Genomic DNA, 72089 nt, shown 5'->3' on the forward strand with positions numbered 1-72089 from the left:
TGCACATACACTCCCTTAGGGGAACCCATTGAAACGGTGATGCGACAACTTATTTCTCAGAATTTGATCACTCTACCTAAGTTATCAAATTATGAGCCCCAAGTCAAACCAGCATGGTGGAAGGATACTGAACATTGTGAGTTCCATCAAGGAAGAGGACACAAGACAAGTAATTGTCACCGATTGAAAGATCTCATTCAGGATCTTATTGACCGAGGAGAAATTGAAATTGAAGGGCATGACCCAAAAACAACTAATAATGATCATCAGATGTTCAAGAAGCCACTTCCATCGCAAGATCAAAGGGGTCCTTCGATGTCCAGACGAGGTCCTGATACCACTGATTATACGCAAGCTGCGTATAATTACACTGTCAATCACCTGTATGATGCCAGTGAACAAATTGCAACCATAACCTTCAAAAATCCCACCTCAAATTGCAATGTTGTTACGCGTTGCGGCAAAGTTACCATCAAGGCAGCTCCACAAGGCACCACCTCCATCCCAAAGCAGTACAATCTTGTGGAACAATTAGATAAAACGCCTGCACTCATTTCCATTTTAGAGCTATTACGCCTATCACCATCTCATAAAACAATCTTGGATCAAGCACTCCAAGAAGCGTCAGTCCCTGCAAACCTGAACACGGACCAATTTCAAGCCATGGTTGGAAATCTAAAGTCATCACCTTGTCTCACTTTTTCTGAAAGTGACAACTCTTCTTTCCAACAACCTCATAATGCTTCGCTACACATTGAAGGCTTTGTCAACCAACATAGGATCAAGCGAGTCTTGATTGATAATGGAGCAGGCCTAAACATTTGTACACTACAGTTGGTCACAGCATTGGGATATGCAATAGAATCAGTGGATCCTCGCAAGAAGATCACCATCAAGGCCTATGATGATGCAGAGTGTTCATCCAAAGGAGCTGTGGTACTACCAATCCGAGTAGGCCCCGTGGTAAAGCACATCATTTGTCAGGTTCTGGACCTTCCTCTGCCATATAATCTATTATTAGGGAGACCTTGGATACATGCCATGCAAGCCGTTCCATCTACCTACCATCAATGTATCAAGTTCCCACATAATGGTGCAGAGATCACAATCCTGGGTGATGCAAATCCTTTTGCTTTTTGCCATAATATCAGCCATCAACCAGAGATTACTGTTCCTAATAATAGGGAAGCCATTTCCTCCACATCATATGTAAATCCCGCCTCTCTTGCCAGTTCAAACACTCCTATACCCAAGCAAGAAAAGCTTAAGATGAAAGTCACAGAGGAAGGTCCTGGAGAATACAACTTGAGTCAGCTCTTTTGTGTGGGACAAATGCCTACTTCTCCTAGAACACATGGTAAACCACAGCAGTTACTCCAGCAACCACTAAACACGCCTGCATGTGCCTTAACGCCTTTCATCCTTGGAAAGAGTCAAGAGGAAGAGACATAAGATAAGGACCTAGCGGAATGGATCTATAAAGATCCCATCACCACTGACAAACCGCGAGTTACACTTCCTATAGAACAGTATGGCAAAGGCCTCCTCATTATGCAAAGAATGGGATATGATGGTCAGAGTGCTTTGGGATACTGCAAACAAGGACGACATGAACCGCTGCTGCCAGAGTTCAAGCCCAAAGGTAATACAGGCCTAGGCTTTGAAAAAGAGATCCTTCCTAAACTCAGATTTAAAGGAAAACCTAGCAAACCATTTTGCCCACCTACTGTAAAGAGGACACCTTTCATAATCAAAGCACCGTCAAGCAATATTGTCACTGCCCCATCGAGGCTCACAAACCCACCGCAACCGTCATCAGTGCGAAAAATCCCACCAATCGAACTAGTAATCCCATCCACAGCAGTCATCACATCAATAAAACCATTCATAGCAGCAACTATATTGGAACCCGTAGCAGCATCTATGGCACCAGCCGTTCCAATAGAAGCCACTAAATCAACCCTGTCGATACTTCCAGTGACAAAACCTTTAAACCCCATCACAGTTCCTGCAGCACCGATCACCTCAAAGGTACATAAACCAATCACACCTGTAGTATTCAACTCCAGCGACATCCCAGTATGGTATAGCAATCGGATGCTGGAAAGTGATTCAGAGACCGACTCACATGAGTGGGAATTTGATTCTGTACAGCTTAACACTTCAGATGAGGAAGACACATCACCACCTCCACCACGCAAAGAAATTCCTGTTTACAGAGAAGCACAGATAAAGACCACTTGGGTACCTGAGCTGGAAACATCTTCCACAGACCCTACGTCTCATCCTACGCCGGATTCTGATAGGGAGAGTACCATCAACGACCTTCACCACACTGTCTTAACCCTCACTGATACATCTCCCGCACTTAACCTAATCGATGAAGTAATGCCCATTATCCACCCTGAACTCATCGAATGGAACCAACCAAATCCCCCATGTCTTGACCTCTTCCAAAATGATGAGGCTATCATTGACTTTTTGGAATTAAGGGATAATCTACCAAGCGGGGATCACAAAGCTGGATTCGCCATTGAACTTAATAGTGCAGCATACTTCGGGGTGGATGCCAAACCCTTCAGCTGCAAAAATATAACATTAAAACATGGATCTTCTAGTGAAAACCACACTGTGGCACTGTTTGATCCAACAAAAGTAAAAAGAAAGAGCGTATCCAACGGTGAAAACCTCTCTGAGGCACTTGAGGATGAAGGGTTTGACATTCTCCCTGCTAGTACACAACAGGAACGATCGACGATTCTCATTGAGGAGACTAAAGAATACAATGTGGGGACTCCTGAAAACCCTCATATCATACATCTGGCATCTCTTCTCACTCCAGAGGAACAGCCTCAATTTATAGAGTTCTTCCAACAGCGTCAGATCAACTTTGCATGGTCATATGTAGACATGCCTGGGCTCGATCCTGATTTAGTCATGCATCATCTCATAGTAGCAAAAGGAGCCAAACCTGTCAAGCAGAAGCTTCGTAAGATGCATCCTCAGATTGCCGTGCTAGTCAAAACAGAACTCAAGAAACTCCTGGATGTTGGTTTCATTAGACCAATTGATTATGCAGAATGGATCTCCAACATTGTACCAGTTGGCAAACCAAAAGGGGGCATCTGCATTTGTACAGACTTCAGAGATCTGAATAAGGCATGTCCTAAGGATGACTTCCCTCTACCAAATATCGACATCATAGTAGATCTGACAGCAGGACATGCCATGCTTTCACTCATGGATGGCTTTTCAGGATACAATCAGATAAAGATCGCACCCGAAGATCAACATAAGACAGCCTTCACATGTCCATGGGGCACATATTGCTGGAATGTAATGCCTTTTGGTCTCAAGAATGTAGGAGTGACCTATCAAAGAGCAATGACCACCATCTTCCATGACATGATGCATACCATGATGGAAGATTATGTGGATGACTTACTAGCAAAATCACTCACTAGAGATGGACATCTCCACATCTTAGATAAAATCTTTGATAGACTGGAACAATATCATGTTCGACTCAACCCAAAGAAATGCGTCTTTGGAGTAACCTCCGGGAAGCTTCTAGGATACATTGTCTCAAGCAAAGGCATTGAGGTCGATCCAGCAAAGGTAAAGGCAATAATGGACATGCCACCACCAAAGAATATCAGTCAGCTAAGGACATTACAAGGACGGCTTCAATCCATCCGAAGATTCATTGCACAATTGGCTGATAAGTGTCACCCATTCACACACTTGCTACACAAGAACATCCGCTTTCATTGGGATGCTCGATGCCAGCAAGCATTTCAGACACTTAAAGACTATCTCATGAATCCACCATTGCTGATGCCACCAGATCCAAGTAGACCATTGTTACTCTATATCTCGGCAACAAGTACAACATTGGGTGTATTATTGGCACAACATAATGCAGAAGGCAAAGAGTGTGTTGTTTACTACATCTCTCGCACACTGGTTGGCTATGAACTCAATTACACACCTATTGAGCGAGCTTGCCTAGCAGTGATCTTAGCAGCCACTAAATTGTGGCACTATCTATTAACACACAAGGTACAACTCATTGCAAAGATTGATCCACTCAAGTATTTACTCAGCAAAGCAGCATTGATAGGTCGCTTGGCCAAATGGGTGATGATTCTAAGTGAATTTGACATCGAGTACATGGACCGTAAAGCTATCAAAGGTCAAGTTATTGCAGATCAGTTGGCCGATGCGCCACTCATAGGCGATCATCCTCTCATTTCCAATTTTCCAGATGAAGAGATATTCATGATCACAACAGCACAACCATGGAAACTATATTTTGATGGTTCATACACTAGGCACGGCTCGGGGGCAGGCATTCTGTTTATCACACCTCAGGGTGATAGCATCCTGAAGTCTTACAGGCTCACATTTCCATGCACCAACAACATAGCAGAGTATGAGGCCTTGATCATAGGACTCAGGCTAGCCATACAATGGAAATTACAAGAACTGCAAGTATATGGCGATTCCCAACTAGTCATTCGACAAGCAACCGATGAATATCAGACCAAGGATGATAAACTCATGCCATATAAGCAAATGGTGGACACTCTAAAGACATCATTTACTACTATCACTTTTGAGCAGATACCAAGAGATCAGAATCGAGCTGCTGACGCCATGGCTACCATCGCATCTCTCTTAGATCTTCCACAGAATTCAACACGCTACGAGTTCTTGGTAGAACAACTTTGGATCCCCGCTTATGATATCCCCGAATCTGAAATGATATGTTGCCTTGTTGGTTCTGAATCCCCATGGTACGGTGAGTTCTACACCTATCTCCGCGATCACACCCTTCCTCCCAACCAATCAAATAACCAACGTAAAACCTTCATTCGCCAAACTGCTTGATATACCATTATTGCCGAAACCCTATACCGATGCGGTCTTGATGGTACTCTCCTTCGATGTCTAGAACAAGATGAGATAACAAAGGCTTTGGAAGAGGTACATGAAGGAATTTGCGGGACTCACTCAAGTGGTCCATCACTAGCCAAGAAGATCATGCGAGCTAGATACTATTGGCCATCTATGGAAAAGGATTCCTACTACTTTGTCAGGAAGTGCAAAAAATGTCAAGTTCATGGTGACCTAATACATGCACTAGCTCAAGAACTGCAACCAATCACAACACCATGGCCTTTTTGTCAATGGGGTCTTGATCTTGTGGGTAAAATCCATCCATCTTCATCCAATGGCCATAAATTCATTATTACCGCCACCGAATATTTCACCAAGTGGATCGAAGCTGTTCCACTTACCCAAGTCACCGGCAAGTAGATCGCCTCATTCATCCTCAATTACATCATCTGCCGGTATGGTGTGCCCATGTCCATTGTCACAGATAATGGTCTTCCTTTCAAAAATCAGGATGTTCGTGAGCTTTGTGAGAAATTTCATATCCAACACCGCTTTTCCACTCCCTATTACCCACAAGGCAATGGTCAGGCCGAAGCATCCAATAAAAACATATTGAGGATCCTAAAGAAGACAGTCAATGATGCCGGCCATGATTGACATGTTCAATTGAATCCAGCGCTATGGGCATATCGAACTAGCATTCGGACCCCTACAGGTGCAACTCCTTATTCATTGGTCTATGGTACTGAAGCTATCTTACCTATTGAGGTCGAGATACCATCCTTACGAGTTTCATTGCACAATCTCATCGATGATGAAGCATACAGAGTATCCCGTCTTCAAGACTTAGAGTTACTAGATGAGAAGCGACAAGCTGCATACAATCACCTCAAAGCCTATCAGCAGCGCATGAGTAGAAGCTACAATCACCGAGTTAGATCTCATACATTTGAGGTAGGTGATCTTGTTCTTCGAGAAAATCCTCACAACCAACCAAACAGAGAACATCAAGGCAAGTTTGAATCAAACTGGTTGGGCCCATATGTTGTCACTGCTGTATTCGGGTCCGGGGCATATTAGTTGGCTACATCAGACGGAGAACCGCTCGCAGATCCAATCAATAGCATGCACCTCAAACGGTTTTATACCTAAGGTATACAGAGCATCAGGCTCCCCTACATATCAGAAAATATCAAAAACATTCAGAAAATGTCCTAAAGAAAATACAAAAACATTCAAAAAAGTAAAGAAAAATCATGCATCCAAACGGTGAACAACCACTCCAGTGGCACCTTGGGTAAGTACGATGGCGAAAACCTGGCAAACAGGCGCCACTCGTAAAGGCAATGGCTCCAGTATCTTTCAGGCTCATTGCGATCACATTCATACATACACACATCCATCCATCTAACCATGGCTTGTTATTTGATCTGTCATCCAAGAAAGTACTTCATGCATCTAGCATCCCGCTTTTTCATAAATCATGTCCAACTTGGGGGCAATGCCCTTACAATCTAGATGATGGAAGTGGATTCTACATTACTGGTGATTCATTGGCAAAAACATTTAAAAATGTCTCGCAAAATACAAAAACATTCAAAAATGTCTCGCAAAATACAAAAACATTCAAAAATGTCTCGCAAAATACAAAAACATTCAAAAATGTCTCGCAAAATATCAAAAACATTCAAAAATGACTCACAAAATCCACAAACATTCAAAAACTATTACACAAAATCCAAAAACATCGGAAAAACCATCGAAAATCACCCAAAAACATGACAACACCTTGTACATATTCATCCGATCATATACAAAATAAACATTGACAAACTACTCACACAATGACCATTTATCAATCAAACCAACACAATCAACATCAACAATCCAAACTGTCTTAAACAAGGATGCATCCTTCCTTATCAAAACAAAGACAAGATGACATTTTCTTTGATAAGAAAATTATGTTAAGCTATCAAATACTTGGTTGATTTATGAGTACAATCATTTGTTTATCTGTATCGGGATCTTTCAGCATTGTTTTGTATCGTTTGCGCATTACTTCCGATGAAGTACTGGGGCATGTACTAACGGTGTCTACGTGGGAAGTTCACCAAGCTACATGATCTTATGCAAAATGCAGTCATAGATCATTACGGCTTGCTGACTATAGCGTATACCTCGACCATATGAGCATGAACCATTACCAAGGATCCATATTCTTTATTCTTTATGTATATATTGTTTGTTTGCAGGTACAATTCTCTTTCTTTGGTTCCTCCTACCTCATCCAAACTGGATAAAGGTTTTATCTCTTATTACGGTATGCACTTGTCTCAGGATATGATCAGCCTAAGATCAAGGAGGACGTTCCAAGTCATGCATGAAAGGAGATAATCCTTATCTGTTCCGCAAGCAATACTCAGGTCAACTTGATCCATTATATCAAGTTGCTTGTATTAACTTGCTATATAAAAATCCATGTAAGAAATACTCTGGTCATCTTGAATCTTTATGTCAAGTTGCTTGTATTTTCTTACAACATTTTAAAGCTCAATGATGAAAAATAAAGCACCATGGATCGTCATTCCATCTCATTTGTATATATTGCATTTCGTTACATTCCACCCATCCATACATTCATAATAGCTGCATATCATGCATACGTAGTCATAATAATGCATACTCTATTTTACTCATCTTCTTCCATAGGACTCGATCCTAGTCCTCCATATCTTCTATCTAACATCAAATCCCCCCTCACCCTCCCTATCTTGATCATCAACATCATCCTAATCCCTTCATCGCTTCCCATCCTCACTCATCCACAAAATTAAGCTAGTTACTCTATCTACACAGATACATCGACTCCCACACACCTAGACTATCAACAGATACTCTGATCAAGTATCTTCGGGTCTCAACAGGTAATCGATTATGGTAATCCTAGACTACATCAGGCATTTATCACAATGACCTAGTCTCAACGGGGTTGCCATGATTCCCCACAACCATCCATCACACGCACACACTATCAATTGATCAACCAATCAAACACAATCCAATGGACAATTACATCAATTGTCTACGTCTCAACGAGTATTTTGCTTCATATACCTTGACTTCATCGGGCAATTACATCAATTGTCTAAGTCACCATCAGGTCACTTTGATTCACTTACTCAGACTTTATCATGTCCAAGTGACCAACTGACATCAACTGTCACGCTTTGACTTGACCGGGGCAATTCAACTGATTGCACCAGATTGTCCAACCAATTTTGATCAATTGTATAGCATCAATCAAAACCCCACACTACATCTGCTATGTATCTCTTGCATGACCTCAGGGTACTCGCTGGCTTGTTGTTTCTTCATATTCACTCCATTTTCTCCCATTCTTTCATCATTAGTTCTAATTTCTTCTATTCTACCTCCCCTCCACTTTTCATTCTTTTTTGAGAGATCGCCCGTTTTAAAAAAAAAAAAAACATTCGGCCCATCTCTCGAGGGGGCATACCACCCATTAAATTTACATTTTATGGGGCATTTCTTCACACCTATTTTTCTTTCTTTGAAACGACGCGATAAACCGCACCGTCTCAAAGAGGGGCAAATGTAGTCACATAAATCTGTCCACTTAATTAAATGAATACTTAGTATTTATTTGATTATTTAACCATCAATTAATAATTAATTAAATTAATATTTAATTTATTCATCTTAACCCTATTCTCCTATTAATTAAATAAATTATTCGATTTATTTGATTTAATTCACTTAACCAAATTCAGACCATTAATTAAATAAATAAATCATATTTATTTAATTAAATCTTCTCTCACATTTAAATAAATTAATATTTATTTAAAACCCCCAAAATCCCACCTCTCACATTTAAATAAATAAATCATTTATTTAAAATCACCTTTATCCTCCACCCACTTGCATTTTCCTACAAATACAAGTTGCACAATTATTTTAAATAAATAATTTATTTAAATCACCTTTATCATCCACCCACTTGTATTTTCCTACAAAAGCAAGTTGCACAACTATTTTAAATAAATTATTTATTTAAAATCCTATTTATCCTCACCCACTTGAAACCTTTAATGGTTTCCCTTAAAGTATTCAAACTTGATGGCTTCCTTCTATAATCTTCTTAAGACTTTAATGGTTTTCCTTAAAGTCTTCAAGCCTTTAATGGTTTCCCTCAAAGTCTTCAAGCATTTTAATGCTTTATCTTCATTTTTCTCATTTAAATAAATTAATATTTATTTGAATATTTATCCAAATGCAAATTACACCATTTAATTGAAATAAATGATTTTATTTTAATTGAAAATACCAAAATTTCTCCCACTTGCATTTTCCTACAAAATCCACTTGTATGCCTAAACCCCTTCTAGATTCTTCTAAACCCTTCCTAATTAGCCTAATCCATCCCCTAAATATTGTCACATTCCTAAGCAAATTGGAGTCACTTCTCAAAGACTCCAAAGTCTTTGAAAAGCAATTAATGCTTTGTGTGTTCAACAAATTAACCCTCAAAGTCTTTGATAACCATTGAAGGCTTTCAACCTTCAACCACTTAATCCCCAAAGTCTCCAATAACCATTAATGGTTACCTCAAACCCTCCCACATGGTTAAAACATTTGTTTTGACTCAACCTCTACCCAACCCAAAGGTCTCATCAAGCCTTTAATGCTTTGACCATGATTATCTCTTAATCATTTGCACAAAGGTTTATCCTTGGATTAACTCTTAATCCAATGGGTAATCTTAATTTAGACTTGACCCTTACCTTCTAGATAACCATGAGGTCTTCTCAGGCCTTTAATGCCTCCAACCTCTTCTCTCAACCCAATCCTATGTTGACACTTGTCACCATTTTATTGGTGCCAATTGTGCACATGGATCCCCAACTTTCAAACTTGGCCCTTGATTAAACCATTCAATCTTAACCCTTCATTTCCCCATTTCTTCTATAAATAGAACCCTTCTCCTCAAGCAAAAAGAAGCATTTTAGAGTATTGTTGTTATACTGGCATTAGCATAGAGATTTTTCATAGCATCACTATCTACTCTTGCATAGTATTTGCTTATCATATTCAACCATCTTGAATCTCCATATGGCATCCATGGCTAGTGCTAAAAGCTGAGAGCTACACTCATTTGGGACTTGGAGAGGAGAGAAACAAGGGAGAAGCATCAAAAGGCATCATGGAAGCATCTTAGGGAGGCTCTTCTCCTTTCTTTTATTTTGTTAAACTTCTTTCATGCTTTTTGAAATCTCTCTTGATATGTTTGGAATGGTTTTTAGTTCTTTGTTTTGTTTTTATGGTTGAAACTAACTTATTAACATTGAACTTTGTTGTTGCCTTGTCCCCATTTCCATGACATCAATGCCCATTATATATAATCACAAATTTCAACAAGAATGAAATCGATTAGAATCATTAACTACCAAATACACATTTACTACTTCCCATCACATAACATAATATCATCGAACACTAGTAATACCATAGAATGCATAAGGTGTAAGAGTCGTGGGTATCACCTAGGCTGTGGGTGAATACCCATAGTCGTGGGCCTACCCACGGCTGTGCATATAGCCCACAACCCCAAACAAAAGTATGACTACTACATACAAACTAATATGACAAGGACAAGATTACATACGGTTACATTCAAAGACACGATTAATCCCAAACAGAAATGAAGATGCAAATTAATATATCGATCTAGTAGAAAAATGAACACATACGAATACATATTGTTAGAATTTGTGAAATGTGAATCCCACAAGCCCAATTATTTTCTACAAGAATACCTGTCACACATAAAGAGAAAATTGAACAACAAAGAGAATTGAAGACAATTAACAATAATTAAATGTATTTCTTTGAAATTACTTTAAAATTGCCTTGAGTTACAGTGAAGGATATGACATCCTTATAAAGAAATATAACTCTAAAGATAGAAACCCTAAATGGTGGAGTCTACAAGATAGACTAAGAGTTAAAATAGAATGCATGAATCGGTCATGTATGCACAAAAAACATAATAGACTAATTAATGCATGAAACTCTTGAAATTCTAAATATAGTTTTCTTTTCCTAGTTTGCATTATGAATAGAGAAATATTAATTAATTAACTAAATAATAAATTATTTAGTGAATTAATGCAATTAAGTGAATAATTAATATATACATTATTTATTCCAACACCCCCCCTGAATGCACAATTGGGAGAGAGGCAAAGATATAGGAAAAAGCATGCAAAGATGTATGCAAGATGAGTCCCGACCTAAAGCCTGATGAGGTACCCATGAACAAACATGCAAGTTTCTCAAAAAAAGAGCAAAGGATGAAACCCAGAATGGGAATAAAACTCTCTTCAAAAGACAAGCATGAAGAAACATTGAATCATGAAGAAGCTGCAAACTCTATCATAGAAAGATTGCTATGATTATGAAAATCTAACCTCCACAAATAGGAATGGAAGAGTGTCGACATGGAAAGTATTCCATCTCATTGACAATACATGGGTAAATGGCCACCACATCTCATGGTACATAGGAACAAATATGTAAGTGCTCCATCTCACAGACAATGCATGGGTAAATGGCCCTGCATCTCCTAGTACATAGGAAAAAGTACTGAATACATAGAGCACTCCAACACGAAACCAATGAATCATTAACAAAAACAATAGAAACCCCCTCATAATGCTGACAAGGGAGAGGTATGAAAGGTACACTAAATTTGAATGCTATTCTCCATGATGCTAAAAACAATAGAGATCTAAGACAGAAAGATGGAGGTCAAATCATAGGAGGGCAAAATAGGGCTAGGAAGTCACTGATTACTTCAGAAGGAAGAGACAATGGTCTGGAAAGATATCTGAAAAATGGACCTAAGATCTAAATAGATCTCTGAATCACCTTTTCTGATGATATCTTGTTTGCAAAAAACAGAGTCCGGATGCACAAGATATGCTCTGGGAGTGCAAACTGCAACTTCTGACTTCAACTAGCAAAAATCTTGCAAAATGAAAAAATCAGAAAAATATACCTCCGTATTTGGATCAGGCTAGGAAAAAGATTTCCAACAATATATGCTATGCACGATTTTGACTCCGTATGCTCAAGTTATGAGCAAAAAAACAACCGCTGCTTTTTTGAACTTTGAAGGGCTAAAAATAGAGAAAATCAACTAAATTTAGAAGAACTCCAAATTTAGTGGGTCTGTACCACTGAAATTAGAATGATGTCATGCTGACATCAACATGTGGAAAAGCTACTAGAGTTACTTTGACTTCCTTTACTTTAATTGATTAAAAAATTAACCTTTTTGAAATAACATGCACCCACTTGATTTAAAAAAAAAAAATTAAAAAACCAGCAATCACTTTTTAAATTTTTTTATTTACCAAGTAGTTGATTTTTTCTTTGGAAAATATTTTTGACGCAGGTGCAAGTACAACTGTACGGATTTTATTGCCTCATAAAGCGTGCCAATAAAAAATCATGCCCCAAATGCCCCTTTCACCAAAAATAGGCAAATTATATATCAAAATTCATGGAATCAACCTTATGAATCCAACCATGAGGTCCTTTTGGTCCCAAAAATGCTTTAAATTTTTAGGTACCATTTGGAACATAGAAAATCCCTCGAACTTTGAACCTTTGCGAAATGGACTGTATATCAGATTTTCAGCGAAACGAAAGGTGATCCTAACTTTCTCGAGCATTCTGGAACTGATGGTGGTATCCACATTAACCCAAGGTGAACATTTTCTATGTAAAAACAAATAATCTCCAAAAAAGTGAACATGAATCTTTAGATCTGGAGTTTTGATACCATGTTAGAATTCGTGCGAATCCCACAAGCCCAGTTATCTTCTGCAAGAATACCTATCATAGACTCACACACAAAGAGAAAAGTGAACAACAAAGAGAATTGAAGACAATTAACAATAACTGAATGTATTTATTTGAAATTGCTTTAAAATTGCCTTGAGTTACAATGAAGGATATGGCATCCTTATAAAGAAATCTAACTCTAAAGATAGAAACCCTAAATGGTGGAGTCTATAAGATAGACTGAGAGTTAAAATAGAATGCATGAATCAGTCATGTATGCACAAAAACCATAATTGACTAGTTAATGCATGAAACTCTCGAAATTCTAAACATAGTTTGCTTTTCCTAGTTTGCATTATGCATGGAGATAAATATTAATTAATTATTCGTAATTAATTAATTAACTAAATAATAAATTATTTAGTGAATTAATGTAATTAAGTGAATAATTAATATATAAATTATTTATTCCAACATATATATATATATATATATATATATATATATATATATATATATATATTCATATTCAGAAACAGAAGACATGAATCACAAAGATTATCACAAGTAAAGATGACATACCCAATCTTTTTACATGATCTGAAAACATACTGATTCAAAATTCAACATTGAATGGTTCCCAATTTTATGAGATCAGTATCAGATCCAAAATTAAAATTTGAAGATGCAGAAAACCCCAAATTTCCCCTCATAAATAGACAAACCCATTTCATTTGCCCATTTCCATAAAAGAAAACAAATTGATTTTTATTCACTTACAATGAAATTTAACATGCAATGGTAGAAAGGAATCAAAACCCACCTTTTTACGCTATCAGGGAAGGAGAACAAAGAGAGAAGAAGAAGTGATTGCAGAGTACTTGTCTAATGAGCTCCATTCCAAAATGTTCAAACAAACCCTCGAAATTTGTTTTCGCCAAACTAGAATTTTCCTCCAATTTCCTTGAAACCCCAAAATCTAGAAAAATGCAATTTGCAGAGCTCCCAAAATTTCATGGGAAGACCTCCCCCAAAAAATCAAGCCATCCGCATGAAATACCTATTGGAATCAAGGATCACTAAGAGGGGGGCAGGGTGAATCAGTGATCTAATGGTAATCAAATTATTTGAGTTAATCTCAAACAACCTGGAGGAAGGTTCACTTCTTTACAATTGATTACGAACTGGTTACAATAAGTAGTAAACTAGAAAATAGTATATAACTATGCCAAAAATCAGTTCTAGTTAAGTGCAAAACGATCCGCTATAACTGATCTACTTATCTACTCTGTTCTACTCTATAACTGCTCACCAGATCAACCAAGATCAAAATGTGCACGTGAAACTACGCTCAATCGCTCCAAAACGGTCTACCACATCATATCACACTCTTAATGCATCATCCAAATCGGTCTTATATATATCCAGATTAGCAAAGATTAATCTCCCATGGGTCGGCTTCCAAAAATTGCATAACACACAACATGAAATGTGTAGTTGCAAGCTGGCTTCAACCTTTTCAAAAACTTTGTATCGGACCCAAAAAATATTATCACACACTTCCTATAGGTCTCACATAAATCCCAAACACAATTCCAACCACCGGAATTAACTTAAACAATCCAGACACACACTACATCATCAAACCTTAAGAATACTCTTCTTTGCTCCTCTACTAGATACCAGATCTTCAAACAAGTGACAAAATAATTACCAAAGGGTAGATTTGTATGATAATAAGCTTTTGATACTTAAGAAATCAACCCTAATAAAAAAAAAACAAAATTTTCTTCACCGAAAATGATAAAGTTCTCTCAAACCTGTACATTGAGCTTCACCGGGAAAACTAATGACAAAAGACATACTCTAGATTACTGGTTAACCAAAACTCCATACTAGATCAAATCAATAGACTGAGTTTCCATCAATGACAACTCCTAATAATTTGCAATCATCAAAGACTACCAATCTTCACTGAAGCATCATCGAAACATCAAATGCCAACAATCTCCCCCTTTGGCATTGATGACAACATTGGTGGAAAAAATGATAAGTATCCCCAAATTGTGCTCTCCCTAACTCCCCTTGAACTGATTATTCCATTTTTCACTGTTCTCTCTCTCTCTCCCTTTGACATCAATGGAAAAGGGTGGGAATCCACCAACACATATGAACAAAAGAGTGAATGAATGTGCTTATTTACATAAACTTAAAGATGTTTGAGTAAGTCACCTTTAAGTGTAAGAAAGTTAAGTAGCAAAATAGCTTCCTACACTAACCTTGAGAGGAGGGTAATGCAAAAACTTTTACAGATCCTCACAACAGTTACAAATAATAGAAATAAATACAATAATATTCAAACCATAACATTGATTTACATGGGGAAAACCATTTTGGCAAAAAAACCCCACACTCCAAAAGTCACCCAATATATTATTCACCAATCAAAACAGATTACAATATACTTGTAGAGCAAGCTTTTCATAGGATTACCACTAATCGAAGATTCAAAGGTAATTCAATAGCCATAAGACTCACACACAACTTCTATCTCACACACCTCATATATAAGAGATACAATACAAGAAACCGTCAAACGGTATTACATAACCATGGGCTAAAACCACCAAATAAGGGGTAGTCGACCTTATCTCCCTTCTAGATTCTCTATGACGTGTTACAACACACATAAACATGTGTCCCTCCCTTTTACAACTCATTTATGTGTTCGATGTATTTTATATTTCCTATTTCACGAGTACAAACTTTTGTAGGCCACAACTTGAGAACCATGTGTCCGATTGATGAACTGTTTGAAGCGCTAGAAAGCTTGCGAAGTTTTCTATTGCCTTGTAAACTACTATGCCATTTACTACCACTTTTAGGGCATTTTAGGGCCTCTAAATTCCTCAAAATCAAATTTAAACCTTTCATTAGACCCCTCCAAAATGGAAAATTTAATATCTTCAAAACTAGCTGTGATCTTGCGACGTAACTTTACCGGAATGCTTATCTAGCGAACCAGAAGCTTCAGGAATAATTTTGCACCATTTTGTGCTCAAATGAAAACTTACTATAAATACTAACCTCATGTAAATTCAAGGTTGAGACACCATTTTCCCAACACTAAGGACTTCAAATACTCATTCCATCCTCTCAGGAAACAATCAAAGACATTTATTAAAGAACTATACATAAATGCATGAATCTTAAGACTAGGAAGGTTAGATGGAGTAGGTTTTCCTAAGACACTTATTACATCTTACTATTCTCCTATTAAGGTATCCATCCGGGGAGTTATCAAACTCCTCAGTTCACCAACTCTACTCAAAATTCTATCCTTGTCTTGATTCAAACTCGTTTATTTTAGCAGTGCAATCCAAAATTCGTGCTTCAAGGGTACTTGGGAAAATTGATTGAGGTGTGAAAGAATGTCCTATACTGGCTAAATTACCCTCAAGTTCCCTTATTTTCTGATCAATTTCTACAGTGAATTTGGGCAAAAACAAATGTGATTTGAATATTTTTCTACCCTCATCCAAGACCTCTTCTACACTCTTCATTGAAGTTCTCAAGCTTGCTCTATCTCTCTCCACATCTTTTAAATTCTTCTGCAATATCATCTCATTAAACCTCTTCTGTACAGTTTCATCCACAACCTTTTCTAATGATACAAAATTGGTATTAACAACATTTAATAAATTCTTAAGCTTTCCAGATGGAGAAGCACCAGAAGCCTGACCAAAACTGGGTAAGAATTTCTCCAAAAGCTTAGTGGAAAGAGTAATCACTTCCTTTTCTTTTGTTTGAGATTTCAACAGATCTTCGCTTGCCTTAATTTGAGCTTGGGTGGAAAGTCTGAATTCTTACCTCAATAACAATCTGCTTACCTTTGTCGGAGACATTGGCCTCAGTCATGAATATGGGAGGTTCCTTTGAAGGTTCATCACTCTTCTCCTTCTCTACCTCTTCCCTTAGACCCTTTTTGATGGTATGATGAAAGAATAAGTATCTGGTCAACTACTGAGAGGGGGGGGGGTGAATCAATAGATAGAAAACCTGATACAAACTTCACCAATCTCAAAAATCAATCTAATACCACTGTCAAGATAAAAAATCATAAGATAAACTGGTTGACTGTTACCACAAATAAACAGTAAACAACTTCTTCATTTCTCTATGATTCCAGTTATCATGACTCATCAAAATAGTTAAGTAGTTAAGTAAATCAAACATGAAAACATAACCACAAAAACAGTCACCACTTGACACAAATATTTTTGACATGGAAACCCAAATAGGTAAAAAGAACAGTGAGATGAGAATCACAAGATAACTATCTGAACTCTTCTAAAGTTCACCCTGTTAGGAGCCTAGCTTGTTAAATCTTTACAAAAAGTCCTATTAAGAACTGATTTTGTTAGGAATCACCTGGTTAAGGGATTGACTACAAATCCCTTGTTATAAGTAATACCCTATAAGGAGTAACCTCAGTAGAGGATTTGAAAATCCAATCTAATGGACCACCTTGTTAGAGGATTTGAATAGTACCAAGCTTGTTAGAGCTTACCCGGTTAGAAAATAACAAGAGTTTGCTGATCTATCTGAATAGCACTACACTTGCTTGATCAGATCCATTTCATGCTCCTATCTACCTTTACTCAAACTACAGATACATCATCCGATTCAGCAACCACACACTCAACTGAACTGTGTCTATCTCTTTTCCAACTCTCTAAAACTAAACAACTTCATCAAACTTAAATACAAATCAATTAGGTTGGTAACACAAAAAAAACCTAATTCCCATTGGGATTAAAAAAAAATCGGTTCAAGTATGACTGTTGGATTAGCTAGAAATCTTTGCACATCAATCAAGAAAACCTTGATCACTCCTTGAACACCGCTTCATTGAACTTAGTAACTCATCACATGCTTTGCATTAGATGCAATACATTTGCTCATTCCCTAGACAAAAAGAATTATAACAACTCACCAAAATATCTTGAAATTGTCTTCATACAATAATCATGTGTGTCATCATTAGTACTGCTCATCATCAGATCATAAACCAATATAACCAATTCACCAAACTTAATCAGTTAGGGTTTATCAAAAACAGCAGGTAGGGTTTACCGGTTACATCAATAGACAAGGTTTACACCTATTACCGGTTCACTCCACAAATTCTTCCTACCGGTTACAGTAACAATATTACAACAATATCAACAATATCATTACCGGTTTATTGACATCAATGACAACATAACATATCATTAATGCAATCTTTATGCAAATGCCAACACTTTTCACCTTTGGAAATCTCCCGTGCTATCATTTATGAAAATACCTCAATCTTAGGAGGGTCTTGAGTAGCTTCATTGGAGACATTTTCAGTGGGTGCATATTTTACTACTTCTTGCTCAACCTACTCAATAGATGGATGATCCATTTGACCACCAAAGACCTCTGCATGTACTTCCAGAATGGAAGTGTCTTTAGGAATTTTCTCTGTTGAGTGGGTGCTAACCTGAGGTTGATTTACCTCATATTTCTGCTCAAGTAAAAATTCTTTCATAATCTGCTCAGTCTTATTGGCAAATTCATCAATTTTACTGAGTATTATTCAAATGACCCTTTTCTTACTTCTGAAATTTTGTTTGGCCAAATTTAGTAATTTACTGATTTCTTCTCTAGAAATATCTGAACAAGAATTAACCAAAATATACTCCTACAATCCATCATCTTTTCCACAAGCAATATTTCTTCGGATATCCAAAGTATCATACAATTCTTTTGGTAAGTTAGACGATAATTCAATTAAGGCTCTACTTAAGTTATTCATATAATGAAGAACTACTTCCTCTAACTCTCTCCTCTCATTATCATCCACATTCTCATAATATAAAGCAAGATTATTTAGGTTACCATCCTCAATGATTTCATCCTTGATTTCTTCTAGAGACTTAGGAGGAATAATCATAACATTACCAGATTCTAGGGCTTCATCAATCTCAAATTTTTGCTTTTTGCTCCCTCTAGACCTTCCAGATGGCTCACCTTGGGTCTTTGACTTCTTTTGAGGTGTAACATCATCGGATGGCTTATAGAATACATGAGCATAGATTGCAATCTTTTTAACCTCTCAGAATTCTCCATCCAACTATCTCTTCCTCTGCAATATGTTGCCTAGAAGGCTTCTCCTTTTTCCTTTTATCCACTCCATCAGTAGATACTGCTAGTTTGGGATTTGGTGGAGGTACTCTTTTCTTCAAGCCAGATACAGGTGCACACTTACTAGGTTGGGACTGCTAGCAGATGAGAATACTAGTTTAGATTGAGGCTTGATCACATCCTCTTCTCTCAAAATGTTCAGAACTCTATCCCTCTATATGTCTTCCTTAATCAGTCCCATCTTTTCTGCCACTGCCTTTACTTCCTTCCGGTTCTTCCTCTTCTGGGCCAATTCAAAGAAATTTTGATGTAGGCTTAAGTTGTCCTCCTTGAAAGTACCAAATATCACTTCTTTTTCATCAACCGACTAGCTCAACAAATGTTGAGCATAAACATCAAGGGTGATTGCATAAACTTCATAGCCCATCGAAATAATCCATACTATCCATGGCTCAACGACTTTCATTAAACATTTATCTTTATCAATCATAAAACAAATGGTTTGCTCATGTTTCTCTACAATCTCCTTAGGGATTATTTCTTTGCCCTTTATGGAGGCTTGAAAGGTTTTGAAATAGCCCCATAATGTGGATATTCTCATTGTGGCATCTCCTATTCCCCACAATCCCTCCTTGATTTGCATTGCCATCAGTCTATCATAGGCCCATTGGACCTTTCCTTTTACACCAAGTATCTCATTCAAGAAATATAGGGCCAAGAAAATAAGAAGAGATCCATACTTAAAGGTGTGCTTCTTATCTTGCTTAATTTTCTTCAAATTACTCACCAGTTCATTCAATACGACTATACACAGATCATACCTCATGTCATCCTTGAGCATTGGCTATGTTGTATTTATGGCAATTTCAGAGATGGAGTTTTGTCTACTTGATTTTTAGAATTTGTAACAAACCACCATTGATGCAAACCTTAAATCATGCTCCAAAATATCGTTGATAGTTATTGCTCTATTGTTGAACTTGGAACCAGTAATGGCTATCACTATGTTATTTGATACCTTTCTTAGGCCAGGTACTTCACTAGTTTAACTGAGATATGTCACAACTTGAATTGCATGTTTAGTGATCTTATGAGGCCTATCAAGCCATATGAACTCATCATGGACTCGAATGAGGATATACCATATGCACTCTACTTCATTGAATAATGGAAAATGGATGAACTGTGAAAAACCCTTGTCTTGAAGAACCTTATATTCTAGTTTGAGGTTTTTCAAATTGTTTGCCAAATGTTTGTTATATAAGGTTAGCATATCAGCATTTCCAAGCTCCTCAAGATCACAATAGATCTATGACCTAATATCATCATTATGAAGGACATCGTAGGGTACCAAAGAAAATGCTCCTTTCAGATCATCTTTGATAGAATTGAAAGGGTGTTTCTTGAAAATAGTTTTGGCTCTATCCTTAATCTCAACAACCAATGGGGTAGCAATTCTAGATACCGATGCCATTTGAATCTAGGGTTTAAAACTGATAGCTTCGCAAAACAAATAAATACCTTAATTCACAACTGCATGGAAGAATTCTCCTTCGGATCGCTATAAGCTTGGTTTAGATCGCCAAATCACTTCACTTAACTGTACTACTCTATTCTCTTGGTCGCATCGTAAAAAATGAACTCTTGGAGTTCCTTTTTAACCTCTAAAAACCTAATTCTGCATTATAATAATTTATTCAACTGATTACCATGATATTCATGAAATCACTTACTAGTGTCTCAAATCTCCATCCAATCTTTTAGATAACATCTACATACATGATTTAAAATTTCTACAACCTTCCAAAATTGGTTACAGATCTCTAAAGAGGGCACTCTATGAATCTGCATGAAAAAATCCCTCTAAGGCCAAAAAAGCCCTAGTTACCGGATGAGGTTCCATCACAGGATAGAGGTGTGGAGCCATTTTGTACATTGGAATCTTCTTTCTTAACCCACATCTTCTTATGCTGATCTTTGATTTCTTCTAATTTTTCTTTGCCTTTCTCATCTGATTTACCTTTATTTACCAAACCATTATTCTTGCTTCTGCAGTATTTTGCAATATGACCAGTCTTGTTGCATGCATGGAAAATAACATTTCTTTCCAAAGGTCTGACATTCATCTGATTTGGCCTCATCTTGCATTGGTTAGAGATATGTTCAAACATCCCACAAGCATAACATCTCTTGTTCTAAAAATTGTTCATTACTACTCTGCACATATTTGACTTGTGACCAAAATTATTGCATATGAAACATTGACCAGTAAAGGTAGGACCATTATTTATATTGTTAATTCCCTTATTCATCCTACTTCTGCATTGATTTTCCATATGACCAAATTTATTTCAAGTAAAACATCTACCATTGAATTTATAGGCATTAGGCTGTCTTACCAAAGGATTCTTGTTCTTAGACTTTGCATTGCTCTATCTGGAATTGGAGGATTCTCCTTTTTCATATTCAAATCCTCTCATGTCTTTTCCATGTCTCTGACTATCCAGCATCTCATCCATCATTTCTAAGCTAGCATTGAATTTGTCTTTGTATTCATTTTAAGTAAGAAGTTCATCCCTTAGGGAAACAATTTGTCTTTCAATTTCTTGTCCATCATTCCTTGATTGTATCAACTCAAGCTTCAGCTGATCATTCTCATAGGTAAGTCTGAAGCATTCATCTGATCTATCTTTTAGTGATTGAGTCAGACTTTCTTCATTCTTCTTTCGGTCTTCAATCTCCTTAGTTAGGTTCACCACAATGGATTGCATCTCATTCTTGGATGCAACATTGTCTCTAGCAAGCTTATCTCATTCATCAACTATGTCCTGATTCTCCATGCATTGTTCTTCCTTTTCCTTTAGTTTTTCCATCAACTCTTTCCTTGTCTCTTTAAGTGTTCACTTGATCTTTCAAATCGTTAATGATCAGTCTTCAGTTGCATTCAAGTTCCTCTTTAAGGAGCTTATTTCATTTCTTGCTGCATCAAGATCCTCAAGTGCCACACAAACTTGTCTCTGCAAACCGAAATCAAGGATCACTAAGAGGGGGGTGAATCAATGATCTACTAGTAATTGATTTTTTTGACTTAATCTCAAACCATCGAAAGCATATGTAGGAAAGTAAAATGTAGAAATACAAGATAATCAACCACAAAATCATAACATCATAATTTTGACATGGAAACTCAAATGGTAAAAACCATGGTGGGATTTGAACCCACAATATTATTCATGTATGGCCAGTAGCAAAACAAAATTACATAAAGGGAATGCACTTGTATTCATGCATACTTCTTGGAGCTCATTGTTCAAGTACACAAAGGGCTACAACCTGGAGGAAGGCTTACTACCTTACAATTGATTACAAATTGGTTACAATAAGTAGTGAACTAGAAAATAACATCCGACTATGCCAAAAATCACTTTTGGTTATGTGCAAAATTATTTGCTGCAACTAATCTACTTGTCTTCTCTGTTCTGCTCTACAATTGCTTACCAGATCAACCAAGATCAAAATGTGCATGTGAAACTATGCTTAATTGCTCCAAAACAGTCTACCACATCACATCACACTCTTAATGCATCATCCAAATCGGTCTTATATATATATATATATCTGGATAATAAAGATTAATCTCCCACATGCTGGCTTCTAAAAATTGCATAACACACAACATAAAACATGTAGCTGCAAGTCGGCTTCAAACTTTTCAAAAAATTTGTACCAGACCCAAAATACATGATCACACGCTTCCTATAAGTCTCATATAACTCCCAAACACAATTCCAACCACCAGAATTAACTTAAACAATCCAGACACACACTACATCATCAAAAATGAAGAATGCTCTGCTTTGCTGCTCTAGGTCGGGTACTAGATCTTCAAACAAGTGACAAAATCAATACTGGAGGGTAGATTTGCATGATACTAGGTTTCTAATACCTAGCCAATCAACCCTGATCACAAAAACCAAAATCTGCTTCACCAAAAAATGAAAAGTGCTCTCAAACCTATGTATTGAGCTTCACCGGGCAAACTGATCACAAAAGACATGCTCCATATTACTGGTTAACCAAAACTTCATATCAGATCAAATCAATAGGCCAAGTTACCATCAATGACAACTCCTAAGAATCTGCAATCATTAGAGACTACCAATCTTCACTAGAGCATCACCGAAACATCAAATATCAACAATACCCCTTTACAAAATATAACTCGCTAACATGCAAGATTCTTTGCATTTAATCATTAATTAATTTATTTAATTCTTGTAACTCCCACTTACAAGAGATTTGAATTAAATTAATTAAATTTTAAGTATTTTCTTTAAATTTAATTTTTAAAATAATTAAGTGCTAATTGCATTTTTATTAGATTAAGAGTAAGGAAAATACTTAATTAATTATTTGCAATCGTCTATTTAATTAATCCTTCTAAATTAGATAATTGATTTAAGTCCTAAAGCTTCTCAATTAAATGAGTAAAATAAGGCAATTATAACAAATTATTAATCAATTAAACTTTAAACACACAAATAGATGTTATTATTAATTCCCGTACTAAAAAACCCTTACGAATTAATTAAACAATTTTAATAATTCAAAACTTTATGTTCCACAATCTCAATTTATTGATTAATTAGTCAACAACATCCAAATACCAATAGAGGTAAAATATTAATCATTCCAAAAAATTATTAAACTACATGCAGGAGTAACAAATTACGACAACTCAAAACACGAAGAGCCAACAGAGGGTGACGATTGACAAGACCTAACAAACAAAGATCTAGGGTGCCTGACAGGGGTCTGATTGTGTAGTGTCATAAAATTGTGACCCTTGGAATTTGCGACCACATTAGGGTCTTCACATTGGCGATTTGAACCCCCAAGCCTGATTGGAGACTCGAGACTTTCTCAACCCTCGGAAACCGCACTTGTTCTGCCCTCCGCACTACCTAAACTTGCTTTTTGTCCTGAGACAAGGGTAGGATAGGGGTGTGGTGCCCTTTTCCTTACCCTATTTTGGGGCCCCCTATGTCCTATCTTTGCATTGGGCTTTGCATAAAGCGGGAAAAAATTTCCCTGTGTTAACCTATGATGAAAAATCAGTCTATTAACCTTAATTAACAAGTATATATGTCGCATTTTTCCTTCCCATTTTCATAAGTGAGAAGTTGGATAAGTGGGAATACATGAGATCACGCATTCAAGCATTCCTTTCCAACATTGAGCATTCTCAAGTCTCCCTTCAAGCCTAGATGTTGCATTCAAGTCAAGGATTCAACCATTGAAGAGGAGATCCCTTTCAACATTCAATTCAATACAAGAAAAAATACACACATTCTATCTAGAACCTCCCTTGAGGTGACCTACATTTTAGTCTTTCATTTACATTTACTTGCAAGTACTTTCTTTCATCATTTGGTTAATTCCAAAACTGGGGTTTGGCCTGAAAGAAAACCCCCAACCCCAACCCCTTTTCCTCTATTTTATGTGTGTAGGTTGCAGGTGCACAACTATATTTGTAGATTCAAACTCCATTTGCAGAGGCAGAAAAACCCTTTTTCGTTTCGCAGATTTTTTAGAGGACCGTGGACACTTTTAGCACGGTCCCGACAACTTTTCCTCAAATTCATAGGGCAGCTTCATCTCGACATACTATAGCCAAATCCAGGTGCACACCTTCATCTCATGCTTCTATCTTGAGTTATAATCAATTCTTTGCTACTTTTACACTTAGTTCTACAACACATAATTTAATCATTTTCCATTCTAAACGAGGGGTTAGCTTGTCATTTATATCCCATTATCAATTCATTTAGTATTCAATCTCTTCCTTAAGAGATTGGATCTAGTGAACTTCCCCCTCTTTTAAATGTAATGTGGATAAAGTGTTTGAAGGGAAATCCACAGTGAAACTTTCATCTCTCCTCGGAGGGAAGAAAAGCTTTCCTCTTGATCTCTCCATCATTCAACTTTTTCACCATTACATTTTGGTGAACCCAAAGTCTTACATGCTTTATTCTAAAAAATCATAGCATATTTTTCATTTACAAGTTTAATTTTTTGCAAACTTAGTGGTTAATTCATTCAAAACCCTAGTTTTTAAAATTGAAATTAAACTTGTGTATTGTAGAAATTTCTTGTTATTATCTTAGATCTGAAAATTGCTTTGTTTGTCAAATTCAATTTCTTCATTGTCTTGTTTAATTTGCAAATCAAATTCACAAAATTAAGAGGTTAGTTGTCAAAACCCTAATTTTCAAAAATCATTTTGAAATTGTGCAAAAATTGAATTTCCATTTAATTTTTCAAATTTGTGACTGTTTTCAGACTTATCTTTTGTCCTACAAATCATTTTTTTAATTTCCTTCCTTTTTCAAAATTTAAAATTTCAAAAATTAAGTGGTTAGGTCCTAAAACCCTAATTTTCAAATTTTAATTGGATTTTGTGCAACCTTCAATCAATTTCAGTCAATTTTAGTTTTCCAGAACATTTTTTAAGGTGTCCCTATCCATTAGGTTTAACCCTTTTCAAATTTTCAATTCAATTCCTTTTTTTTTTTTTTTCTCAAAAACCTAACAGGGTCCTATTTTCACATTCAACCCTTCATTTCACCTATTTAGATATTGTAAAATCCACCAATTTTTTGAGGTTAGCTTTAAAATCATCGTAACTTTAACCCTTGAAAATTTCAAAAAAAAGTTGGCCAGATCATGTGCACTTTCAACATGGTCCCTACCTTTTTTCCCAAAATTTTGGGAGACTGTTATGACCGTATTTAATGGTTGAAATCTAGAAAATTGGCTAATTTTGTCAATTTTTGATCCCTCTAAAATAAAAAATACCTTCAAAATTCAACATTTCAAATTTTTTTTTTTTTAAAGAAATTAAGTGGTTAATTATAATTTTCCCTGATTTTAAAAATTATGATTTTTTCAATTTTACAATTAAATGGTATCCCATTGGGCATAATTTTAAATTCCAATTCCTTTCATTTATCATAATTTTTTTTTTTGGAAATTGTGTCATTTCCTTCTTTCAACAAAGTTTAAATTGTTTAATCATCTTTTTTTTGCATTATTCAATTTTTGTACACTTTGTTCTTCTCATTCAAAATTCAAAGTTTCCCCTCTAGTGCATGAGTTTAACCACTATTAGTCCTACCTACACTATCTCCATTAGACGAAGCATTATAATTAAGGCTTCCAAGGTTTACTTATCGAGGAGATGGAGCATAATTTGGGTGACTTATTTAATGAGGATAATGGTAATTCTTCCCATCTAATCATGTCCCTATATAGCCAATTGATGTATCTCATGATGAACAAGAAGAAGCTTTAACTAGAGTTTCCATAGATCAACTTTCAAAATTGGGCAATCAATTTGATAACTTTCAAATATGGATGTCCCAAGAATACCCTAACAGTGAAGCTCTTCCATTAATTGAAGGCCTTAAACACATGATTCAAAGTGATAAGAATGGAATTGATATATTGCATGGCATTGCTCATATTGTTGATTCTAATGTCATTCCTATCAAGAGTTGTGCTGAGAACTTAGGTTATTCACAACCTTTGAATCAAATCAATTTTTCTATTCCATTGACCACTCATATGGCTAGTATTCCTACTTTCACTTCAAACATCATGGCTACATCAACTCAAAATGTCATTCCTACAACCATTGGTCATGGGGGCAATACCTCTTCTTCATTTAATCCTCCATCTTTACCTATGTCTTCCATAAGTATTCCTATTATTCCTCAACTAATCAATGTGACACAAGGGGGTAATTAATTCAACAATTTTATTCCTCCTTTAAGTGTCCCATTTCCTACTCAATCATCACCTATGCCTACTTATCATAATGTCCCACCACCTTTTTCTCAATCCATGCCTTCCTTCAATAATATCACACCACCTTCTCAATCAACCATGTCTAATGTCAATTCTTCTACCGAAGCGGCCATTAACAATCTTGCTCAAACAATGTCTTCCTTACAACAACAAATTGCTTCCATGAGTCAATCCAAGTTTAGTGTGGCCACATTTGATGTCGTGAGCCCACTTTCCCTTGATATTGTTAAAGTTGTCCAGCCTAAGCACATTGAGGTCCCTCAATTGGAACTCCATAATGGAAAAGGTGATCCACTCACACATGTTAAAACATTTCAAACCTTGTGTATTGATTTTGCTTATGATCAGAGATTGCTTGCAAAATTGTTTACAAGAACACTAAGAGATAAGGCTTTACAATGACATTTCTCTTTTCTTTCTTGTTCTATCACTTCTTTTCAACAATTAGCAAATGCTTTCATTCAACAATTTCAAAACAACATTGGTTCTACAATCACTTTGACTGATTTAATGCATTGTAAACAAGGTGTTAAAGAAAAAGTGATTGATTTCATTAGTAGATATAAGCATTTGTGTGCTCAAATTTATTTTGCTGCACCTAATAAGGATATTCAAATAATATCATTTCTAATTTTCAAAATGATATCAGAGAAAAGCTTCTTTTGTTTGAGTTTACTTCCTTTCTGCAGTTGTGTACAACACTCCACAATTATCAACTGGTTGTGAGTCAAATGGAGCAATCTACTCCTATGGCTCTGAGTGATAAGGGGGGAATCGTTCAACAACTATTTGCGAAGTTCAAACCAACAAAAATATTCATCAAGTTCAATGATACAGTAAACAACAACAATGTGAATGCTACAATAGGTGTGCCTCCTATTTCTAAATTCTTTAAAAGAGAAAAACGATTTACTCCTTTGAATAAATATTTACATAGTATTATGTCTTAGTTGTTACAAAGAAATGTTATCAAACTTCTTCCTATCAAACCAGTTGAGCCATCTAATACTGCATCCCCTTATCTTGATAGAAATTCCTTTTGTCAATTTCATCGTCAGCTTGGTCATGATACTGTGAAATGTTTTGCATTGTAAAGTAAGATTCAAGGTTTGATTGATAATAATACTTTATTCATGGAAGGTGTGAATGATAAGGGAAACAAATCAGTAGCTCCTCCTAATCAAAATCTTAAGATTTTTACTTATCCTTTTCCTTCTCATACCTCTAATGTGATTGAGACCGAACATACTTCTTTCTCTCCTTCTGATCTTACTACCACAACTCCAAATTTGGTGAACATGGTAGAGACACAAGAAAAACCTAAGGATCCGTGTATTACATTTTATCCTAGTGAGATCATTAGGCCACCCAATGGGCCTTTATACATAGTTGCAAATATTAAGGATATACCTTGTCACGGTGCTCTTGTTGATCGCTCTTGCATGGTTAATATCATCACTAAGGAGTATCTCTTCACTTTACAATTGCATAAACCGATTTATGATAACTCTAATGTGGTTGTGAAGTTATTTGATAGATTCTCTTGTCCTACTATTGGTTTTGTCACCCTTCTTGTTGAAGTTCACACTAAATCTATGGATGTCGACTTTGTTATCATTCCCTCTTCCTAACAATTCTGTGTGAAGTTGAGCTACCCTTGGCTATCTTCCATGAAGGCTATTTCTTCTCCTATTCATAAGTGTTTGAAATTTCCTCACAATGAAGAAATCATAACCGTGAACCATAGCTTATTTCACCCATCCAAAAGAAGCCCTAGTGTTCCTATTGATCTCTTTTGGCCTAAGCAATTTGAATCTCTTCCACAAAGGTTCAATTTTATTTTTTAATCTTATCAAAAATAGAAGAAAGATGTGATCTTATCCTTGAGTCAAAATAGATCCCCAACACTTGACATTCCCATCCTTCTTGAAGATGAAATCCTTCCCCTAACAGATAGGACTAATCTTCCTCCTAAGGAAAATCCTCAACCTATTCCTATGGATGTGGCTATGCCTTCTCTTAAGAAGAACAACAATATTCCTCCTAAGGTTAGACCTGTACCACCACTGTTTGGCCTCTCGGGTGAATAGCTTAAAGCATAAAGTATGTAATGCAGAATAATAACACCATAGATATCAGACTAGTATAAGATATGTTATTCCATTCATAATTCATGTGTTGCAAGTTACATTCTGAAGTATATAAGGATACTGAGGGGGTGCGAGTGCCAACCGTTGCACCGCAACTACCACCCCTCGGTTGCAAACTAACCAAAACAATTACACATAATTAACTAGTCCTATTCCTGTGTACAATAATGTAGCTAACATCACCCCCCCCAAAAAGAAAAGTCGTGTCCAGGTGACTTACAACAAAATGGAGAATACATGGAGCTCACAAAACCCAGAATAAAAAAACTAAGGAGGTACAGAAGGCATCCCTGATGAAGAAGGCACTGGTGGTGGTGTAGCGGTGGACACCAAGTGCCCACGGAGCTCATACACCTGCTCCGTCCTCTTCTTTAGATCCCGTTCCATGACCATCTGCCACTCCCTAGCAGTCTTTACCATATAGGCTGCCTCGAGCACCTCCTTATCCTTCTTGTCCACACTCTCTAGTGCACTGACCAACCGAGTCTGTAACAGATCCCTTGATGCCCTCTCCTCTTCCAACTGTATCAGCAAGGCAGACTTCTCTACTACTAACGTGTCCATCGCTATCTGGTTCTGGGCCATGGTAGCCTCTAGCTCTCAAAACCTGGTAGTCAGCTCCTCCTGAGCTCTTACTACAGCCACCCTCAAAGCCTCAACTATGGTTGCCATCTGTTGTGACCTCTGAAGCTCTAGATAACCTTCACGAAAGGCTTTCTCTACCTCTCTCACCAATGACTGCATCCAGGTTTCGCCAACCCCCTCAGTGAGGCACCTAGCCTCTAGCATCGCCAGGCTCTCCGTGTTAGGCCACCCAACACACTCAAAACACCTCTCAAACTTAGCTCAACATCCGGTGCGGGCAAAGGTCAACAACCCCTCCATCTGCCCAACCATGGTTGCATCAGCCTAGAGCGTGGTAGATGACACAAGCCGCTGTGCTTCAGAGTCATCTCAGTAATGAACTTCTCCAACTTTGCACCTTACTGACTTCCCAAAGGCACCCCCTCTGCTCTGTACGGACTGGTTACTACCACTGCAAGGGGTGAGGCAACCCTTTGAACTATCCTGCTACTTGGGAAACTCCCTTCCTCGAGATCAATGACATCCAAGGAATACATGGTCCGCCCTAGAGATAGATTGGCCTCTCCCGCCGGTGCCACGGGTGCCATCTAGTAACAACTCAACCAGTAAGTGAGGTCATCATGAAGAGTGTCTGTTGCCATCATTGCCTCCTGCATATATCTGGGCAACTCTGGCACATCCTGTCCTATCACATCCGACACATCGTGCACCATGGAAGCCTCTGCACTCACCAAGGTCTCCACTCGTGGTGGTGTCATGGCTATCATCACCCAAGGTTGCCCGAAGCTAGGAACTGGTACCGTGGTGACTACACTCACTGTCCCGAAGGACTGTGGCACCACCAACTAACAAGTCTCCGGTAAGCAGGCTGGTGTAAAGTGGACCTACACCTATGATGCTAAAGTGGACCCTACTGTACCTACCGACTCCACTACCCCCTCTTTAGGCAATTGGTCGCCTCTTCTCCCTGCCAGTTGGAAGCTCCCTCCGCTTACCTGGGAGGTGTCTGCGGGTTCCTCCCTGCCACTTTCTGCATCCTCAGCCTCAGACTCTTCTGTGTCGGACTCTGTATCGGACATGGTGGCCTTCTTTCTTTTTGTGCCCAAACATGCCTCCGTGCCATGTGCCAAGATGTCCAAGTGTGACCAATAGAATATGGGCGGCTGGTCTGGTGCAACACACCCTTGCGGCTCCAATGGCTGTGAGCCCGAGGTGATCTGCATACAGACTACATCAAGGAATAATCCAATGGCATGATGCGGCATGTAGAAATTTTTGTATTGCAGCGTCATGAACTCATCCATCCTATCCACCAATAGTGATGTCCAATTGTATACCACTCCATTGTGCAGCCCGTTCATCAACACTATCTATGTAATGGCTATGTCCGACGTGCAGCTGGCACCTGTGAGGCGACTCTTCACCACTGACAATAGGCATCCCCATACTCCCTTGGCAAAAATTGTTTCTTCACCCCCTGACTCTTGCCTACACTCTTGAGGCTATCTTTTTCTCCCTGGGTAAGGTTATCGTGCAACATCAACTATAGTAGTGTGGCACGATTTTCTGGAGATATTTTTTGTGAAGTGTCTATTTTTTTCCCTTTCACCCTCGATATGCCAAATACCTTGGTGAACTCGCCTGTCGTGAATGAAACTGTTATCCTTTGGTGTTTATAATCAAATATCGACTGGTGGCGATGTCTGTCATAGCTGCCAACCATGGCACGCAAAACCACCTCAAAGTCCTTTATAGAAAAAATTGGCATCTGGACGGCCCAGTGTACCTGTGCCTGGTGAAGGTTTTTCTTTATCAGATCATCTTGAGGTGTCTTTGCCCACCAGTTCTGATAGTCTATTCCATTCAGACCTTCGAACATAATATTATCTGTCGTTATTTCATCATTGTCCTTTGTCACCAAGGGTTTGGGATGATGCTTCTTGCTTTTTTGACTGGTGTTCATACCGAGGCTACCTGCAATATGCACCCCAGATGGCAAAATCCATTTGCCTGTGTCTGCACTCGTTTCTTTTTGCCCTCCCCGCAACTTGTCTTCTAATGGTTGCAACCATTTTCACCAATCTGCCTTGTTCCTATTTATGTCCATTCATCCTGGATTACTTCTTCAATTATGCTTTTATAACCTTTAAAAAAACAAAACTCGTATGCCACTTTTCAAATAACCTTCCCCGGATTGCATGTATGGTGTTACCACATAGTACTCCCTTATGCAGTGCTGGGTCAGGCTGTGTGCATGGGCTTGTGTGGGGTTGTGTGTTTTTTCCTCATGTGCGAGCTGTTGCAGACTTGTGTGGACTGTCTGCGTGTTTATGTGGCTTGTGCGGCTATGCAGGGTTTTTAACCCACGGCGGTGTCCACCGCTGGTGGTCCACCACACTATGGCATCCACTGTCGGTGGTCCACCGCATGGTGGTCCTACCATCGGTGGTATCCACCATACAGTGGCCCCACCATCGTATGCCCTTTTTTTTTTTTCTCTCCGTGCGGTCGTTGTACAGTATTTTTTTTAAAAAAAACATCTCTTCGTGCAGTCGTCGTATGAGCATATGGTTTTTTCTTTGTACAGTCATCGTACGGTCGTATGGTTTTTTTTTTCTTTTTTATAGAGATTTAGTCTATCAAACATCCTGACTGGAGGGTCCAAGCTCCCTCCATTCATGGTAAACCTTTAATTTCGACCCATTAACGACCTCTGGTATCTCCTTCCCATCGAGCCTCCACAACTTAATTGCCCTGTTGGCATTGACCTCGCGTACCTTGAAGGGCCCTAGCCATCACACTTTGAATTTCCCAAGTTTGATTTTGTTCCTTCCATTGAATTTCAACACCAACTGCCCAGGAGTAAACTTCATTCGCTAAAGATGCTTGTCATGCCAGACCTTCCGTCTTTGCTAGGCTGTCTCTGTCGCCCACTGAGCCATCATCCTTTGTTGATCCAATTTGTTCAAAGCATACAGTCTCTCTCTCAGGATTTCCATGTCACCAAGTTGATTATCAATGGCAATTCGAAGACTCAGCACCATGAATTCAACTGGCACCATAGCTTCTTGTCCATACATTAGCTGGAAGGGAGTCTATCCAGTAGTTACCTTGTAAGTTGTTCGGTATGCCCAAAGTACTGATGGTAGGTGCTCCTCCTAGTCATCCTTCTCCACTCTGCAAGACATAAATCACCGACACGATTATTTTATTGGTTGCCTCGACTTGCTCATTCGCCTGCGAATAGTAGGGGCTTGATAAGGAGTGGAATATTTTGAACTTTGTTGTTAGCAATTAGATTATATGATTTACAAAATGTCCTCCTCTATCACTCGTTAGTTGGATTGGAATCCCATATGGTGTAATGATGTGTTCATAGATGAATTATGCTGTATTGATCGCCGAGTTGTCCAGCAAGGCCCGTGCCTCAACCCACTTGGTCAAGTATTCTGTTGCCACTACAATGTATCTGCACCATCGGACTCTACTTGGTTTTAATGGTCCGATGAAATCCAATCCCCATCTCTCAAACAGTTCCTAGGCATTCGATGGGTTGATGGGCATAAAATCCCTCTTCAATGGCCGTCCGACCCATTGGCATGTGTCATAGCTTGTCACCTACTCTCTAGTGTCATTGTGTAGTGTCGGCCACCATAGTCCTACCAATAGAACTTTCCTGGTCATGGTGTCGGGCCCCATGTGTCCACCTACGGGCCCTTCATGTGCTTCCCTTAGGACACCCTGAATTTCCTCTTCTAGGACGCATCATCATAGGATCTGGTCAGGTCCCATTTTGTACAAGAGGCCATTAATGAGTTGGAATGTCCTGCTCCTCAGTACTAGTTTCCTTCTTTCTCTTGGTGGCATCTCCCTCGAAAATCATGATGTTGACAAGTATTCCCCCATGCTTGCATACCAGGCGGGGAGACCCTGATGCGAAATAAGTGAGCATCTCAAAAATCTTCATTCACTCCTTCGGCTGGTTCTCCTAACTTGATTCTCGATAGCTGGTCAGCTATCACATGGCTCTTCCTGGGTCTTATGATAATGTTGAATGTAAACTCCTGAAGCAATAGCAACCATCAGCTGATTCATCCTTGGATAATTGGCTTGTTTACCAGGTACATTAATGCCCGATGGTCCACATAAAATGTGAACGGGGTGGCCAGTAATTAATGTCAAAATTTTTGGATGGAGTACACCATCTCGAGGGCTTCCCTCTCTGTGGTGCTATAATTTTTCTCTGCCTTCGACAGGAGTCTTCTTGCAAAGTAGATCGGGTGATCTATCCCATGATCACCAACCTGTGCCAGTGTGGCCCCTATGGAAAAATTGGATGCATCAACGTGTACATGGAACTCTTTGTCCCAGTTAGGATATGTTAGGATTGGCACACCCACCAACCATGACTTTAGTTCTTGGAAGGCCTCTTCCTGAGCCATCCCCCATGTGTGTCATTCACCTTTCCTTGTCAGCTTGTCTAGAGGGCAGGATACTTGAGCAAATGTTTTGATAAATTTCTTGTAATAGCCTATGTGTCTTAGGAAGGATTTGACTCCCATGACATCTGTTGGTGCCTCCATTTCCACTATCACTCGAATCTTGTCTGGGTCAGTCTTGAGTCCAGCCTTACACACTATGTGTCCTAACAACTTCCCTTGAGGCACCATGAATTTGCATTTTTTGGGATTGAGTGCTATGCGGGCTCGCCTGCATTTCTCCATGCATTTGCCAAGTGCAGCCAGATGTGCATCTTGGTTACTGTAGATGGACCAGTCGTCAAGGAACACCCTGAAGTTCTCTACTGACATCTTTTCAAATATGTGAAGGATTATTCATTGAAATGTCGCTAGCACGTTGCATAATCCGAATGGCATTCGATTATACATGTACACGCCATCCTCCACTATGAAGGTGGTTTTTAATTTGTCCTCTTTGGCAATGGATATCTGGTTATACCCAGAAAATCCATCCATAAATGAAAAAATTTCATGACCGGCCACTTCCTCCAAGATGCTATCCGTAAATGGTATTGGAAATGCATTTTTTATGGTGACCGCATTAAGGCATCTGAAATCCACACAGATTCAGATTTGGTTTGCCTCCTTTTTAAGGGATATCACTATGGGCGACACCCACTCACTGGTCTACACTTTAAAAATAATCCTGGCTTCGAGCATACGTTCAATTTCATCATTCACTCTCGCCGCATAGTTTTTATTCATTCTGTATGGCCTCTTCCATATAGGTATGACCCCAGGTATGAGTGAAATTTGGTGTACGCACAGTTTTGGCGGTACCCCTTTGAGGTCCTTATATGTCCAAGTGAATACATCCTTGTATTCCATGAATATTTTAAATGCGGTGGCTTTCAGGATTGGATTCCAGTCATCGCCAACTAGGATGTTCCTTGGCTCTACTTCTGTGCCAAGGTTTGTAGGTTTTACGGACTCTTCGTACCAGATTGGTTTCATCATGTCAAACCTGTGCGCTGGTAATTCATTGACAGGGGCATCCCCTTCGATGTATTCCCCGTATGCTAGCAAAAATTCATTCTCGTCCAGCTCCTCATCAACCTGCAACATGTTGCACCCATACAACAGCTCGTAGTCCTCCATTTGCCAGTGGAAGAGCCCATTAAGCAAATCGGTCTCATCCTTGGAACATCCTTGGATTCCCAAGATGCCTTCCTCGTTCAGTTCCCTTCGATACTTTCCTCTGTCAACTCTGTCCTCACCATCTAATTCTGATTCTGATGTGAGTTCTTCACTCACAAGTTGTGTTTTCAGGTCGATAATAAATTTTTTTCTTTCTTTCTCCATTGACAATGTGTTACGCTTCCAGTTGTGATTCACTCAAGCTACCACCAATCACCCTCTGCCCAGAATGGCGTCGTATCCTTTCTTGGAAAGCAGAATCACCATGAAGTCAAGGACAAATTGTTGTGTCCTGATGGTCACTTGCTATGCCATGAGCGTTCCAAGGGGTTTGATACCTTGTTGATCCGCTCCCAGTAAGTTGAAGGTTGACGGCCATAGTGTCAGCTTGCCAAGCTGCTTCCAAGTTTCTTCTGGGAGCACATTCACTCCAGACCTGCCATCGGCAATAGTGTCAGTGAAAATGGTGCCAAGTATTCCCATTTCTACCACCACCAGGTGTTGACCACTATATAGTGTCAGGACCAATGGTTCTGTAGGTGTTCCACCGGAAACATCCGTATTCCAGGTCGCCTAACTGTGCGGAGTTACTTGCACCGTATGTAGGAGTGTCATACATAATTGTGGCATCGTTTCCAGGAGGTCCTTCATCTTCACAGGTACTTCAATCTACAGCATTTGCTTGAGGATATTTTTCTCGGCTTTAGAGTGGAAAGTACTTGCCACTTTCTGGGTGTTCCCTTGTGCCAACATTTTTTTCGCTACTTCAGCCTTGGCCTCTAGCATTCATTGCTTCTCCGTGCAAGGGTCTAGGTATGTGGCCTTCTTTTCCTGTGACCATGTGATTGCCATTACTCATTCCTCCATCCTGTCAATGTTGAGTAGGTTCACTCCAGACTTTGGGCAAGTTCCATCTTCGTGATCTCCAGGCCCACACCATTTACATAGTTTTTGTGGAGTTTCTTCTGAGGTGCATTCCCTAGAAAAGTGGCCCCATTGATTGCAGGCTCGACACTAGATCATTGGCCATCCGTTTGCATCATATTGGATCCGGATCCTATTATTATTATTGGTCTTCCCCCCTCGCCAGTTGTTCTGGTATCTGCCAGATGATGCACTATTGTTGGCGGTTTGCGAAGTTCTAATGGTCGGCTGCTCTTGCATGAAGAGAACTTGTTGGCTCTTGGTTTTCATATTGTAGGGACATTCCTTTGTCAAATGTCCCACAATCTGACAAATTTTGCAGAAAGCTTTCTTGGGGTAGGACCCCTTGGTGTGTCCGTCACTCCTACAATCGGTACACCACACGTTGTTTTCTTCAGTCTTACTTGTACTCCCTTTCATGGCTTTGAATTCTTTCAGCATTCGTTCCATGTCCTTTTGGAGAGCGTGCACCTTTTTACTCGATTCGCCACCACTGCTGCTTTCCCTGTCAGAGTCTTCATCATCGTCAGATGAGTATTTATTACTTTTCTTCTTCTTTGATGTTTTGTATTCGCTCTCTAGGTCCATCGCCCTATTATAGGTGTCGTCATATGACATCGGGGGTATAATTTTCATCTTTTTTCATAGGGAGGATTTCAATCTTTCAACAAACCATCATTTTTTCAATCCATCTGCTGGTTGGCTTTCCATTTTACCCAGCAATTTCTTCAGCCTCCTGCTGTATGCCCGTACTGTCTCCTTGGTACCTTGTTTGGTACTGTATATCTCCATTACAATTTCATTGTCATCATAGAGCAACCAAAACTCCTCTATGAATTCCTTCTGTAGATTGGCCCACGTGGCCACTTTTTGCTTGTCCACATCGGAGTACCAATCTATGGCAACTCCACGTAACGTGGCTGGAAACTGATGTACCTAGTCATCTTGGTTTGTCACTCCATTGGCAAACAAAATGGTTTCACATGTATGGCAGTGCCATAAGGGGTCTTCCTTACCATCCCCTGTGAACTTTGGCAATTTTTTTTTACTCGCCATCCCGGATCGTCTTCCTGGGGGTGGTTGTGGCTATGTCTATGGCCCTGCACTGCTTCCTTCAGTGGCGCTGGTGGTGTGTCCTGCATGGGCAACTGGAGGTATGGTGTTTTGCCTATCGTGTGTGGCACCTACACCCATACGGTTTCCCTCCACTTCGATCTCACCTATGCCCACTCCTGGTTCCCATTGGTTATCTTCACTTTGTGGTGTAAGGGATAAGTTTCTAAACCAGTCCCGAGTCTCTTCGACTAGATCTCTCCATAACCTTGTTTCCTCCAGAAACTCTTCATGGCTTCTCACCCTACAGTGGTCTGGCAACACGTAGAAATTCTCCTCAGCTTCTGCACCCTCTGTGACACCTCCTTGGTTCCCTTCAGGAAACCCTTCAGCAAGTCGTCCTTCGACAAGTTGCCTCAGCCTCCATCTACATTCTACCCATTGTTCCAAAATCAAGGCCCTCTGCGTGGCCTCCCACTCGTCCGTTTCTTCTTTCTTATTTCTATCTTTATTCAAAAGGTTGGGCATTAATTGCCACACATTTCTATAACTCACAATACATAAATCAAAACACATCTTTATTAATTCATTTCCTCAAATACAACTTGTGTCAATGACACTTTTATTTGAATATAGAAGATTCAAGGTTCAATTCCTTCCTGGCTTGGCACCATCCCGTTCTGCTTCTCGTTGGCTGTTATCTTTGTACTGTTGAAGGATCTATTAGCGTCGCTCTTGCTGGGCAATCTCCTCCAGGCGAGCCTATTGTGGTAGTGATGCCTATGCAAGCAATCGGGGAAGATGGTTCGTCAACCAATTTACTGTCGGGCTCACCTCCAATGCTGTCCACATGACACTTGGTGGGATTTCCACCTCCATCGCCTCTCATGGGACATAGGTCTAGATGGCTACCTGGAGAAAAATTGAAAATTCTCTCATTGTTGTGTTTTCTCCTGTGTAAAGTTTTATTCACACGTCATTAGCCTCTGGGTTTATTTCACCAACGGGTAGGCCCATCGTGTCTGTGTGCCATCCACGTCTTCTGTTCCTGAGTATGTCTAGGCAATGGCACCAAATGTTTGCCCTCTCGGGTGAATAATTAAAGCATAAAGTACATAATGCAGAATAATAACGCCATAGATATCAGACCAGTATAAGATATGTTATTCCATTCATAATTCATGTGTTGCAAGTTACATTCTGAAGTATATAAGGATACCGAGGGGGTGCGAGCGCCAACTATCACACCGTAACTACCACCCCTCGATTGCCAACTAACCAAAACAATTACAACTTAATTAACTAGTTTTATTTTCATGTACAATATTGCCGCCAACATCATCCCCCCCAAAAGAAAAGAAGTCATCTCTGGATGACTTAATACAAAATAGAGATGACATTAAACAGAACTACTGATGCCAGTCGAACCCGGAACTTATACACCTACTGCATCCTCACCTGAAAACCCTTTTCTGCTACCATTCAATGCTCAAGTGTAGATTTCACCATTATTGCTTCCTTCGTCATCATAGTCCTCCTGTGCTTAAACCAAACTTGTCTGCAAAACATGCGTTTTAGTCTCAGCCTCCACCAACTGCTACTCAAATGATACTATCTCCCTAGCCAATTTGTCCTCGATAGCCACCTGCGTTGCCCTTTCGGCATCCAACTCCTAGGTACGCTGAGCTAAGTATCATGCTACTCCTACCTCCAACCTGGTGGTCAGCTCCTCCCGAGCCCTCTATGCATCCACCAAGGCAACCTCACATCCAGTTGAGACATACTTTGAGTTCCTTAAATCATACCATTCATGCCTGGAGGTGGCCACAACCCTCTGTCACAAAGGCTACGAGACACCTCAAATCCTCCATCACACTCCCCAAAGGCTGATAACTGAACTGAATAACTCTCTAGTGTCGTATGACTTCGCATTCTTGCAATACCTTCCCTCAAACTCTGTTTGTTCACAAGCTCCAAATCCATCGCCCTCTATGGCTTATGGCTTCCTCGCCAATGCTTAGCTGCAGGCTTCTTTCTCATAGTACAGGACAACCCAACACTTACTGTGGCTTCTCTGATACCCTTCACCAGACTCAAAAAGTGTATTGTAGCTCAAAAATAAACCGGGGGTCTGGGGGTAGTGCCCCCAGCGGGGTCGAGGGGCAGCGCCCCTCGCGGGGTCTGGGGGTATCACCAAGACCAATTTACAACCTTCAGAACCACACGAAAGTCCATGGTGCACATCAATTCTGTGATATTTTAAGATGTCAAAACCCTTCTTTTCCACTCTAATATTTTTAGCATCCTGGCTCCAGATGTCATCGAATGATTTTTCAATCTGGTCGTCATCATTTTTTTTTTTATCCACTGTAATGTCCCTGATGGCACCCCAGCCATACAACCTCCTTGCATGGTCAACAACAACACTGACACCTCCAATCATACAACCACCTTCCTGTGCGGTCAACACCGTCCTTACCATATGGACACACCTCCAATGTACGAACAACATGGTCAACCGTGCACACCGTATGGTCCTCCTTCCGTATGCCCAACGCAGTTCAACCGTACAGTGAACCATTGATGACGGATCACTGCATGTGTGTTTGTGTGGCTATGTGGTTGTGCGGCTGCGTGTCTTATTCTTTGCATGGGCGGTGTATCCACTACATGGTGGTCCATCGTCGGTGTTGCTACCCATCGGTGTTTCCACCGCACGGTTGATTCCACCGTCGGTGGTCCCACCGTCAATGTTACCACCGCACGGTGGTTCCACCGCCCATGGTCCCACCGTGGCATCTTCATTTTTTAATTTTTTTAAATGTTTTTTTAAAGTTGATCGTACGGTCAATTGTCGTATGGTTGTTTTTGGTTTTTTTTCTAAGTGTCCAGATTCGGCTCGGGTTTCGTGCCTCTGGGATCGCCCTTTCTCGATTTGCCTCACCCGAGAGTCTCCCGCTTTGGTCCCGTGCCTCTTGAGTCACCTGCTTAGCCTCTTAGGTCCCCTTCCATCCTATCGGGTTCCCCTCCGGACTCTCAGGTGTCCTTCCGGCCTCTCGGGTCCCCTGCGCGCTGCTTGTGGTAGGGTTTCAATTTGAACCCATTGGTGGCAAGTATATTTTCAATGGCCATCCAAAGACCTGGAACCACAAATTCTACAGGGACCATGGTCTCCTTCCCATACATAAGAAGAAGAAGAAGAAGAATAAATATTTTGAAGGCTGCGGCCTTCCACATAGGGTTCCCATTGTTGCCGACACACATGATCTTGGGATTATCTACATCACACTGGTACTAAGGAGCTCATGAAGTTTCTCCTAAAACCACTCAATCTCCCAACACTCCAATAGTTGATATGATTCCCTTTTCTCCTAAGCAATATGTTGAACCTACATCTCCAAATCATAAGTTGCACAAAAAATGTGATGCTTTTACTCCTATTCATGTTCGTGCTCCTCTTTCTATAAATATTGATAAAGAAATGAGTGAAAATTTTATTCATGATGGCAATACAACTCCTAATGCTTTTGATAGTGATTATGAATATGTTGATGTGGACAAGCATTTATCAACTGAATTTTCACAAACAATAATCCTAGCTCCTAGAATCAAATAAAGTGACTTACCACATAAGCATAGTCCTTGTTTGGATCTTGTGATATCTCCATCTACTATGCTCAATGTCACTCCTCTAGCATGTTGCTCGCCTTCCCGAAATAGTGATCAACAAGATTGGGAGGCAGATTTCATGCTAGATTAGCAATATTAGCACTGTAGATCTTCTCTCTCTCTCCTTTCTTTCTCTTTTGTGACTATTCTTCTATGTGTATCCTTGTTCTTCTATTTTTCCCTCAATTTCTACTTGAGGATGATGCAAAGCTTTGAGATCTCTTTTGGTCTCTTTCATTTTGACTCAAAAGACATCCTCTATTCCCTTTCTTCCAAGGTAGTGTCATTTCTTTGGGAAATGATGATTATTATATGCATATATACATATATGATATACATGAGTTATCATACAACATACTGACCCCAAGGAAAGCGAAAATACCTCATGTTTTGTGTTCATTATCCTTGGGTTTATTCCTTGACTGGGGGCTAAACCTTGTGATAATGTGATCTCTCTCTTCTCTCTCTCTTGGGTATATCCTACCTTAAATAACTCACTCCCAATAAGGTGTGTGTGATTGCTTTAACATGGGGGCATACACTCCGCCCATGTTTTTCATTTTTTGATACTTAGAATTATTTAGTGAACTCATCTTTACTCTATAATTTTGGTATCTTTTTCATCTCATAATGAGGGGAACCTTGCTACTTGTAGTCATGGTTTTCCCTTCTTGATCTTCCCTTTTACTTTGTAAATCAATGTCGTGTGATCCTTAGTAAACCTATTACTGTCCTTTAATGCTCCCTCTGTCCTTTGAATAGTACTGGTGAGGTGATGCATTTGCTCTTCTGATGCCTTCTGTCTTTGAATAAGTGCCTCAGAGATCTCTTTTCTTAAAGAGATGAGGTTATCCAATTTAGGACTGAGTCTACATTTTAGCTCTTTTGCTTTGCCCTTTATTCTTTCCTTCTCTTTTTCCAATTTTTCAAGTTTCTCCTCAAATCCAGCTATCTCCTATTCTATAATTGATATTGGTTCAGATGAACCAATGATATTGTTAGCTATATCATCAATTTCTTTTTGCACTTTGCTGATCTCCTTATCAATATCCATTGTCAGAAGATTAGTCTTGCATGTGTCCCTGTAGAGTTCCTTGAATTCCATTATTGTTTTGTTCAGTGTCGGTAAGAGGGTGTCAATGTGTTCTGTGCACTTCTTTATTGTCTCTTCAAAGAATTTTTGTTTTTCCTTGTCCATTTTCTCCTTAAACATCTCTTCATTTATTTGGTCCACAGTCAGTATATTGCCAGTGATGTACTTAGACAATGTGTCTAACTGACTCAAAGAATCCTTATTGTCTATATTGCACTTGGGTGCAATCAATTTAAGAATAGGAATGGTGTCATCTATTGCCTTATATGCCAATACATTACAATCTGTTATTTTCTTAATTGAATCTAATAGTACCTTAGTCACATTTGTTGGTCTAAATTTTGTCATGGAAGTTCCAAATGTCTACCCAACTGCTTTCACAATCTCCATGTTGTTGGTGTGAGTAACCACTTTGCTTGTCTCGACCTTTGGTAGGTCAGTTTGTGTTTGCATTTCAACTAGCAAAAGTTTAGGTTTTTCAGTAGATGTCGATGGCACTGTCTTAGTGTGTACTTGTTTCTTAGCCTATTTCATGGTGTTGTCTGCCAGTGTTTCTGATCATTTTTCAGTTGTATCCACTGCTAGTTTTTCTGTCTGTATCTTTGCACTGTCTACTACCGGTGACTCGGTAGGTTTCTCTTTATTTTCTGCAGTCGGTATCTCTATCTTTGTGGGGTTTTGAATGTTTCCATTGATAGTATTGCCAGTATCCATGCCAGTAACCAAGTGTACCTCTATATGCTCAGTTTTTTCAATGTTATTAGTTGGTGTTTCAACTTCAACATTATCAATTGGTGGCTCAGTAGCAACATCTTTCTTCTTTTCCTCAGTATTCTCTTTATCAACTACAATATTAACCTCCTGAGTGTCTATGTTCATTGTGTACAAAACTTTAGATTTAGAATTTGTATCCTCATGTGGTGTTTCCATATCATCAGTAGCCAGTGAATTATCAATTAGTACCAGTGGAGTAACTAAAGGTGGTGGAAGGTTATCTGTCACTTTTATATTAGGTAGTCCACCTACCTTGCCTTTTCCCTTATCCTTATCCTTTTGGTATACCTTGAATGCTTTTGGTCTTTTTATCTCTTCTTGTTTCTCCTTCTCTACAAAGAATATGTCCCATTTATCTGCTGTCTCTTCTGAGATTTCATTAACCCTGCCAACCATTAGGCTTACATGTCGGTGTCCACTAGAAAAGAGTATCCTATTTGCTTCACTAATAAATTCATCAATTTCTTCCAAAGATTTCATAGGATGTACAACAAGTAGCTTCTCAATTTTTATTTTCTTGTCAAGTTCCATAATGGCTAACCTTTTAGCATCTAGCCTCCTATACAAATCACTAGGCAAATCATCTACAACCTCTATCAAAACTTTCTTATAAATGTCCAGGTGTAAGATGATACTATTTTCTATGATTTCTTTTTCCTCATTTGTAAAAGTATCATACAATTTACTAACATTAGATAGATTTCCATCATTTGTTATTTCATTCAATAGATTGTCAAGAGGAGGAATAACCTATTTCTCCTTTCTCCTTTTAGGCATCATCTTTTGAGCTGGGAGCCTCACTACCTGTTGTTTCCTTCTTGCCTTCTTAGGTTTAGGAGAGGTTATTGGTGAAGGTTTTCTCTTCCTATCTACTCTTTTAAACTCTGTAAGGATTTCACCATCCGAGGATGTACCAACCGATGAGAGATGAGCTTCCGGTTGTAAACCTTCCAAGTCACTTTCTTTGATACCGATGATATTCATTATGTTTTTCTTTATTTCTTTCGCCTACTTAGTTGCACTTCTAATGTATTTCTCTCTTCTCTTCCTCTATTTTAGTGTTTGTACACCACTTTCTATAGTCTCACCATTACCAAACACTTTGTCTTCTGGTTCTCTAGGGGTTTCAAGTAGGGCTTTGGAATATGTTTTAATAATGTTCACATCAGCCTCATATCCCATCTCTATTACCCTAATAGTTCTAGGAAGAACTGCCTCCATCCAAATTTCATCCTTCTTGATCACAAAACAAATTTCTTTCTGATACTTGTCAACAATGCTCTGTGGTAACCTTTCCCTAGTCTTCATTTTAGCTTTAAAGGCTTGGAAATACTCTGTTATTTTGTTTTCCTTATCTATTCCCATGTCAGTGAAGATATCCAATAGTTGTTTCCCTACCGGTATGTCATAACCAAAGTCTTTCCTGCCTATATCGAGAACCTCTTTTGTAAGATACAGCATTAGGCATACAAGAATATTGCCAAATCTGAAAGTACCTTTCTTATCTCCTTTGATTTTCTTGAGATTGTCAATCAATTCATCTTTCAACCACTCACATACATCTATCTTGGCATCATTGTTAACCATATCATATGCACTTTTAATACATAGATTGAAAATCGAGTTCAGTCGGTTAGCAGGTGTGGTTTTATATCCTAATATCATGCTTATGAATCTAGCATTTTCATCTTTAACATCATTAACTCTTAGGGATCTACTGTCATAGGTTGCACCTGTTAAAGTCATCACTATGTTGTTTGAAACTTTCTCAGTTTTATCTGGCCTGCTACTGGTGGAGGGTAAGCCAGTTACTACCCTAACTGCTTCTCTAGTGATTTTATGAATCGAGTCAAGACAAAAGAATTCTCCATGAACTCTACTAACTACAATCCTTACAACTTCCTTAGGAAATTCTGGAATGTCAAGGATTTCCACAAAACCTAGTGTTTCTATAACCTTATGTTCTAGTTTTATAGTTCCACTCTCATCATAGATAACATTCTTATACATTTTCATGATTTTATCTGAACCTAGTTCCTGAATGAGGCAATGTATGTATATTCTTGGGTCTTCTGCATATGCAACTCCTTTAGGGATTGTTGAAAATGCACCTAGGATATCATCCTACTTCGCTACTTTGAGAATAATCTTGAATATAGGCCTAGGGCGTTTAACCACTTCAATAACAATAGGGTTTGCAATGAATTCAGGAGCAGAGGAGGAAGCCATTAATAAGTACTTTAATCTTCCTTTTAGGTTTGGATGCATGAAAGATCTTGCTTCACTTCTCGCTAAGGATGCCTTCGCTTGGGTTCTTCGCCCTCTTAGGAAATTTGAATGCTCGATGAATGAAAAAGAGGGAAAAACACAGATTTATAATGTCTTTTCCTTCAACAACCATAATAAATGCCTGTCGGTTAAGTGAAAATTAACACATCTATCTGTAAAGAAGAAGTTCATCTTCTTACCATCAACCAAGGGTAAACTTGCATAATTTTCAATTTGTTGCCATACCCCCAAAAAGTTTTAGTTCAGTTGGATGAAGAAACTCCTACCGGTGGAGTGATACTCTGTTCTACTGGTGAAGGAATAGTCTCATCAACATTCTGATCTCTCTTTCTAATCCACTGTTTAAAAAATTCTTGCTTTACCTCATCTACCTTCTTTTTGCCTTTCAAACTGGGTCCATTGTTATTTTCTGGTGATGCCTTACTTCTACAAAAAATTTCAATATGTCCAATCTTGTTACAAGCATAACAAGTCACATTGTTACAAACATAACATCTTACATTCATTATGTAGTTTTCTGAATTATGAACAATTTTGTTGCATTTGGAGCATTGACTGGTGGGTGCATTAATGTTCTCATAATTTCTAGATCTACATTGATTTTCTTTATGACCACACTTGTTACAGCTAAAGCATTTTCCATTAAATTTGTAAGCATTAGGTTGTCTTACCGGTTTGTTGTGATCATGATTGTTTGTAGTACCAGAGCTTTCACCAACTTCAAAGCCAAGTCCATTAGTATCTCCATTAGGTTTCTGATTTTTCAGCATATAATCAAGTTCTTTTGAACTTTTCTTGAATTTCTCTTTGTGTTGATTTTCAATAGCCAACTCATTTTCCAATTTTTCCTTCTATCTCATAAATTCAGTTTTATTATTTTGTGTGTGCATCAAATTTGTCTTCAACATATCATTTTCATGACTGAGTCTTGTATTTTTTATTTCCAGCATCATTGAGTCTCCTAGTCAAGTCATCTTCATTCTTCTTTCTGTCTTCAATGTCTTTACAAAACCTCATAGTCATATCTTGCATTTCATTCCTCATAGCACTGTTTTCTTGTCTCAATTTGTTCACAAGGTCATTAAGAGTTTCTGTTTCATCATCATCACTTTGCATCTTCTCATAAAGTTCTCTTCTTTTATTTCTAGCAATAGTGAGATTTTTTTGAAGTCCTTGAATGAATTCCTATGTAGTCTTCAGATCATCTTCAAGTTTGATATTCTTTAACTTTTCTGCATCATAATCTGCAAGAGTTGTTTCCAATTGCTTTCTGAAGTTTTCCATCTGTACCGGTGTCAGGATCTCCCTCAAGTTGTTAGACTTTTTAAAGTAGAGGACCAAGCTTTGATACCAATTGTTAGGATTCCCAAAGATACTAAGAGGGGGGGTGAATCAGTATCTAACCGGTTAACAGATTTTCTGAATTTATTTAGTATTTTGCATTCCAAAACAATTTACTGATAAACAAGAATTAATGCAGTAAATATGAACAATAAAGACAACATAGAAAGCACACCATAACACAAGATTTTTGGCGAGGAAACCTAGTGTGGGAAAAACCTCGGTGGGATTTGTGACCCACAATATTCACTCACTGGCCAATGAATGGATATTACTTACAATGAGGTGGCTGCACATGTAAGAAGGCCAACTGCCTAGAGCTCACTGCTCAAATACAAAATGAAGTCTCACTAACTTACAAAATGGATTATGAGAATCCAATATATTGTAATGCTATAAAAAGCATCTGCTATGCCAAGTTCAGTACTGGTTTAAGCTCATATAATAACCATAAACTACAAAATCTGCCCTTTTATTTGCTCTACATATCCATCTTATCATATATTTCTCACACACAATGATCTATAAGATCTCATACTTATATATGAGTCTTATTACAATATTCCATGTCATCTTACAAAAGATATTACAATTAAATACAAAATATAATAATCAAAATCTTGTCAGCTAGGGTGCTAGTAAATATGATTGTCGTTGCCGGTGTATTATCTACCAGTGTAGAGTCTACCGGTGTCGGTGCCTGTTGGTTCCATAAGATTGCAAGGTTTCCATCAATGACAACACCTTCAATCACCTAAAATTCTCATTGGAGTGTGCAATGCCAACAAGACTTGCTCAACCCTCAGAAACTGCACTTGTTTTGCCCTCTGCACTGCCTGAACTTGCTTCCTGTCTGAAGACAAGGGCAGGATAGGGGTTTGATGCCCCTATCCTCCTAGGATAGGGGTGTGGTTCCCTTGTCCTTTACCTATTTTGGGGCCCCCTCTATCCTATCTTTTCATTGGACTTTGCATAAAGAAGGAAAAAATTTCCTTATGTTGGCCTCAGTGATAACTTTAAGAAACTCCCTCTCAAAAAATTGTATAAAATCTTGGTGAACATTTATTTTTTTCTAAAAATAATAATAATGTTTATTCACAAATCTTTCCTTTTTATAAAAAAAAAATTAATTTTATTGGTGAATTTATTTATATCAATTTTTTTTGGTACAAAATATTGGCGAATCTTGGAAAATAATCATTGTATGCATTAATTACTATCGCATTTCCTTTCATTTAAAAATAATCTTTTATTAAAAAGTAAAGGCATGAAGGTTGAAATCATTTATGAGTTTAAGGGTTAGACTATACTTTATTTGGTTTCTACCATTAACTTAAAATAATCTAATAGCCCTCTTTCTATTTTGTGAGATAAAATTTACAAACAATTTGTAATACTCATGGGGCCAAAAGTTGCTTTTAGACCATTGGTTTTCATTGAAGTCAACAATTCAAAAGTAATTCCAAACCCCATGAGCATTACAACTTGTAGGTACATTTTACCTCATGGAATACAATGAAGGTCATTAGATTATATTTGAAATCAATTGTGGAAACAAAAGATTGTTGATATAACCCTAAAGTAATTAATAATTATGATATATTATTGGTGAAATAATTTGGATTTCTACCATAAATTATAAAATGTTGGTGAATCTGATCTATTTATGTATCAAATATTGTGGCAAATATTAAAGTTAAAAAATTTAATAAAATAAATTCTCTGACGATTTAAATAACATTAAAATAAAAATTTGTAAAAATGTGGTGATTTGGGTCACCTTAAAAGTTGAAATTATTAGCCAAATTTGATTCCCAAATTTTAAAAAATAGCCAATTGGCGAATATTAGCCACTAAAGTTTTCACTGGTTGGCCTGTGATGAAAAATTAGTCAATTAACCCTAATTGACAAGTATATATGTCACATTTGTCCTTCCCATTTGCATAAGTGAGAAGTTGGATAAGTGGGAATACATGAGATCACGCATTCAAGAATTCAAGCATTCCTTTCCAGCATTGTGTTGGCATATGGACACTCCAATGAGACATTGTGTGTGATTGAAGGTTTTGTCATTGATGGCAACCTTGCAACCCTAGGGCATCAGCAAGACATTATACCGACAAAGCATTACACAGGCAACCTTGCAATCCTATGGCACCGGCAAGACATTATACCGACAAAGCATTACTCAAACAAAATCAATCTACACCGGCACCGGCATAGAAGATGTACACCGGCACCAACACAGAAGATGTACACCGGCATAGAAGGAAACATATATACCGGCACAGAGGCCGACAGGATTTCTGATATGTAATATTTTGTTTATCATTGTAAGCCGACTTGGCAAATTGTAAAATGACTCTTGTATATAAAAGAGATCATTGTAGGCATTTGTAGGATATGGATAGAATGCAATAAATAAATTATAAGGCAGACCTAATGTGCGAATTGTAGGTCAAGGGTATATGTAAAGAATAGAGCAAGAACTAGTACTAAATCTGGCATTGAAGATGCTATTGTAAAGCAGTACAAAATATTGGATTTGTGTAAATCCTCATTGTAAGTCAGTGTGACTTCTTATTGAGCAGTGAGCTCTAGGCAGTTGGCCTTCCTGCATGTGCAGGCCTCTATTTTAAGTAATATTCTCTTATTGGCCAGTTAGTGAATATTGTGGGTCACAAATCCCACCAAGGTTTTTCCCACACTGGGTTTCCTCATTAAACATCTTGTGTTATGGTGTTCTTTTCATGTGGATACTTTTGATTCTGTTATTTGCATTAATTCTTGCATACTGGTATATTGTTACTTTATATTCTGCATATTCAGTTTTAAGAAAATTTCATAATCGGTCAGATACTGATTCACCCCCACTCTCAGTATCTGTGGGAACCCTAACAATTGGTATCAGAGCCTGGTCCTCTATTTTCAAAAGCCTAACAGCTTGAGGAAGATCTTGACACCGGTAAAGATGGAAAATCTGATGAAGCAACTTGAAGGAGCTCTTACTGACTATGATGCAGAGAAGTTGAAAAATATCAAATTAGAAGATGATTTAAAAGCAGCTCAGAAAATTATTCAGGCACTTCAAGAAAATCTTACTGTTACAAGAAACAATAGAAGAGAACTTTGTGAAAAATTGCAAAATGAAAATGATGAAAAGGAATCACTAAATGATATGATAAGCAAATTGAAACAAGAGATCATGACAACAAAAACTGAAATGCAGGATATGACTATGAGATTCTGCAAAGAGATTGAGGATAGAAAGAAGAATGAAGAAGAATTGACCAGAAGACTAAGTGATGCAGCAAATGAGAACACAAGACTTAGCTATGAAAATGATATGTTGAAGACAGATCTGATGCATACTCAAAATGACTCGAATGAACTAATGAGACAAAAGGAGATCTTGGAAAGGGAATTGGAAACTGTAAATCAACACAAAGAAAAATTCAAGAAAAGCTCAGAAGAACTTGGTACCTTATTGAAGAATCAAAAACCCAAAGGTGACACTTCTGGAGTTGGATTTGAAGTTGGAGAAAGCTCCGGTACTACAAATACCCAAGATCAAAGCAAACCGATAAGAACCTCTAATACTTACAAATTCAATGGAAAATGCTTTAGTTGTAATAAATATGGTCATAGGGCAAATGAATGTAGATCTAGGAATATGGTCATAACTCTGAAAATTGCAGAATGAATGTAAGATGTTATGTTTGTGGAAGATTTGGTCATTTATCAAATAAATGCAGAACACAAACCAACATAGGTTATGGGAAAGCTATTCAGAAAAATAATGTAACTTGTTATGCATGTAACAAGATTGGTCATATTGCTAAATTCTGTAGAAGTAAAGGTACACCGGTAGATAACAAAAGTACTAGCTTGAAAGGAAAAGAAAAGGTTGAAGAGGTTAAGAAGAATTTTCAAAGCAATGGATTAGAAAAGGTGATCTAAATATTGGGGTTACTCCTCCACTGGTAGAACCAACAAATGCTTCACCGACATGACAATATGATGCTCCACCGACAAGACAGAGCAATGCTCCACCAGCATGATGTTCTTCATCAAATTGAAGAAAATTATCTTGAGGGTTTGGCAATTTAATGACACATGTACTATTATTCCCTCGGTTAGAGAAAGAAGTTGAAAATCCTTCATTACTGGCAAATAAAGTTGAGTTAATACATTTTCGGCAAACAATTAGTGTGGTAGGTGGTAGAAAAGACTTTATAAAATAAGGTTTTTGGCTCCATTTCATTTCACCGTGAATTCAAACCTTCAGAGAGTGCGAAGATTTCCAAGCTAAGGCATTCCGAGAAAAGAGGCAAAGCACTTCAGCAATCAATCCATCCAAAGGTAGAAAAAGGTATTTCTCATCATGGCATCCTCCTCTGCACCTAAATTCATAGCAAACCCTACAATAATCGAGGTTATAAAATGACCTAGGCCCGTGTTTGAGCTAGTTCCTGAGGTAGCTAAGAAAGATGACAACACAGGTGCTTTTTTCCAAATTCCAAAGGGTGTTGTTTATGCAAAAGACCCTAGAATGTATATTCATTGCAACATAGAGGAATTAGGTGATGAAGAAATCAAAAACATGTACAAATCTGCTATATGTGACAATGTCAGAAATGTGAAACCTGAACATAAAATTGTTAAAACCCTAGGATTCACTGAAATCCTCTGCATTCTTGAATTTCCCAAGGAAGTAGTTAGGATAGTTCTTAGCAGGGTACATGGCTCATTCTTTTGGCTTGACTCAGTGCATAAAATTACAAAGGTAGTTGTGAAAGTAGTAATAGGGTTACCTTCCACCGGTACCAGACCCGACAAAACCAAGAAGGTCTCCAATGCCCTAGTAATGAAACTAACTGGTGCAACATCTGACAAAAGATCATTGAGGGTTAATGATGTGACCGATACAAATGTGAGATTCATTAGCATGATTCTAGGTTACAAAGAAACTCATGCAAATAGGCTTAACTCTATTTCCAGTTTATGCATAAAGAGTGCTTATGACATGGTTAAGAACAATGTGAAAATTGATATCTGTGAATGGTTAAAAGACGAGTTAATTGACAATTTGGCAAAAATCAAGAAGGATAAGAAAGGAACCTTTAGATTTGGAAATTTACTTGTATGCTTAATGCTACATATAATCAAATAGGCTCTCGGTATAGGCAACAAGGATTTTGGATTTGACATACCGGTAGGAAAACAATTGTCTAACTTATTCAACAACATGGGTGAAAACAAAGAAAAGAATATTCATGAGTATTTTCAAGCACTAAAGGTAAAAATGAATAAGAGGATCAGACTATCACTAGAAATCATCAACAAATATAAGGATGACATATGTTTTGTAATAAAAAAGGATGAGATCTGGATGGAAGCAGTCATCCCAAGAACAATCTAGGTTATAGAAATGGGGTATGAAACAGATGACCACATAGTGGAAACTTATGCCAAAGCACTTCTAGAAGCCCCCAATGAACCAAAGGAAGAAGTATTTGGTAGTGCTGAGCACATGGAAAGTCAAATTCAATCTAAAAAGAGAGTAAAGAAGGTTGAGGCATCTGTGAGGAAAGGAAGCAGGCAAGAAAAAGCCTTAAAAGATGATGTACTAAAGAAAACTGGCATAACAGAAGAAGAGTTGGCAGCCCAACAGCCTGAAACTCATCTATCACTAGTAGATACCTCCTCAGAAGGAAATATGCCAGCAAATTTTAAAAGAGTTGTTAGGAAAAGAGACCCCTCACCGGTATCCACTCCTTCACCTAGAAGGACAAGACAGAAGCAACAAGTTGTAAGGTCTCCAGTCAAGAAAGCCACACTTAAGAAAAAGTTGACCCCCAAAAAGAAGAAGAAGACAGACACTGACTTGGCCCCTTTTGACATATTACTGAATGAAATCATAGGTGAAGGTAAATTGAAAAACATAGGGAAAATCTATGACACCCTATCAGAAGATGAGAAAGGACAAGTTGAGGAAAGTGTTATACTACACATGGACATGTATAAAAAGTTTTTGATGCAAGTCCTAAATGAAATTCCTGATGAATTATATAAAAGACTTGAGGCCAGAAGGCAAATAATAATTGAGTTGGATAAGAAAATTAAAATAAAAAAATTACTTGCAATATACCCGGTCAACTCACCTAAGGAAATTGATGATTTGATAGCTCAGGCCAACCGGATAGTCTTTTCCACTGCACACCGGCAAATATCATTAATGGCAAGTAGAGTTACTAAAGTTTCAATTGAAATAGAAGATGGTTGGGATAGATTCTTGGTTGAAAAAGAAAAACAAGAAGAATATATGAATCCCAAGCCCATTCTGGTATATTAAAAGGACAAAGGGAAAGGTAAAGTTGGTGGACTGCCAAGTATCAAGATTAGAGACAACTTACCCCCACCTCCTTTAAATACTCCACCAGTAAAAACAACTGTAGAAGGTCAACTGGAAGCTAAGAGCATGGACATAGAGGATAACAATCCTAATCTTGAAGTCCTATATACTGGGAATGTTGATACTCAAAAAATCAACATAGTGGTAGATAAGGATACCACAGATAAATCTGATAATAAAGAGCAACTGGCAACAGGAAACCAAGAGCAACCGGCAACAAATTTAGTGAAAAAGATGGAATCTGGAACACAAACAGAGCAACCAACAGAGCTAAAGGCGCCAGAACAGATGCCACCGGCAAGAAATGATGTAGGAAAAACTGTGCTTAAAGAGATAGAGACACAAATAGACCTACCAAAGGTCAATACCAGCATGGTCCCTTCCACCGGCACTCAGTTTACTAGGTCACCATCAAATGTAACAGAGGTATTGCTCAATTCTATCAAGAAAATAACTAATTATAGCTCACAAGCCTATAAAGCAATAGATGATTCAATTCCAGTTTTGAAATTAATAGCTCCAAATTGTAATATAGCCAACAAAGATTCTTTAGGCCAGTTGGATACACTTTGTAAATATATTTCTGGAAATTTTGAGCAAACAAAGGTAGAAATTGTAAAAGAAAGTGTAGAAAAAGAGAAACAAAAATTCTTTGAGGAAGGAATAAAGAAGTGTAACAGGGAATTTGACACACTTCTACCAGAACTGTGCAATTTATTGAAAGAGTACAAAACTCTGTATAAAGACACCTGTAAGATAAACTTTTTGACCATGGATGTAGACAAAAAGATGAGCAAGGTACAGGAAGAGATCAATAAACTTGTTGATAATTTTGCTAACTCACTTGATACATTATCAATTTTTGAGGAAAAGATAACAAATTTTGAGGAAGAATTGCTCAAATTAGAAAGAGAAAAAGAGAAAATAATAAACAAGGCAAAATTTTTGAGATCTAAACTAAGTCCAAGATTGGACTATTTAGCATCTCTGCGTAAGGAAATCTCAGAGGCACTAACACAGGGTAGCAAAACACCAGCAGAGCACTTGCAGCATCTTACCAGTACAGTACACAGAACTGAGATAGCAATAAAGGAGAGCAAAAAGTTTATGGATGGTGTAAACTTAATTTTGGGAGATATTCTTCAGATAATAACTACCCAACTACAAGGTTGAGTTTATGAATTAGTACAACTACAAATCTACTAACCTTTGTCATTGATGCCAAAGGGGGAGTAGTAAATGAGAAAATTCAAAACACAGGGATCACATGCACAGGGGGAGCCCTCATATTTTTGGTAACATTTTTTGGTATACACATTTTTGGATATCTTTTAAAAATTTCTCATGAGTGTTGCCATCAATGCCAAAGGGGGAGATTGTTGGCATATGGACACTCCAATGAGACATTGTGTGTGATTGAAGGTTTTGTCATTGATGGAAACCTTGCAATCCTATGGCACCGGCAAGACATTATACCGACAAAGCATTACTCAAACAAAATCAATCTACACCGGCACCAGCATAGAAGATGTACACCGGCATAGAAGATGTACACTGGCACAGAAGATGTACACCGGCACTGACACAGAAGATGTACACTAGCACAGAAGGAAATATATATACCAGCACAGAGGCCGACAGGATTTTTGATATGTAATATTTTGTTTATCATTGTAAGCCGACTTGGCAAATTGTAAAATGACTCTTGTATATAAAAGAGATCATTTTAGGCATTTGTAGGATATGGATAGAATGCAATAAATAAATTATAAGGAAGACCTAATGTGCGAATTGTAGGTCAAGGGTATATGTAAAGAATAGAGCAAGAACCGGTACTGAATCTAGCATTGAAGATGCTATTGTAAAGTAGTACAGAATATTGGATTTGTGTAAATCCTCATTGTAAGTTAGTGTGACTTCTTATTGAGCAGTGAGCTCTAGGCAGTTGGCCTTCCTGCATGTGTAGGCCCCTATTGTAAGTAATATTCTCTTATTGGCCAGTAAGTGAATATTGTGGGTCACAAATCCCATCGAGGTTTTTCCCACACTGGGTTTCCTCGTTAAACATCTTGTGTTATAGTGTTCTTTTCATGTGGATGCTTTTGATTATGTTATTTGCATTAATTCTTGCATACCGGTATACTGTTACTTTATATTCTGCATATTCAGTTTTAAGAAAATTTCATAACCGGTCAGATACTGATTCACCCCCCCCTCTCAGTATCTGTGGGAACCCTAACACATTGAGCATTCTCAAGTCTCCCTTCAAGGATAGGTGTTGCATTCAAGTCAAGGATTCAACCATTGAAGAAGAGATCCCTTTCAAAATTCAATTCAATACAAGAAAATTTGCATACATTCTATCTACAACCTCCCTTGAGGTGACTTACATTTCATTCTTTCATTTACATTTACTTGCAAGTACTTTCTTTCATCATTTGGTTGATTCCAAAATTGGGGTTTGACTTAAAGGCAAATCTCCAATCCCAACCCCTTTCCTCTTTTTTCTGTGTGTATGTTGAAGGTGTGCAGCTGTCTTTGCAGATTCAGACTCCATTTGTAAAGGAGGAAAAACCCTTTTCATTTTGTGGATTATTCAAAGGATCGTGGATACTTTCAACATGGTCCTGACAACTTTTCTTCAAATTCACAAGGCAGCTTCGTCTCGACATATTATATCCAGATCCAGGTGCATAACTTCATCTCACACTTCTATCTTGAGTTATAATCAGTTCTTTGCTACTTTTACACTTAGTTCTACAACACATAATTCAATCATTTTTCATTCTAAAATAGGGGTTATCTTGTCATTTCTATCCCATTATCAATTCATTTAGTATTCAATCTTTTCCCTAATAGATTGGATCTAGTGCACTTCCCCCTCTTTAAAATGTAATATGGATAAAGTGTTTGAAGGGAAATCCGCAGTGAAACTTTCACCTCTCCTTGAAGGGAAGAAAATATTTCCTCTTGATCTCTCCATCATTCACCTTTTTCACCATTATAGACTGATATCTCCCTTTTTCCACTTTAACATTGGGTTGTAGAGCATGCTCAGACCTGAAGATTTAGGTGGAGTCTATGCTCGGTACCTACAGCTGCATAAACAAACTATTGAACATGTACATATAATCCACATAATAACTATACTGTCATAAAATTGTGACCCTAGAAATTTTCAATCACATTAGGGTCCTCACGCATGCGAGATTGAATCTCGTAGCCTGATCAAAGAATGGAGATTGCTCAACCCTTGAAATATGCTTCTTCCTTTGCCTCCGCACCACCCTGTCTGCACTCTACCCTGGACAAAGGGGCAGGATAGAGGCATGGCGCCCCTTGTCCTCCCTGGACAAGGGTGTGGCACCCCTAGACTTGCCCTATTTTGGGGAAGGACCTTTCCTGAGTATGCATTGTAGATTGTACAATGAGTGGGAAAACTTTCCTGATGTCAACCTGTGATGAAAATCAGTTTCATTAACCCTAATTGATATGTATTTAAGTGGTATTTTCCCTCTCATTTGCACAAGTTGGATAAGTCAGATGAGTGAGAAGTTTACATGAGATCAAACATTCAAGCATTCAGGCATTGAGCATTCTCAAGTCTCCCTTCAAGGCTAGGTGTTGCATTCAAGTCAAGGATTCAAACATTAAAGAGGAGATTGATTCCAACATTCAATTCCACACAAGCATTTCTATCCACATTTCTGTCACAACCACCCTTGAGGTGATTTACATTCTAGTCTTTCATTTACATTTACTTGCAAGTACTTTCTTTCATTACTTGGTTAATTCCAAAATTGGGGTTTGACTTGAAGGCAAAACCCTAATCCCAACCCATTTTCCTATCTTTTTTGTGTGTAGGTTGCAGGTGCGCAGATGTACTTTCAAATTTGGACTCCATTTGCAGAGGCGAAAAAACCCTTTTCATTTCGCAGATTTTTCGGAGGACCGTGTACATTCCCACCATGGTCCTTGCAAATTTTCCTCAAATTCATAGAGCGACTTGGTCTCAACATATTACTACCAGATCCAAGTGCACAAATTTATCCCATACTCTGATGTCAAATTATAATAAGTGATGTCATGGAAATGGGGACAAAGCAACAACAAAGTTCAATGTTAATAAGTTAGTTTCAACCATAAAAACAAAACAAAGAACTAAAAACCATTCCAAACATATCAAAAGAGATTTCAAAAAAGCATGAAAGAAGTTTAACAAAATAAAAGAAAGGAGAAGAGCCTCCCTAAGATGCTTCCATGATGCCTTTTGATGCTTCTCCCTTGTTTCTCCCCTCTCCAAGTCCCAAATGAGTGTAGCTCTCAGCTTTTAGCACTATCCATGGATGCTATATGGAGATTCAAGATGGTTGAATATGATAAACAAATGCTATGCAAGTGTAGATAGTGATGCTATGAAAAAGCTCTATGCTAATGCTAGTATAACAACAATACTCTAATGCTTCCCTTTTGCTTGAGGAGAAGGGTTCTATTTATAGAAGAAATGGGGAAATGAAGGGTTAAGATTGAGTAATCTTAACAAGGGTTAGGATTGAAAGATATTCAATCCATGTGAGACTTTCAACCCAATCCCATGTTGACAAGTATCACCATGAGGAGGCTTGAGAGGAGAGATAAGGAGAATTAAATGCTTGAGGGGACATGATGGTTACCCTAGTCAAAGAAATAAATGCTTTGAAGAGACACTTGGGTTACATGAGGGTTAAGTTAGGGGTCAAAGTCCTTAACCATGGGTGCAAGTGGAATTAACCATTAATGGTCATGTAAGAGCCATAAGTGGTTTGGAAGACTTTAGAGGTTAATTTGTTGAACGTACAAATCATTAATTGCTTTTCAAAGACTTTGGAGTCTTTGAGAAGTGACTCCAATTTGCTTAGGAATGTGACAATATTTAGGGGATGGATTAGGTTAATTAGGAAAGGTTTAGAAGAATCTAGAAGGGGTTTAGGCATGCAAGTGGATTTTGTAGGAAAATGCAAGTGGGAGGAATTTTGGTATTTTCAATTAAAATAAAATCATTTATTTCAATTAAATGGTGTAATTTGCATTTGGATAAATATTCAAATAAATATTAATTTATTTAAATGAGAAAAAGGAAGATAAAGCATTAAAATGCTTGAAGACTTTGAGGGAAACCATTAAAGGCTTGAAGACTTTAAGGGAAGCAATTAAAGTCTTAAGAAGACTTTAAGGGAAACCATTAAAGGCTTAAGAAGACTATAGAAGGAAGCCATCAAGTTTGAAGACTTTAAAGCCATTAAGTTTTGAAGACTTTAAGGGAAACCATTAAAGGTTTCAAGTGGGTGAGGATAAATAGGATTTTAAATAAATAATTTATTTAAAATAGTTGTGCAACTTGCATTTGTAGGAAAATGCAAGTGGGTGGAGGATAAAGGTGATTTAAATAAATGATTTATTTAAAATAGTTGTGCAACTTGCATTTGTAGGAAAATACAAGTGGGTAGAGGATAAAGGTGATTTAAATAAATGTTAATTTATTTAAATGTGAGAGGTGGGATTTTGGGGGAATTTAAATAAATATTAATTTATTTAAATGTGAGAGAAGATTTAATTAAATAAATATGATTTATTTATTTAATTAATGGTCTAAATTTGGTTAAGTGAATTAAATCAAATAAATTGAATAATTTATTTAATTAATAGGAGAAGAGGGTTAAGATGAATTAATTAAATATATTAATTTAATTAATTATTAATTGATGGTTAAATAATCAAATAAATATTAAATATTCATTTAATTAAGTGGACAGATTTATGTGACTACAATAAGTTTTTTGTTAGTTTTGCACTTAGTCTCTATACATAATTCAATCAATTCCTTTCCATTTCAAATAGGAAGAGGGGATTAACTTATCATTCCCATTTCATTTAGAATTCTATCTTCTTCTTTGGAGGTTGAATATAGTAAATTTTCCTCTCCTCTTCCAATGTAATAGGTGAAAAGTGTTTGAAGGGGAAATCTGTAGTGAAACTCTCATCTCTCCTTGGAAGGAAAGGGTAGTTTTCCTCTCGATCTCTCATTCACACATTTTTCACCCACTGTTACATTTTGGTGAATCTGATATGAAGCATGCTTTCCTTTGAAGAAAATTGCATATTTTTCATTTGCAAGTTTAAATTTTCTGCAAACTTAGTGGTTAAATCATTAAAAACCCTAGTTTTTAAAATTAAAATTGAACTTCTAATTTGTAAAAATTGCTTGTGGTTATCTTAGATTTGAAAATTGTTTTGTTTGTCAAATTCAATTTCCTCATTGTCTTGTTCAATTTGCAAATCAAATTTACAAAATTAAGTGGTTACCTGTTAAAACCCTAATTTTCAAAAATCATCTTGAACTTGTGCAAAAATTGGATTTCCATTTAATTTTCAGATTTTTTATTGTTCTCAGACTTGTTTTCATTCCTACAATTCAAAATTTCAATTTCCCTCCTTTTTCAAAAAATTTAAATTTCAAAACTAAGTGTTTAGGTCATAAAACCCTAATTTTCAAATTTTATTAGATTTTGTGCAAATTTCAATCAATTTCATTCAAATTCAGATTTCCAAGGTGTCCCTATCGATTAGGTTTGACATTTTTCAAATTTGTAATTCAATTCCTCTTTTTCTTCAAAACCCTAATAGGGTCCTATTTTTAAATTTGAACGTTAATTTCACCCATCTAGAAATCGTAAAATTTGTCAATTTTTTGGGGTTAGCTTTGAAATCATCGTAATATTCATCCCTGAAAATTTTGAAAAAAGTTGGTCAGACCATGTGCATTCCCACCATGGTCCTCAACTTTTTTCTTGAAATTTTGGGAGACTGTTATGATTGAATTTAATAACCTAAATCCAGAAGATTGGCTGATTTTGTCAATTTTTGATCCCTCTAGAATCGGAAATACATAAAAAATTCAACATTTCAAATTTCAAGAATTTTTTTAAAATTAAGAGGTTAATTATAGTCTACCCTAATTTTAAAAATTCTGATTTTAAAATTGAGTGGTATTACCTTGGCTCTAATTGTAAAATTCCAATTTTCTTTAATTTTTGGAAATTGTGTCATCCTCTCCCTCCAACAAAGTTCAAATTGTTTAATTTGTATTTTCTTACATTTTGTAATAATCAATTTTGTAAGCTTTGTTCCTATAACTCAAAATTCCAAATTCAAATATTCCCTCTAGTGCATGAGTTTCACCACTATTAGTCCTAATGATATGATGAATCAATAAGGATCCGGACAACTACTGAGAGGGGGGGTGAATCTGTAGATAGAAAATTGACTTAACTTTCACCAAACTCAAAATCAATCTCACAAGTCAATTACTAAACTAAGTGGTTCAAACACTGAGCTACAAATTGCAATAGCACTGATAGTTTACTGCTTTGACTGACATATCAAAATAATAGTATAACAACTCTGAAACTCCCAAACCATTTAACCAAAACATCAAAATACTTTACTAACAATAGTAAAAACATATTTTAGATATCTGTCGGTCAACTTATCATAACTAAGTGGATTTAACAACTAAGCAAATTCACAATATCAAATATAACCACAAAAACCATTCACCACTTAACACAATGATTTTTGACGTGGAGACCCAAGTGGACAAAACCATGGTGGGGATGAATACCCACAAGTATTCTGAACTCTTCTAAAGTTCTCCCTATTAGGAGCCAAGCCTGTTAGAGCTTTACAAAATGTCCTGTTAAGAACAAATCCTATTAGGGACCACTCGGTCAAGGGATTGACTATAATGCCCTGTTAGGAGTAACCTCGATCGAGGATTTTAAATACAAGCTAATGGATAACATGGTTAGAGGATTTAGAAAACACTAATCCTGTTAAAGCTTACCCAGTTAAGGACTTTAACTGTTGTAATTGTTAGAGAACAATAGGGGTTTGTTGATCTGGTAAATAGCACTACTCTGCTTGATCAGATCCTTTTCATGCTCCTATCTGCCTTCACACATATTGCAGATACTCTTTTTGCTTCAACAATCAATCACACTGACACTTAACCAAAATTGCCAACACTACAACAAAACAACTCATCGACCTTATAAGCAAAACAATAGGTTGGTAACACATCACAAACCTAATATCTCATAAAGATTACAAAAAAATTGGTTCAGGTATGACCATTGGATTATATAGCAATCATTGCACATTGTTCAAGACAACCTTGACCACTCCTTGATCACCGCTCCATCGATTCCTACAACTCATCACGTGGTTTCCACTTTGAGAAATGCACTCTCTCATTCCCAAGATAAAACCATTATCTCTACGTGCCAAAAACCACTTGAAACTTATCACATATAACATGCATATGTGGCATAATCATTATCGATCATCATTTGATAATAAATCAATACAACTGATTCACCAAGCTCCATCGGTTAGGGTTTGTCACATCAACAAGTAGGGTTACCGGTTGATCTCACTGCTTCTAAAGTAATATCGGTTTCCTTCACTTACTCACCTACCGGTTGCAAAACAACATCATAACAACATCATTACCGATTACAATTGACATCAATGACAACACAATAGTTCATCAATGCAATCTTCAATCAAATACCAAAAATCTCCCCCTTCGGCATTGATGGCAATACATATATCAATACCCTTGATTGTGATGATTGAGAGTAATCCACATACACAGGTATAAGAATCTTGGTTTACCTTTTACCATGTACTCTCCTTCAACTGAGTCTCCATGTCTTCAGCTGGTAACTAGCCATAATTATTCTCTTTATCAATCATACAATTCTTCTCCCCATAATCAAACAATTATTCTTCCCCTTTGACAACAATGCCAAAGTGAAAGTAAAACATGCAGTGTCATACTTCACTATTCTGCATCAACGATATGCAACTTGATGCTCCCCCTATGGAGTAGCTCCACTCTACACCAATCCTACTTCAAGATTCTTCAATTAGCTCTAGGACTGATGTCTTCCACATCTACTCAATTGACCTTGTGTAGGGGCACAACCCCTAGCTGACCTCTAATATACTCAAAAGTAGTCTTAGGCAAAGGTTTAGTAAAGATATCAGTTAGCTACTCCTTAGTAGATATATGCTCTAGCAACACATCTTTACTCTGCACTTTCTCCCTCGATAAATGATATTTCAGCTCAATATGCTTGGTTCTAGCATGCAACACTGGGTTCTTTGAAATATTTATTACACTGGTGTTATCACATAAAATCTTTACTGGTTCTATGATTTTCAACTTGAATCCTTCCAGAATGTGTTTCATCTGGATTGCTTGGGTATAATTCATATACGTTGCAACATATTCAACTTTAGCAGTGGACTGTGATACACAACTCTGCTTCTTGCTGCTCCAAGATACAAGTCTTCCTCCAAGAAAGAACGCACCACTGGTTGTGCTCCTCCTTACATCAAGATTTCCTGCCCAATCTACATCTATATAAACCTTCAAATCAAAGTTACTTGCATATGGATACCATAATCCATAATCAATAGTACATTTCAAATATCTGAATATCTTTTAGTTGCAATCATGTGTGTCTCCTTTGGGTTTTTTCTGAAATTTGGAAACTAATCCAACTACATGAGAAATATCTAGTCTGTTGTGAACATCATAATACAATTTCCCTATCATTGAATTGTACTCCTTTTCATCAACGGATGCAGCATCATCCTCCTTAGATAGTTTACAACCTGTAACCATTGGTGTCCCAATTGATTTATAGTCTCCCATTCCAAATGTCTTCAATACCTCTTTCACATATTTGAACCGTGTGATAAAATTACCACTCTTCATCTACTAAATTTGCAAACCTATGAAGAATTTTATCTCTCCTACCAGAGACATTTCAAATTCACTTTTCATCTCATTTGCAAAGTCATCACTGATGTCATCATTGCCTCCAAAAATGATATCATCCATAAACACTTCACTAAACAGTATCTTATCTCCTTCAGTCTTGAGATATATATTGTTGTCTTCATTGGTTCTCTGGAAATCTATCTTCATCAGGTGTGAATGTAGTCTTTCATACCATGCTCTCGATGCTTGATTCAAACCATATAGTGCCTTATGTATTTTACACATCATATCCTTTGCATCGGTCAAAGCATAACCATCTATTTGTTCAATGTATACTTCCTCTTCCATTATTCCATTTAAAAATGTTGACTTCACATCCATCTGATATACTTTGAATCCCCTATATGTTGCAAATGCAAGTAGAGTCCTAACACTTTCCAATCTAGCAACTGGTACAAATATTTCACCAATGGCTTCTCCTTCTTCCTATGCATAACCTTTGCAAACCAAACTTTCTTTTTTTTTGACTACTACTCCATCTTCATTCAATTTATTCCTGAATACCCATTTAGTACCTATCACATTTTTATTTACTGGTTTGGGTACTAGGGTCCATGTATTGTTCTTCTCAATCTGGTCCAGCTCCTCTTCCATAGCTTTGATCCAGTGATCATCTCCAAAGGCTTCCTTGTTAGGATTGATGATAGTCCCAAAGATACTAAGAGGGTGGGGGGGGGGGGTGAATCAGTATCTAACCGGTTAACAGGTTTTTTGACCTTATTAAGTATTTTGCATTCCAAAACAATGTCATGGTAAACAAGAATTAATGCAGTAAATATGAACAATAAAGACAACATAGAAAGCACACCATAACATAATATTTTTGGTGAGGAAACCCGGTGTGGGAAAAACCTCAGTGGGATTTGTGACCCACAATATTCACTCACTGGCCATTGAATGGATATTACTTACAATAATATGCCTGCACATGCAGGAAGGCCAATTGCCTAGAGCTCACTGCTCGAATACAAAAGGAAGTCTCACTGACTTACAAAAATGGATTATAAGAATCCAATATAATGTACTGCTAAAAAAAGCATCTGCTATGCTAGGTTCAATATCGATTTAAGCTCATACAATAACCATAAACCCTTATACAAAATCTTCCTTACTATTCACTCTACATATTCATCATGTATATCCAAAATGATCTACAAGATATCATACTTATATATGAGTCTTATTACAATATGCCATGTGGGCTTATAAATACATATTACAATTAAATACAAAATACAATAATCAAAATCTTGTCGGCTAGGGTGTCGGTAAAGATTATTGTCACTGCTAGTGAACTATCTGTCAGTGCCGGTGTTTGCCAATGTCATAAGATTGAAAGGTTGCCATCAATGACAACACCTTCAATCACCTTTAACTACCATTAAAGTGTGCAATGCCAACAATCTCCCCCTTTGGCATTTATGGAAACACTCATGAGAAAAATTCAAAAATCTATTCCAAAATTGAAGTCCAAAAATCTTACCAAAACTGTGTGCTCCCCTTGAGAAGATGATCTATTCTTCAAGTTACTTTTATTAGTTCTACTACTCCCCCTTTGACATCAATGACAAAGGCTGTCAAAAATCTGTCAAATGAGTGTAGTGTTTAGCTAGAACCTTGTAACCAGTTGGTTACAATCTGGAATAGGTCTGCTAATACCATGTTCAAACTCTGAGTAAATCTATTGATATCCTCCAATGCTGCCTCTGTTCTCTGAATAGTACCGATGAGATGATGCATTTTCTCTTCTAGTGTCTTTTCTCCTAGAATAAGTTCCATAGAGATCTCTTTCCTTAGAGAGATGAGGTTGTCTAGCTTTGGACTAAGTCTACACTTAAGCTCTTTTTCTTTTCCTTTTATTCTTTCCTTCTCCTTCTCTACTTTTTCCAACTTCTCCTCAAATCCATCAATTTCTTGCTCAATAACTGATATTGGTTCAAATGAACCAATGATATTTTCAGCTATGTCATCAATTTTCTTTTGCACTTTGTTGATTTCCTTATCAATATCCACTATTAGAATATTTGTCTTACAAGTGTCTCTGTATAGTTCCTTGAACTCCATTATTTTTGTGCTCAGTGCCTGTAAAAGGGTATCAATATGTTTCATGCACTTCTTTATTGTTTCTCCAAAGAATTTCTCTTTTTCCTTGTCCATTTTCTCCTTAAATGTCTCTTCATTTGTTTGGTCTATAGTCAGTATATTGTCGGTTATGTATTTAGACAATGTGTCTAACTGATTAAAATAATCCTTATTATCTACATTGCACTTGGCTGCAATCAATTTAAGAATGGGTATTGTGTCATCTATAGCCTTATAAGCCAATGCATTACAATCAGTAATTTTCTTAATAGAATCTAAGAGTACTTCAGTCACATTTGTGGGTTTGAATTTTGTCATAGAAGTACCGGATGACTATCCAATTACCTTTACAATTTTAGTGTTGCTAGTAGGAGAAATTACTTTGTTTGCCTTGACCTCAACATGTTCTCCCTATAATCCAACCTCAATCTTGTCAGCTGGTTGCTCAGTAGCACCATCATTTTTCTTTTCCTTAATGTTTTCTTTGTCAACTAGAATATTTACCTCCTCAGTATCTATGTTCATAGTATACAAGATTTCAAACTAAGGGTTTGTGTCCTCATGTGGTGTTTCCACATTCTCAGAAGCCGGTGAATTATCAGTTAGTACCAGTGGAGTAACTGAAGGTGGTGGTAGATTATGTGTCACTTTTATATTAGGTAGTCCACCTATCTAGCCTTTTCCCTTGTCTCTATCCTTTTGGTATACCTTGAAGGTTTTAGGTCCTTTTAATTCTTCTTGTTTCTCTTTCTCAACAAAGAATATGTCCCATTTATTTGATGTATCTTCTGATATTTCATTAACCCTGTCGGCCATTAGACTTACATGTCGGTGTCCACTAGCAAAGACTATTCTATTAGCTTCACTGATCAATTCATCAATTTCTTCAGCTGATTTCACTAGATGTACAACTAACAATTTCTCAATCTTTATTTTCTTGTCAAGCTCCATAATAGCGAACCTTTTAGAATCTAACCACCTATATAGATCACTAGGAAAATCATGTACAATCTCTATTAAAAATTTCTTATAAATATCAAGATGTAAGATAATGCTATTTTCAACACTTTATTTCTCCTCATTGATAAATGTATCATACAATTTTCTTACATTAGATAAATTTCCATCATCTGTTATCTCATTTAGTAGGTTGTCAAGTGGAAGAATGACCTATTTTTCTTTTTTCTTTCTAGGTGTCAGCTTCTTAGCTGGTGGCCTCACTACTTTTTGTTTCTTTCTTCCTTCTTAGGTGTAGGAGAGGGTACCGGTGAAGGTTTTCTCTTCCTATCTACTCTTTTAAACTCTACAGGGATTTCACTGTCTGATGAAGTTTCAACCAGTGAGAGATGAGCTTCTAGTTGTAACCCTTCTAAGTCACTCTCCTTGATACCATTGATATTCATTATGTTTTCCTTTATCTCTTTGACCTGCTTGGTTGCACTTCTGATGTATTTCTTTCTTCTCTTCCTCTATTTCAGTGTTTGTACACCACTCTCTATAGTCTCAGCATTACCAAAAAAAATTTCTTCTAGTTCTCTAAGGGCTTCAAGTAGGGCTTTGGCATATGTTTCAATTATGTTCACATCAGCCTCATATCCCATTTTTGTTACCCAAACAGTTCTAGGAAGAACTGTCTCCATCCATATCTCATCTTTCTTGATCACAAAACAAATTTCTTTCTGATACTTGTCTACAATGCTTTGTGGTAATCTCTCCCTTGTTTTCATTTTTGCCTTAAAGGCTTGGAACTACTCTCTTATTTTGTTGTCCTTGTCTATCCCCATACTAGTGAATATATCTAATAGTTGTTTCCCTACCAGTATGTCATAACCAAAGTCTTTCTTTCCTATATCGGGAACCTGTTTTGTAAGATATAGCATTAAGAATACAAGAATATTGCCAAAACGGAAAGTACCTTTCTTATCTCCTTTTATTTTCTTTATATTATCAATCAACTCATCTTTCAACCACTCACATACATCTATCTTACCATCATTGTTAACCATATCATATGCACTTTTAATACATAGACTGGAAACTGAGTTCAGTCGGTTAGCATGTGTGGTTTTGTATCCTAATATCATGCTAATGAATCTAACATTCTCATCCTTTACATCATTAACTCTTAGGGATCTGTTGTCATAAGTTGCACCTATTAAAGTCATCACTATGTTATTTGAAACTTTCTTAGTTTTATCTGGCCTGCTACTGGTGGATGGTAAGCCAGTCACTTCCCTAATTGCTTCCTTAGTGATTTTATGAATGGAGTCAAGCCAAAATAATTCACCATGAACTCTACTAAGCACAATCCTTACAAATTCCTTAGGAAATTCCAGGGTCTCAATAACCTTAGGTTTGGGTTTCACAACTCCACTATCATCACAGATAACATTTTTGTACATTTTCATGATTTCCTCAGAACTTAATTACTCAATGTGGCAATGTATGTAAATTCTAGATTCTTCTGCCTATGCAACTCCTTTAGGGATTTTTGAAAATGCTCCTAGGGTATCATCTTGTTTCGCTACCTCGGGGATAATTTTGAAAATTGGCCTAGGGCGTTTAACCACTTCTATAACAGTAGGGTTTGCAATGAATTCTGGAGCAGAGGAGGAAGCCATTGATAAATACCTTAATCTGCCTGATAGGTTTGGATGCTTGAAAGATCTTGCTTCACTTCTTGCTAAGGATACCTTCGCTCAGGTTTTTCGCACTCTTAGGAAATTTGAATGCTCAGTGAATGAAAAAGAGGGAAAAACACTGATTTATAATGTCTTTTCCTTCAACAACCACAATAAATGCCTGCTAGTTAAGTGAAACTTAACACATCTGTTGGTAAAGAAGAAGTTCATCTTCTTACCATCAACTGAGGGTAAACTTGCATGATTTTCAACTTGTTGTCATACCCCCGAAAGGTTTTAGTTCAGCTGGATGAAGAATCTCCTTCCGGTAGAGTAATACTATGTTCTACCAGTGAAGGAATAGTCTCATCAACATTCTGATCTCTCTTTCTAATCCACTGTTTTGAAAATTCTTACTTTACCTCATTTGCCTTCTCTTTGTCTTTCAAACCGGGTCCTTTATTATTTGACGGTGATGCCTTACTTCTACAAAATTTTGCAATATATCCAATATTGTTACAAGCATAACAAGACACATTGTTCTTCTAAATAGCCTTTCCATATTCTATGCCAGTATATGTTTTGCATTGATTAGATAACTATCCAAATCTTCCACAAACTTAACATCTTACATTCATTCTGCATTTTTTTGAATTATGACCAATTTTGTTGCATTTGGAACATTGACCAGTGGGTGTATTAATGTTGTGATAGTTTCTAGATCTACACTGATTTTCTCTATGACCATACTTGTTATAGTTAAAGCATTTCCCATTAAATTTGTAAGCATCGGGTTGTCTTACCGGTTTACTGTGATCATGATTGTTTGCAGTACCGAAGCTTTCACAAACCTCAAATCCAAGTCCATTAGTGTCTCGATTAGGTTTCTGATTTTTTAGCATGTTATCAAGTTCTTTTGAACTTTTCTTGAATGCCTCTTTGTGTTGATTTGCAATAGCCAACTCATTTTCCAAGATTCCCTTCTATCTCATAAGTTCAGTTTTGTCATTTTGTATGTGCATCAAATCTATCTTCAACATATCATTTTCATGACCGAGTCTTGTATTTTCATTTCCAACATCATTGAGTCTCCTAGTCAAGTCATCTTCATTCTTCTTTTTGTCTTCAATGTCTTTACAAAACTTCATAGTCATATCCTTCATCTAATTCCTCATAGCACTATTTTCTTGCCTCAACTTGTTCACAAGGTCATTAAGAGTTTCCTTTTCATCATCATCACTTTGCATCTTTTCATGAAGTTCTCTTCTTTTGTTTCTAGCAATAGTGAGATTTTCTTGAAGTCCTTGAATGAATTCTTATGTAGTCCTCAGATCATCTTCAAGTTTGATATTCTTCAACTTTTCTGCATCAAAGTCTACAAGAGTTGTTTCTAATTGCTTTCTCAAGTTTTTTATCTATACCAGTGTGAGAATCTCTCTCAAGTTGTTAGGCTTTTGAAAATAGAGGACCAAGCTCTGATACCAATTGTTAGGATTGATGATAGTCTCAAAGATACTAAGAGGAGGGGGTGAATCACTATCTCACCGGTTAACAGATTTTTTGACCTTATTAAGTATTTTGCATTCCAAAATAATGTACAGGTAAACAAAAACTAATGCAGTAAATATGAACAATAAAGACAACATAGAAAGCACACCATAACACAAGATTTTTGGCGAGGAAACCCGGTGTGTGAAAAAACTCGGTTGGATTTGTGACCCACAATATTCACTCATTGGCCAATGAATAGATATTACTTACAATAATGTGCCTACACATGCAGGAAGGTCAACAACCTAGAGCTCACTGCTCAAATACAAAAGGAAGTCTCACTAACTTATAAAAATGGATTATGAGAATCTAGTATAATGTACTGCTACAAAAAGCATCTGCTATGCCATGTTCAGTACCGATTTAAGCTCATACAATAACCATAAACCCTTATACAAAATTTGCCTTACTATTCGATCTACATATCCATCATGCCTATCTTCTATCATGTATATCCAAAATGATCTACAAGATATCATACTTATATATGAGTCTTATTACAATATGCCATGTTGGCTTACAAAAAGATATTACAATTAAATACAAAATATAATAATCAAAATCCTATCGGCTAGGGTGTCGGTAAACATTATTGTTGCTGCCGGTGTAGAGTCTATTGGTGTCGGTGCCTGTTGGTGCCATAAGATTGCAAGGTTGCCATCAATGACAACACCTTCAATCACCTTTAACTACCATTAGAGTGTGCAATGCCAACAATCCTTAGTAGTTTTAGGCTCAATAGTGGAGATCATGCAAGAATTCTCTCTAATTTTTCTTCTGGTTAACACTCCAGCATCTTTATCTCCAATAATCTAGTCAAGATTATGACGAAGTCTCACATACCTTGGAATAATATGATCATTATCTTCAGGTTCTCCTTCCTCACTATCTTCATCTTCTTCCGATTCTACCTATTCTTGTTGAACTGGTACTACAACATTCACTTCACCAACTTCTGGCTTCACTGGTTCTGGTTCCAAAATCCGAATGTAAGGTTCATCTTCCTTCTTCTCTTCACTAGTTTCTCCTAAAAATTTAGGATAGTCATCCACTTGGACATCAACACTTTCAATGATTCTCTTTGTCCAATTGTTGTAACATTTGTAGGCCTTACTCTTGGTGGAGGAACCAAGAAATATACCTCCATCACTCTTAGCATCAAACTTACCAACATAGACATCTCTCTTGATAAAACATTTGCTACCAAAAATCTAAAATAACTGACATTAGGTGATCTACCATACTAGTATTCATAAGGAGTTTTATCTTTACCTCTCTTTACCAATATTCAGTTCATACTGTATACAATTGTGCTAACAGCTTCTTTCCAGAATTTTTTTACTACACCTCCTTGTATTAGCATCATTCTAGTAGCTTCAACAACTGATCGATTGCTCCTCTTTGCAATACCATTTTGTTGTGGTGTCCTAGGTGCAGAAAGCTTCCTCTTAATTCCATTGTCTTCATAATATCTAGTGAATTCCTTTGAAGTAAATTCACCTCCTTGATTAATTCTTAGACACTCTTAGACACTTTATCTTCTTACCACTTTCCTTTTTAGTTAAGGCCCTGAATGCCTTAAACTTACTAAAGGCTTCTATTTTTTCCTTCAATAATGTTGCCCACATCATTCTTGAGCAATCATCAGTGAAGATCATAAAATATCTATCACCATGAATACTTTTAGTCCTTATTGGTCCCCAGAGGTTTATATGAACCAAATCTAAAAAATGTCCCGCTAAGAAATATTTTCTCTTAAAAGTTGAGGATGTCACCTTCCCTAATTGACATTCCTTACATGGAACATTCACCGGTTTGTCCAACTAAGCCAAGCTTCTTACTGACTTGGACTTACTGACTTTGACAATGTTATCAAAATTTATATGACAAAATCTTCGATGACAAAATCTACTTTAGCAATTAAACAGTTGTTGACTTTATGATTTAGGTGAAATAGGTTACCTTTTGTCTGCTTGTTGGTTGCAATTAGTTCACCTTTGCCCCCATATATTTTGCACATTCCATTCTTAAATTCCAATAGATAACCTCTATCATTTAGTTGAGTTACCCTCAATAGATTGTGCTTTAATCCTTCAACCCAGTAGACATCATCTGCATTGCTCTTTCCATTAAGAGAAATGGTTCCCTTTCCTTTTACCATGCAAGGTGAGCCATTTTCAAATCTCACAACTCCATCAAATTCCTTCAAAGTAAGAAATTTACTCTGGTCACCGGTCATGTGGTGTGAACAACCACTATCTATGATCCAATCATCAGAACTATCCATGTGAGAAACTAATGCCTGTTGATCATATGTCTCCTCTTTAAAGGCAACAAAGATAATGTATTCATTAGCATCTCCCTTAGATTCCTTATCAGTGATTCCACCATCAACTATAATGAGGCAATCTCTTTTTCCTTTTCCTTTGTACTTCTTGTACTTCTCACGCTTATGCTCATTGTCACCATTAGGATGGTTAGCAGCAATGTCCAATCTTGTTACATGCAAAACACTTCAAAGGTAATTTACCTCTATACTTACCAGTACCTTAGGGTAACCACTTAGCCAACAATTATTCAAGCTTGATCAGACTGTCTTCATCATCAACTTCTTTGATGGATCTAGACTCATAACTATGACTAACATCTCTTCTTTTCCTCACAGGTGGATTAGAAACTAAAGCTCTAAATGTAGATTCAAATTTCTAAGAACTACTATAATAACCATTTAACTCAAATGTAGTAAGTTTACCAATGATGGAGTCAAGAGTTACCTTTGTTTTATCAATAGACATTAGCTCTTGAATGGATGCAACTCGGTTAGTATATACCGGTAGAATAGTTCTCAACACCTTACTAACCACTATGGCATCCTCCACTTTACCACCAACACTTTTGATCTCACCAACTATCTCCTTGATCATCTAACCATACTGTTGAATATTCTCACCTTCAGTCATCCGCATGTCATCAATTTTACCTCTCAGACTCTCTTCTTTGGAAATATTCACATGCTCATCATCGTTATAGATCTCCTCAAGTTTCTTCCACACATCATAAGCAGTCTCCAGACCATGGACATCAACATACTTTGAATTAAACAAATAACTAATAATGGCCTCCAATGCTTCATTATTCTCTTGTTGCTCTTTCTTTTGATCATCAGACAAAG

The sequence above is a fragment of the Cryptomeria japonica genome, chromosome 9 (assembly GCF_030272615.1).
Source record: "Cryptomeria japonica chromosome 9, Sugi_1.0, whole genome shotgun sequence".
NCBI lineage: Eukaryota > Viridiplantae > Streptophyta > Pinopsida > Cupressales > Cupressaceae > Cryptomeria > Cryptomeria japonica.